Source organism: Cupressus sempervirens, chromosome 10 (assembly GCF_028749045.1).
Source record: "Cupressus sempervirens isolate cs-2001-9-10 chromosome 10, ASM2874904v1, whole genome shotgun sequence".
In the NCBI taxonomy this organism is placed as follows: domain Eukaryota; kingdom Viridiplantae; phylum Streptophyta; class Pinopsida; order Cupressales; family Cupressaceae; genus Cupressus; species Cupressus sempervirens.
The window spans coordinates 614,870,324-614,942,412 of NC_143127.1; the positions used below are offsets into that span (position 1 = coordinate 614,870,324).

General features: G+C 35.1%; 1 protein-coding gene across 4 annotated transcripts; it reads right to left on the reverse strand.

Annotated features, from left to right (window-relative positions):
• Nucleotides 1–10,065: 10,065 nt before the first annotated feature.
• On the reverse strand, nucleotides 10,066–45,167 carry LOC149535346 (nucleobase-ascorbate transporter 12-like). 4 transcript variants are annotated; one of them, XM_089807728.1, is made up of 11 exons: nucleotides 43,695–45,167; nucleotides 43,263–43,613; nucleotides 41,585–41,682; nucleotides 41,255–41,425; nucleotides 40,909–41,009; nucleotides 26,929–27,064; nucleotides 26,746–26,796; nucleotides 26,181–26,468; nucleotides 12,391–12,625; nucleotides 11,952–12,232; nucleotides 10,066–10,627 (listed from the first exon to the last, which is right to left on the reverse strand). In XM_089807728.1, exons 1-11 carry the CDS (start codon nucleotides 43,972–43,974, stop codon nucleotides 10,406–10,408), a joined length of 2,214 nt encoding a protein of 737 aa, XP_089663854.1. In that variant the 5' UTR covers nucleotides 43,975–45,167; the 3' UTR covers nucleotides 10,066–10,405. The 4 variants fall into 4 exon arrangements, with proteins under 4 accessions (XP_089663854.1, XP_089663853.1, XP_089663852.1 ...); XM_089807727.1 differs by having other exon boundaries at nucleotides 40,909–41,012; nucleotides 43,695–44,113; XM_089807726.1 differs by having other exon boundaries at nucleotides 43,263–45,148.
• Nucleotides 45,168–72,089: the final 26,922 nt, after the last annotated feature.

A 72,089-nucleotide genomic window follows, 5' to 3' on the forward strand; every position in this document is an offset into this window, starting at 1 on the left:
ATCAAGGGTTCATATTTAGCCATGTTATCGATATTAGGAAATTGTAATTTGTAAGAAAAAGAAAAAAAACTCACCTTCAAATGAAATGAACACAAATCCAACACTAGATCCCATGAAAGCACAACTTCCATCAAATTCCATGATCCAAGTAGTAGTAGAACTACTTGAACTTGCTTCACAGTCATTAAGAATGATTTTTCCTTCAAGGGAATCAGTGGAATCAGTTTCAGAAAAGATTTCTTCTACTTTAAGACAATCCTTAGGATAATCTTCAAGAATAACTCCTTCCTTTGCCTTTATTGACAGTTGATTAGGAATGACATCTTCTTCTATGAATTCAACAACATCAGCAAACCTTTTAGTGTCTAATAGTAATGAAGAACTCTTTGAATCAGTCCAATCTTTGGTGAATTTTGACACTTCATCAACATGTAGGTAGTAATTACCCATTCTAGCTGACTCATACAAGATTTGAGAATGTGGGTCATTGGATTTGACCACCACATACTTCAGTTCTCTTTCAAGATACAACTTATGCATAATACCCTTGACAGGTATCCTAGCTTCAGTCATGTTCATATTGAGTTCACCTCCCACATTTTTGTAGAAATTATAGTCAAGTAACATACCATAAGAAGCAGTTAGATTTGAAACCAAAATGATCATCTTGATTTGTCATATCAGAGGCACTTGTTTGTTCTCCATAGAATCTATGACACAATAGATGCAAAGGCAAATTGAGCATCTTTGATTTGTCCTTTCAGAGGCACTTGTTTGTTCTCCAAAGAATCTATGACACAAAAGACTTAGTTAAAGTCAACCCTAAAACATATGCAACCTTGGTTGACATAACATTATTAGAAGCACCAAAATCTATGACACAATTACTTAACTTGAAACCATTAATCAATAGCGGAAGGTAGAAAGATTTAATCTTTCTTGGAACTAAGGATGGAATGTTAACTATGTTATTTGTCATATTTTTAGATTCAAGGACAAGCAAATGAGTCTAAATAGGTTGGGATTCTTTGACAATTTTGGTAAGTCTATCCAGCTGATCCGGATAGGCTTGTAGATATTCTACCTCAGACATCTGAATTTAAGTCTTCTTAGCATGACCTATAATATCAAAATCTTGGAAAGAATTGGTTAAAGAAGAATTAAAATTTTCATCTTGGGTTTTAATACTAGTATTAGGCATACTAGATTTAGAAATACTAGATGCAGGAGTAGTTTGATCAGCACTTACTTGGTTTCTAGTTGGACCATTAGGTAGGCTAGGTAAATTTGTTCCCCTCTTTGCAATGGTAATAGGCATTTGAAGAGTATCCAACTTCTTTTCAGCCTCTTCTTGTTGTTGATCCAACTTGGTTTTTGAACGGGTCATAATTGCATAAGCTTGTGCAAAATCAATTTCATGATCTTCATTATCATATTGTATGTACCCAATAGTAGAATCGTTAGTTGCTTGATGATCTTCATGATATGGACCAGCACTATCCTTAGAAGGACATTCTTCTTGATTATCATTAGTTGGATCAGCTTCAAAGTAATCAGTAGTTGAATTATTTGGTGGTGCTTCAAGTGCGAGACTCTACGGAGGAAGAGGAAGCTTATTCTGATTTTTACCTGCATTACTATTTGTAGCATTAGGATATGGTCACCTTGGAATATCCTTGTATGGAGATGCAAACAACCCTGGAGATTTTATTTTTTTAGTGCAAGAAGTCCATATTCAAACTTTTGAAATAATGAATCATGTGCACCCGATGAAGAAGATTCTAGAAGGAAATTGTTCTTAAATCGATTGGAATCTTTACGAATTTTTTTCGCAAGTATCAGATCATCTTCAAATCTCAGTTGCCAGAGACTATGCAAGAGCCAACATTGCAGGGTCAGCTCTTCTCAATAAAAAGTTGACTTCAGGAAGCTAAGTGTTGATGAAGAAACACTTCAAATTTGTAGCAATAGGTTGAGAAGTAGTAGGAATTTGATTAGCTAATTTATTGAATTTAGCAATAAACTCTCGCATTTTGTCATTTTCTTCCTTTTTCATTTGTGTGAGTTGTGCTAGGAGAGCATGCTCATCTTCTGCAGGCTTGAACATTTCAAAAAAATTGGAGTGCAAAGATGCCCAATCTGTGATGGAATTGGGTTCCAAGTTATAGAATCAATCATTGCTATACCTTGTAAGGTCTTAATAAAAAGCCTTATAGATATGTCTTCATGTTCAATACCAAATGCTCCTACAACAATGTAGAACGCTTTAATGTGTTCATCTAGATGTTTCTTTTTGTCCCCAAAGAATTTGAGAAATATCTTACAAGAACCTTGCAATAATGCATGCAAGGGTGCTGCAAGATTTAATGGACCAAAAGCTGCTCCAATTGCTTCCAATCAAAGATTTGAATCCAATTACTTCTTTTATTCACTTTTCTCCCAAATTCATAGTACACAATCAAAGTTATGCTTGCATAAGTCTGGCAGAGCTTTCTTGCATACAACAAGATATGATTTTTACAATGAGGGGACACTCCTTTATATAGGCAAAGGAGTTGAGAAAAAGATGGAGGAAAAAGTGGGTGCAACTCAACCAACTTTGACCTAGTCTGACTAATGAGAGAAATTAATGGATTATATGGCATTACACATGTAAATTGTATTACATGTAACTACACATTTTCATGTAATACATCCTCTTCAATTACAAACATGAAAGAAGAAGAAGAAGAAAGATAGAAAAGAATTGAAACAATCCTAGGGATTGTTCTAAAGGGCCTTATACTTGATGATGATCACAAGATTGGGGATTCTTGTATTCTATGCCATTGCATTCACATGATGAATTTCCATTTGTGATTTGAAAACTCGACATGATCAAGCTTTCCCTCATTCCAAGTTGTGAATTATCTTGTCAGACTTGCACATTATGGATTTTTTGGCACTTTGAATACCTTCTCAATGATGCCCAGAGGTAGACTTGGAAAAACTTTCCAACAAGCATTTGCAACTTCTTTTTTGAAACAAAGTGCTTGGCTCATTCCCACAAGAACTTAGGTTCTTGAAAAACCATTGGGAACATGAAGATCAAATGAATTACTTATTGAGAATCAAAACATGCCTTCTTAACAAGATATCTCTATCTTTATTGAAGAAGTTTTGACATATCTTGAAGAGTGTGCCACAACATGAAGATGATAACATCTTCCAATAAGATTGAATCCTTGAGAACTTTGGGATTTAAGTTACAATGACGAATCCATGAGGGGTGTGTATTCAGAGTATGGATTAGACACTTACAGATTACATATGATGGATGGAAATGAAATGGAAAGCATATGTATTTGGATGGAAAGGGCCAAAATCATATTTGGAAACATGAATTGCATGTAGGCAATGATGGGCTTTTGGGGGTATGGCCAAGAATGCAAGTTGGGATGCATATGAATGCGTACAAATGATAAGTTTTGACTTTTAAAGTATGACCTTCTGGGTCCAATTACATGTTCTAAAATCTTCAAAAAAAACTCCTTAGCAAAATCTCACCTTTTGGGTGCAAATGCATGTTTTAAAAACACATGAACTAGAGTCAATAAGCAAAATCGCACCTTTTCGGTGCAAGTGCATGTTTTTAAGTTTGCTCTTAAATGACCTTTAGTGTAAAATTGCACCTTTTAGAGGTCATTGCATGTTTTGAAAACACTCAAATATGCATGTCTCACCTTTTGGGAGTCATTGCATCTTTTATAACACATGTAATGACATGTTTTATGTGTTTTCAAATTGCATTTTCATTCAAAATCGCACTCTTTGGGTGCAAATTGCATATTTTGATGAAAATTTGCTTGTAGACATGTCATGCACAACTTAAGTGATGAATTAAGCACATGTCAATTTAATTTTTGAAGAAATATTACTCAAATGGGTCATAAATAATATTTACACTATATTGTTAATATATAATGTCCAGATATCATTTTAAAAGTAATATTGATTATGTTTTGAATTAAAACTCGAAAATTAATTAAACTATATAGTTAATATATTCACTTATGTGAAAAATTAAAAAGCAACTCAACTTAAAAATATAACACAAAGTGCTCTATAGTTACTTTAAGTGAAAAATCAAAATGATAAAGTAACTTAGAAACATAACATAAAGTGAAATTATTTTATATTTTTCAAAAAGTGAATGTCAACTTCAAAATATAACATGATATTTTAATTCATGTAATTGCACCTAAATGGTCCACTTTTTTAGCACTAAAATTGTCATATCTTTTGATTGCCAACTCCAATTAAGACCTAAGTTAGATCGAATCAAAGGGAAACTGAAAGCAATGACTTGAGCAAAACCAATGGACCAAAAGCCAACAATCACATACCAAAAAATGAGAAAAAGGATGTTGAAGGCTTCAAAAATCAAGCATAGGCTCGACAACAAAAAAAAAAAAAAAACTAAAAAGACTTGACAAAAACCTTAAGTAAAAGGATTCATTATATCAATTGGGGTGAATTGATTGATCAATACTAACCAATTAAATAAAAAAATTAAACTTAGAGAAATGCAAAACTATGTTGAAAAAGTTTCGTACTTTTACCTATATTTTGTGGTGACAAAATATAGGACAACAAATGTATCGAAAGGGGTCATGAGGGGTTCTAGTGTATCGAAAGATATATTAGGACCCCTTAAGATCCCATAAGATCTCTTTTTAAAAAATTATGAGTACATGTGCAGTGAAGACCTTATGTCACTACTTGAGCTACTAGTAGATTGTGAGTATGCGTCATCATCATCATCATGTGACATCATAAGCCATCTTCAACACAATATGATCACTATACAAGTTTGTATGCTACTTCTACGGTGGGATGTTTTCTTTCTTGTTTAATGAAGTTGAGCAATCGTTGGAATCCATATTGCATATATTACCATAGGTATCAGATATTTGTCACTACTTGAGCTACTAGTAGATGGTGAGTATTCATCATCATCATCATCTAACATAGGCTCACATGCATTTCATGTGTTAAATACAACCAAGGTGAATGTTAACTAGGTCTTCCCAATCTTAACAATCTCAAGAATCATCATAAAATCCCTTTAAAAGTTGGTATAAGTATATGTGCACTAAAGACGTTGTTGTCACTACTTGAGCTACTAGTAGATGGTGAGTATTCATCATCATCATCTAACATAGGCTTACATACATTTCATATGTTAAGTGCAACCAAGGTAAATGTTAACTAGGTCTTCTCGGTCTCAACAATCTTAGAAATCATTAGAGTTCGTTAATATATGCCACCACCATCAGATTTGGAGGGCATGGTAATGCAACCTGTATGGGTTAAATACTATTGTTTTCATGAAATAAATATTTCTTTTGGATTTTTCATGAAGCTTTTATATAACCATTGAATCCTAATTCACAAAATTCTTTAGAGTGGCAAGAGCAAGAACAAGATCAGAATGGTTGTGGCTAATGTGTTGAAAGGGGTCATGAGAGGTCATAGTGTGTTAAAAGGGACATTAGGACACCTTAAGATCCCATAAGATCCCTTAAAATTTTGTTTCTAAGTACATATGCACTGAAGACCTTATGTGACTACTTGAGCTACTAGTAGATGGTGAATATTCATCGTCATCATCTGATATCTAGGCTCACATGCATATCATGTGTTAATAGCAACCAAGGTGAATGTTAACTAAGTCTTCCCAGTCTCAACAATATAAGGGATCATCAAAGCCTGTCAATGTATGAGACTCTTGGAGCTCAAAAACTATCACAAGTAGTACAGAAAAAGGTGTATGTTTCAATTGTCATCTATTGTAGGAGAAGGTATGTTCAAAAAGGGTATGTATATGATTATCCTTGAATATCTTGCCTATCCATCATTCAAATTATCGGCAGATAGAAGGCATCAAATTGTTAGTAGTCTTTTGGAATCTATAGCTTCTAAAGCCAATAAAACCTTTGCAAATATGTACACTCTGACAATAATAATTGAAGATGATAAGACGGAACACATTACAATGGTTGTACATTCCCATGTGCATTGGGAAAAAGACATCAAGAGGATTTTGATATGGATGTACTTGGCAACTGAATTTGTTGGTAAGAATGGTATTCCCTTCAGAATCATTGGATAAAGAACAACTAGAAAGTAGTTTAGGCCTTCATCTTATGAGGATGATGGGGGATGCCTCCCTTAAAATACTTATTATTTCAAGAGTTCTTGGTGCCAATGAAAACTATCAAATGGTGTCATTCAAACTTGAAAATTTATTGGGTGATGAAGTTTTAAAATTGGGGATCCAAAACTATTCTTCTACCAGATCCAAATTTCAACTCTTTTGTGGATCTAAAGGCTCAATCATATGCCTAAAGGATTTCAAGTTGAGGACAAAATATTGTAGCGATCAAGAAGAAAACTAACTATGGAGAATCTGATTATGAATTTTGTTAAGAATGAAATTATTAACCAATTACTCGGGATTAAGAGACAAAGCCCACCTGGTTAATGGAAAAGAGTGGGAAGAGCTTCTTGGACCCATGACAGAAGTTACAAATAATGACTTGAAGAGATAGAAAGGAGAAAGCAACAAAGGAAAGAAGTAAGATATGCATGTTAGCATATGTCAGATGATGATGATGGTGATGATGAATACTACCATCTACTAGTAGCTCAAGTACTGATAGAAGGTCTTTAGTGCACATACACTCAAAAACAAAACAAAAATAGATAGAGAAGTGACAAGTGTTGTGGAATTATCCATAAAGCAATATGAATTCTATCATTCCCCTCATCTCTCTCTCTCTCTCTCTCTCTATCTCTCTCTCTCTCACACACACACACACACACACTCGTCCCTTGCATCTCCTTCACCCCCCTCTCTATATATCTCACTATCATTGCTTCTGGTTCTTCATAACTCAATGGGATTATGGGGAACTAGAAGCAATGCTTCTAGTTCTTAAAAACATGATCATGTTTTGTTAAGCATAACACGATTGTGTTATGTAAAAGTTCAATTTTTTTAGATTTTTTAATGCATAAGGCCCATTTTGAAATTTGATCAAAAGTACACGTAACGCAATCGTGTTATGTGTACTTCTAAATTTTTTCATGGTATCCACTTTTTTGTACACCATCTTGATGCATATGCCCAGATAGAGAGTTTATTCCTATTTCTAGAGGCAGTGTCATCAAGCTGAATGTAGGGACAAGGGAGAGAATAGATCATAATGTTTTTGTTTGCTCCACTCTTGGTTTGATCTATCAGTTATATGGTTTTTGGCCTAGCCTCCCTCAATTATATCCTTAAATCTCACAACATTAGGAGTCTCTCCTTTTTTATGCAACGCATATTCACCCTATAGCAAAGGGATTTTATATCACAAATTTTGAGAATGCTCAGGACAGCAATAAAATTTTGTATAATCATTTCTTTTACTAAGAGGACAAATTTCTATTAATGATAAAACCATGGCACTCTAATTTAAACCCCTCTTCTGAAATGTTTACTAAGATTTTGATCTGCGTCCAGCTTCCTTATCTCCCCCCTTCATCTATGGGTTAATTCTCTTTTAGAGGAAGTGGTAAATGCACTAGGGGGTTTTTTTTTTTTGTCGATGATGAATCCTCTAATTTTTTTTGTCCCACCTTTACTTGTATCCTGATCGAAATGGATGTTTCCAAAGGTTTGCATGGTGAATTCTTAATCAAATCTTTGAAGAGTAGTTGGGTTCAAACATTGGAGTATGAAGGGATGCCCTTCAAGTGTAAAAGATGTTTTCATATCGTAATGCAATTGCTTAATGTGTTTTGGAGAAAAAGAAAATGTTGGCTTCATAGTGAAACGATACTTCAACGCAGCATTATACAATTGAAAAGAAACTTAAGACTCAAGAGAGTTTCTCACAAGTGGTGGTGATGGATTCTCAGTGCCATGGCTCCTTTTCAAGCTAATTTGGTTTTCATTGGTGGGTTGTTAAGGCTAGAGTGCAAAAGCATGTTCCTCTTATTGACTCCCCAATTGTGTGTTGCATTGTGCCTCAAGATGTTGATTATGATCATGCTATCAGTATTGGCAGCATATGTGATAATGCTTTTTGCCTATTGGGAGGATTTTTTTGAGCCTGCAGTTATGAACGTTCTCTTTGGAGGTGATCTTTCTCAAGATGATCGTGGTCCAAAGATTAGCTTGTTGGTCTAGCATGACACAATTACGAAAGTGGAAGAGGGTTAGATAACTATGAAGGGTAAGAGGGCTAAAACATCTAAGCCCTCTTGTTACATAACTCTTATTTCCCACAAGGATAGTGCTTAAGATAAATCATGATGATTCTTGGTTGGGGGTGTGTAGGTTGGACTCTTGTTTGTTCTATTCTTTTGTTTGGATTGCTTCTTGGTTGCTTGCTTGCAACTTTTGTTTTTGGTTGTGTGAGACTAATGGTTATTCCCATGTTTTAGGTTTTGAGGGCTCTTTTGCACATGGTTGTCTAGTGATTTCATTTTCTTATATTTTGATGTCTTGGTTGTGGGCTACATAATTTAATTGTAAAGAGTTGTATGTTCTTTCCAAACCTCTTTTTTCCTTAATCAAAAACTTTAATTAATGGAAATGTTTACTCATAAAAAAAGAGCAAATATAGGAAATTTTATATTAAGAATGAAGATAATTTATTAATTGCTATATGTATTGATGACATCATGCAAAAACAGTAATAAAATGTTACTGTAAGAATTTCTAGGCTCAATTGTGTTCAGATTTTTGCATCAACGTTTCAAATCACACTCTGTGATCCATCATCGTGATGAAGCAACAGAGAGCAAGGAGAAATGTGTCAAGATTTTGCCTCCTACATGCAAAGGAATTTGAGGTGGTAATGTTAGGCGAGCTATCTTTTTCCTTGGTTCGAAATTTTCTCTATGTTAAGGAAATGTTGAAGAATCTCAAGATGGAAGAATATATAGTCTTGTAAGTAATCCTATGAGTACCAATTAAAAAATGAGCAAAGACAGATGAATCTCCTACAATAATTTTGTAATGTCACCTTTCAGCATCTACTTGATTTTTGCCCAAAATTAACAATCACCTATACAGCTTATTTACAAAGAGTATTCTACAAAAAATATTACATAATAGAGAGTGAACTTTAAAAATTTATAATTAATTAACATCAAACATAATGATCATAAATAATCCCTACCGAAAACAAACTATTCCAAATGCATTGTATCCACTTTATAGCATATTTCCAATAGCCAACCGTACTTGGAGTTTGATGGAAAAGCACAATACAACACTCTCAGAGTTCCCAACCCCAAACTAAGCCCAAGGGCACAAACAACCATCCAAGTCAATTTGACCCCTGGATCCAAAAGCAAACCAACTCGGGATGGGCTACTTAATTGAGGAAACAGCAGTGATGCATCTCCTTAACACATTTCTTCACTAAACCCGTATATTGAACGCAATCACTTTATAAAATTTAATAGATTGCTGTTCTTTTCTGAATTGAACTCAAATTCTGCATTCTAATTTAAGGGAGGTCATCTTCTTATCCCATCTCTTCCTTGTTATACCTTCAATGACTGGGGATTATAACCCTTGAGCCAGAAGGGATGCATCCTTCCAGAGAGACACCCTATGGATGCATCCTTCCGGGAGACACCCTATCTTAAATAGCCGCACCCTTCAATTAATTGATACGGTTGATTATTATGCTAGCTGAACAGTATTTTCCATTAGATATTACCCACTAATAATTAACTCTAAATAAATAATTAAGTGTAGTATTTCTAGAAATCTACTTAGAAACTTTTACTTCTTGGTTATTAGCACTTGCCACCTTCAATTAGGAAGCCAGATGAGTTTTAGTGCAAATTTCAACAGGCATTTCTTAATTGATCTCTCATAACCTATGATTCAGAGTTGATCTTATGTAATATACCGTATACTGCAATCAACTTAATTCAGAAAATAATTACTTCTCTCAATCGAGGGAAACAAGTATACGATGTTGCCACCACCCAAAGGGGATGCACACAGACACAAATGTAAAATGGTATTAATTTAATTACTTGAATATGTGTTACCTTGGCAAGATGCAAATTCTCTTGATTATGGACAATAGATGCTTTTCTGCAGCTCTGCTGCAGAATAACATAAAGAATGTCTAGGATGAAAATTCTTTGAAGGATTCAGCATAGACTGCCTACCTTGCTAAGAATCCAGTCCCTGAAACAAATTTTTACCTTCTCCAAAAATGATATTGTAACTAGGAAATAGAATCAAATATATGTCTGTATCTATCATAAGTATCCAAATCTGGCTCTAACCCATTTTACAAATTTGATAGCACTTCCTCCCTTCCAGATTTTTTACAGTCACAATTTACAGCCCCACCCATCGTGCCCATAAGAAGAATCTTGAAAGCCCGAATGGCAAACCATAGTCCTTGACTACAGCAGGCTCAGTTCTTGCTCCTCTTGAACGAGACCAGCTGTAGGCCCCCTTCTCCTGTCGACTTCCAGGAACGGTATTATCCAAAATCAATGCTACAGCAAATGCAATTACCATGTGCAAGGAAAAAACTGTGTTGAGGAAAAAGTTAAGCTGCAGAAATGGAGAAAAATAGAAACATAGCATAGTTAGACAGATATAAATTACAATTAGACAAAAACGTTATGATTGTCTGCAGTACATTCTCTAAGAGCAAAACAAATATAAAACACCATCAGTAAAATCTAATCTCTTCCTCATTTCTGCCAGCACCAGAACTGGGTGAAGCATGAAACATTTGTTTGTTCATGGGATACCTAAAATTATAAATTGGACTATACTAGAGGATGCTAATTGTGTAGGTAGTTTTAAAATAGATCCATCACCTATTCACATAAAGACTGGTAAAAATAAGCACGAGGAAGATATTAAAAAGGTGCAGAAATAGTCCAGTAAATAACATTTGAAGGTAAAACAATAAAGATCAAAACCCCTGCTTACTGATTCCGTAAGAAAAAGTCAAAAAGGATAAACATAGACTAAAAAAAACAGAGGGAACTTGTAGGAGCATTTAAATTATTGCATGCCCCCATCAACCATTACACTAAAACATGATCAATGACAGGGATAGGAGATTTTACAGAATGCACCAGCAATTATTAATAAAACAAGGAAGAATACTTAGACTCAGTGTAAAGGGTTTTGTGAGGCTATTTCAATTGGATGCAGCTAAGCTCCAGACAATGTACTGTTGATCAAAATTCAAAAAATCAAAAACACAACGGATTATTCTGAAATTCTCCGCATTTGTTCTTCATGATCTGCATATTCTGTGATCAAAAACAGCAAAAGTTTGAGAAAAAATCACTATATTTTTGTGAATCCAGAAATTAAAAAGTTTGACTATTTTTTGTCTTTGGTGCATTTTGTCTGGAGCTTAGCCAGCACCATGCCTCATGAACAATGACATGGATAGGAGCTGGGATGTAATTTGACAGAGTGCAGCAGCAATTATTAATAAAATGAGGAAGAATATTCAAAGAAAAGGGTTTTGTGGGGCTGTTTTAATTATCATGCCTCATTGGCTAAACCAAAGAAGAGCATCTACTTCATGTTTCATCGGCATCATCCCAAATTGCAAGTTCATCCATGCCACATTAAAAAAGAGCGAAAAGACCCAATAGAAAGCCCCAAGTTCACAAGCAGGGTCCCATAGGGCGCAAAAAAACATCATCACCATACATGAAACATGTTGTAAGTAGCACAATGGCACAAATTAGACTGGGTTTTGCATGGGACTGTGTTAGTTCTATAAGCTGCCTTCAAACATTTAAATGAACATTTGTGCCTCATCTATAGCTACAAAAATCAAATAGTGCTTGAATGTTTCTAAGATGATACATGAAAAAAATAGAAATGGATAGCACAAAGAAATTACCCCATGTGTACCAGTCTGGATGGGGCCTTTTGCACCAACTATATATGGCTGGAACTGTTTTTCCAAGTTAGTGCTATGTCCTCTACCATATTGCTGAAAATAAGATGGAACTGATAATGAGAGAAATAAAGATAGGCCCACTATTAACATATTTCGTGAGCTTCCAGTTGCACTGTATCTTAGGGTGGACAGACCCAGAGCAACAAGCATAGTCCACATATAACATAATACCCCAGCAACAATTACTTTGGGCATGGAAGCCACAAATCCTCCAACCTTACCTGCATAAAGAATTATTTGACATAAATGTCGATAGATTAATAAATTAATATCAATGCTAAAAAACACAAGCACATAGGAATAGAACAGAGAATACGAAGAAGATAATCATTTTGAATGAAATTCCTCATACAGAATGTTATCCACAAACTGGGCTCACCAACGAATGACAAAACAATCAAAACACATGCCCCAAATTCCACAGTACGCCGGCTTCCAATCTTTGTTACAGCCACAGTATGTACATTCTCTGTGAGTGTCGTCATCCCTGTACCAGTGCCCCAAATGCCAGCCAACAAGCTAGTCAAGCCTTCCAAGCCAATTCCTCGACTGACAACACCTGGTGTTGGTGCCTTTGATGCTACCAAAAGAGATGTCCCATGGTACGTCCCAACCTGAAATTCATCCATAGTTAATAGAAAGAACTAAGACACTTAATAAACAGTATTATAAAGAGAAATAAAACAGAATGTATGGTGTCACTGTTTTACAAAAGCATATATAAAAGACAAACATGATTTCCTTTTAAATCCTAAAGCTTCAAAGAAATTATCCTAAAAGAAACTGTAAAATCACAATTTCAACAAAACAAACATAGCATGAAATAGCTTCTGGACTAAATCATGATAAAAAAAATTGCATCAACATTTCGGATCACTCCCTGATCCATCATTAGGATAATAGCATTAGAGAGAAAAGGAAGAAAAATGAAAACAAACATGTTTCATAGAAGCAAGCATCTCAGCATGCAAAATGCCAGTTGAATGTCTGACATAAACCTAAACATGCAAAACAGCTCCTTAATTCTTTTACAGAGTTTGATTTTAACAAATTAAGTTTCCTCCATCTCGATTCATAAAGTAGTGAGTAGAAGTCTAGGTAATTGGCTGATTAGCTAGGGGCACTTTGGTCTAATCCCAAACAGAAGTTTCCCACATCTCAAATCCATGGTTATTTATATGAATACAGCAGATAAATGGCTAAGTAGACTGTGAATATAACCTGTGAACTTGAAATCCATATTGCGAGCTAAGTTGTAGACAACTAATTTCTACAGACCGTGATATTACTATGCATTGTTTCTGGTTTTGACCATGGGTTCTTTTACTTTATTGTCAAAACCAGAAAAAATGCCTACAAACTACCTTACCGGATTTGTGCACCCCCCAACTCCAAATGCGGGTGCGTCCACGTGCAGATGCATAGGCAGGATGCATCTGAATGGCAATTGGGGCACTGTGGGCTAATCCCTAACAAAAGTTTCCTCCATGTCAAATTCATGATTATTCATATAGATACAGCAGAAAAACGGCTAGCTGCTAAATACACCATGGATTTTCTGTGAACAAGAAATCTATATCGTCAGCCAGGTTGTAGGCATCAAATTTCCACAGACCATGATATTATTATGCATTGTTTCTGGTTTAAACTGAGTGTTTTTCCCTCACATGGTCAAAACAAGAAAAAATGGATACAAACTACCTTACCGTATTTGTGCATCATCCCCCCTAACTCCAATGTAGACATCAAATTTCCACAGACCATAATATTATTATGCATTGTTTCTGGTTTTGACACTGAGTTTTTTTTCCCTCACATAGTCAAAATAAGAAAAATGGATACGAACTACCTTACCATATTTGTGCATCATCCCCCTAACTCCAATTGTGGGTGTGTCCATGCGCAGATGTGGAGATCGGATGCATCTGGATGCTCACAGGGAGGCATGTCCACCCCTGTGGGTGCATACGGATGTGCCCACAGGGTGCAGATGCACTCCCTGTTTGCATCCAGAGAGCATTTGGATTGCCAGCCTCTTTTTTAATTATTTTCGAAAAGGATCATTCGCAAGGTACCAAATAGCTTCCACAAAGGAGATATAAGCATCTAAGGTAAGCATTTGACGCCATTTTTTAGTCTTTTAATGAAATTTTCAAGATTGGGATTCAATTTTCAAGGTATTTTCCAGATTCTTTTTAAGAAATTTAAAAACAAGTTTAGCTCTTTGTTCTTATGTTTTTGCATCTTTATTTTCCATTTGTACACTAGTATTTCTTAGCTTTTTCTTAACTTCAATTTATTTAATTTCTTATAATAGCAAGAAATCATATTGCAAAAATGGCCAGTAATAGAAGTTCAGTGTGTGGGGAAGAACCCGATAAATTGAAAATTGATATAACATCTCCTTTATGGGGGACATCTCCTTTATGGTGGTGGAGACATACCACAAGAATTTCACAAGTTTGAAGAGGTGGGGCATATATTTGGAAGTGTAATTATTGTAATACTAGGCCAAAAAATAGCTCATATTCTTGAGTGGAACTTTACTTTATGTGCCTTGCTGGTGAAGGAATGGAAATGTGTTAAGGCCCGGATAAAAAGGGGTGGTTGTCTCCTACACAAATAGCAGGATTTGTAAAAGAACAAGAAGAGGCTGATAAATCAGTTCTAATATCAAAACAAAGTGCTTATACATGTGAAGCCAGAAACAAATACATTCACCCACTAATTCAATTGCAGCCTCCAAAAATCCATTCTTGCCTATACCGGAAGTGGAAGATGAAGATGAAGTACAAATTACCACTCACGAAAGATGTCCATTGGACAAAGCATTAAAAATAGAGGTAAGAAACATTGTTGAACAAAAAAATTGCACATTGCTTCTGTGCCAATGGTCTTACTTTCAAATTGGTGAGATCACTATATTGGCGAAAATGGTATCGGGCCTCAGCAATCAATATTGCACTGGCTGGTTTCACAAGTCCTGGGTTGAAGAGATGTGTACTACCTTTCTACAAAGAGAAAGGAATGCTAGAGACCTCCCTTCAACCAATTAGAGATTCTTGGATTGAATCAGGTGTTTCTATTTTTTCTAATGGGAGGAAAACTACCAAAAGCTGTTTATTGATTAATGGTATTGTAGTGTCCCCTAAAGAGGCAATGTTTTTTAGGGCAACTGATTGTTAAGGGGAAGTGAAAGATGCCCAGTTCATTTCCAGAAATCTCATTAAATCCATAGAGATGGTGAGTAATGGGAATGTGGTCCAAGTAATCATAGACAATGCAAAAAATTGTAGGGGTAAAAGTTCTTTAATTGAGGACTGATATGAGTTCATTTCTTGGAAACCATGCACCATACACTACCTCTACTCAGTGATGCAACAAATTGGCTCTGAAATAGAGTGGGTGAAACCAAAATACGAATAGGGTGAGGATATCCAAATGTTACTGGCAAGCCACCAAATGTGACAATCAATATTCAAATATTTCTTGAGATTGGAGTTGTTGAAGGTAAATACTAGATTTGATTATTTATTTTATTTACAAGGTTGCATAGGGACAGGGATGCTTAGGTACTCAGGGTACCAGTACGAATATGGGTACGACTGTTTTTCAAAATAGGGAGCTGGGGTACTCAAGTACATCAAACCATTTTTTTAATATAATTTAATATTTATAAAAAATCTGAAATTATGAGTCATGATAATGGTTTTTGTCATGTCCCCTTTCTAGCGACATAACTTCTATCGGAGATTTGCCTATTATTGACTCTCGTAGGCAAATGATTTTGGAGAGAGAGTCATTCTATTTCCAGATGATTACATTCTTGCTCTCGGAGAGTAATAATTCAGTAAGTGGGGCCTACTTGTTCTAATGTCGAATTGAGATTGTACTTTTAACTTTATAAAGTTATTCATTTAATTTTATAAAGTTAATTAATAATAAAAGTGCATTATAATAAGATATTATAAAAGACAATTCTGTAAGTTTCCAGTGACTTCTCAAAAAGTGTATAAATAGAGGACATGAGGCACCCATTGGCACAAGTAGTTTTGTGGATTCGACTTCTATTCCATTTGGAGCAATTTGTAGTCATTTGGTCTGCAAATTCTCAGATTATCCTTGGGAACGAAAACTTCCATGGGTAAGCAATTTTGAGGATGTGAAATATCATCCGAATTATTGCAATATTAGAAGTGATATTACAGTCACTTCATCTGGGCTGAAATTTGTGGCTTAAGGCCAAGAGAGAGATTTGAGCATTATTGATTTACTGAGAAGAATAAATCGCCATCCTTCAAGCTATTGCTTGATTGCAGAAATTCGCAATGAAAGCAAGGAGGGAAATAACGATCGAAATCAGATAAGAGTCTGATTTACGCCTCAGGACAGAGGGGTTAAATCCAGAAAGAGAAATATAAGCAGCGTTCTTCTGCAAGCAAATAAGTGCAGGCCAACTGATTTTCGGCGTCCCTCTTTATGATTAATTCGGTAACAAAGAGAATATCGCTAGGTTGGAAATCGGGTGGATAAATTTCGCAATTTTCGTGAAGATATTTGGAAGCGGCTTTCGGGCCTGAACTAGAACGATTCAGTAACTCAATCACTCCAGAGGTTGGGCGATTTACTAAACAAATCGGCAACCATTCTCAGGATTCTTTTTCAACTAAGTCTGTGATTAATTCCGACGGACACAATTAAAGAAATTGGCGTCGACTTTGTTCACGGGTTGCTTATCTCCAGGGACTCGATACCTACTCCAGTTTTTGGTCCATCTACTGTGAAGATCAATTGTTCATGATATTCGGTAGCAGTGATACAAGGTTCTGAAGACCCGTTATCACCCCAAGCAAACCCTTGGCAATTCATATCTATTCAGGTTCCAAACACTTTCTTATATATATTGCTAATGTAACGTCAGTGTCTCATATTTTGATAAATGAAGAAAATATTACAGACTGCTTATTCTATGTGTTTGCCATGATTATTTTCTATTTGTATTGAGATCAGATTCAAATCTAAAATAGCACAGATTCGTTTATTTAGTTAAAGTGCTTAACAAAATTCTCTAGTGTAATATCAGTATCAATATTGATTTAATTAGCAAGGGTTATCTCAGAAGGTCATCTCAGTTTTTCAAACAAGAACAGTGATAAAATTTGCAAATGTATTGTAATATTTTTGGTTTTAGATTTGCAATATGTTTGTAATAATAATATATGATAAATGTTTAGATGCATAACAGAGAAGGTAGACTTTAAACATGAACAAGAAGATCATAAATCATATAACAATGCCATATTGCAAATGATAAACTGCTGACTTGAACAGTGTAAAGTTTATTGTTCTTTAGCATTGTATCAAAGTTTCATTTTGATTATGTAAAGAACTATGCTTGATAAACAAAAAGCTGATATGCAAACATAAAACCACAACAAAACTCAGAAATCTTAATCAAGGTCCTTACCTGTGATGCTCTTCATTGAGTACGCAGTACTTAGGTACGTGGATGCACGTACCAGGGGTGTCAGTACGCATACCCATGGAACCTAGTTTATTTATGTTATGTTCACTTATCAATCTGTATATAAATTTGATTAATATTTATTGTTTTTTAAATGTGTTATTTGCATATTGATATTGTTATTACCTCAAGTTGTTGAGACCCAATTTGCATCTCATACTATTGTTATGAGATGACTTTTCAAGGTGTGAGAGGCAAAAGGACAAATGGTTATTTGCAACCAATGGGGTATATGGGAGGCTTCACATTCAAAGAAGATCCAAATGGTCAAGTCAGTAATCTTGGATGACAATTGGTGGGTTTGTGTGGAATATATATTGGAATTGATTAAGCCTATCATGACTATGCTCCAATTTGTTGATATAGATGCACCTTGTTTGGCAAGATGTTTATGATGGCATGGACGCTATCATAGAAATAAAATTGGCAATACAAAAACATAAGGATGAGCCCATAGAATGTGAAACCTTATGCAATATTGTGGAATCAATCATTCATCATCCTTGGGGAAAAATGACCACCCCTTGGCACCTATCTTTGAGGTACTAAAGTAAGAAGTACTTTATATGCCAGGGATATCATTATCATATAGAGATGAAGAAGTTGCTAATGAATACAAGTGGGCATTTACTAGACTTTAACAAGATGAAGAAGTGGAGAAAGAAGTTAGAAAAGAATTTGGCATGTTTGCCTCAAGGAGTCATACTCCAACAGCTATTAATGACCAATACCCAATAGAAGTTGTCACATGGTAGTATGTCCATGGTCAAAAATTTGGGTACATCCAATCTCTTATAATCAAGATCCTCTCACAAGTTTATTTTTGTTGTTTTACTACATATACTCCACAATTTAGTAATTAACAGGTTAACATTCTTTAATTTACTCTGCATTTTTTATTTTTTATTTTTGTGAGAACTATCCAGGTTGCAAGTTTTTATGCCGCTGCACAGAATTGGAGTACATACTCCTTTATCCACTCAGTAAAGTATAACCATTTGGGTTCAAAAATGGCTGAAGACTTGGTTTATATTCATTCTAACTTGTGTCTTTGATCACGTATGGAGGAACATTACAAGGATGGGGCAGCAAAGCTTTGGGATGTAGCCCCTAAATGTGCCAACTTGGATGCAACCATTAAGGATCTTACTAGACTCACTACAGCTTATGGTGCGTTTAGTGCGAGTGGAACCAATTTGGGTTCATATGAAAATCCAACAAATGATTTTATTGATGATCCTTTTGATGATTGATGAATCATGAACTACATTTTGTAATTGCAATCATTTTCTATTCTTCATTGGAATTGTGAACATACACAAATATGATATGGCTTATTTGAATATCTGTGAACTATCAATTGGCATTTGGCATTGATCAATGATGAAGTATCATACTATCAAATGATTAATTTATGTATATATTTTTTATTTTTTTTAGTATATATAAATATGTACACATAACCAAATGCATCCGAAACCCCACAAAAAAAGTTCACGAATCCACATAACAGGTTCTCATACCTACATCTTCATTTGAATTGTGAACATAGACATATATGATATGGCTTAGTTGAATATATGTGAACTATCAATTGGCATTTATGATTTATTATTCATCTTTGGCATTTGGCACTGATCAATGATGAACTATCATACTATTAAATGATTAATTTATGTATATTTTTTTTTTTTGCATATATACAAATATAGACACATACCCAAACACATCCAAAACTCCCCAAAAAAGTTCATGAATCCACGTAATGGGTTCTCATACCAACATCTTCATTGGAATTGTGATCATGGACATATATGATATGGTTTATTTAAATATCTATGAACTATCAATTGGCATTTATGATTTAATATTCATCTTTGGCATTTGGCATTGATCAGTGATGAAGTATCATTATATCAAATGATTAATTTATGTATGTTTTCTTTTGTATAGATATAAATATATACACATGTACCAAAACGCATCCAAAACCCCCCAAAAAAAGTTCATGAATCCATGTAACGGGTTCTCATACCCACATCCACATCTAGATTTGAACAAGCAACTTAGCATACAAATATTAGGTTAGTTTCACTTCTTTAGAGAACATATGGTTTAAGTAGCAACCACTTTCAGTTAACTCTCTCTTATTATGTTTGCATAGTGTTGCCATGACTTTCAAACTGCCAATTTTTTAACATCTGTCTTAAATGAAATGTCAAGTTTGAATATTCAAATTTTTCCATGTATATCCATGTCGTCTATTAGTCAAGAGGTAAAACTGATTAAAATATTGAAGTAACCACTTTGAAAGCGTGACCCTTGTATTATCCAAGTCATGTAGCTAATTTTTGTGACAACCAACTTTATAGCCTTTCATATTTTAATGCTTATATTTTCAAATGTTTATGTTCAAAAAACACTAAAAAAAAATTCCTAACAACTCTATCACAAACGAATTCACCTGCATTATAGTTACCTCACTCTTGTTAATATTAATCCAGCCAAAATTTCGAGTTTGTATTCCTCCTGAATCAAAAGTTGTAGCAAAATAATTGAAAGGCAAGCAATGAAGTAGTGATTGAATTAAAATTAAATTAAATTAAATTCGATTTAAAATTTTAATTAAATTCACTTCTTGAATTTTAAATTGGAGATGTGCAATGTGGATTCACAACTCACAACCCAAAACTCTGTTATGAGTTCTCAAAAGTAACAACTGGACGCAAAGGTAACTTGCAAATGTTAAAATGATATGGTAAATGATGAATTCCAGTATTAAGTGTCATTTTGAAATCAAAACTCGTAACTCATAACTGAGTTATTAGTTTTGAAAAACAAATGCAGAAATGTAAAGGTAAGTTATGGATGTTGAAAAGTGAATGCAGCTGTTGAATTTATGGGTGGAGAAAAAAAATTAAGTATTTCAGTTATTTCAACTAAAATAAAGAATCTGCATGCAGCACCCATCATAATGAGGTTTCGATCACATAATTACAGTTGCCAGAGCTGAGACATTTCTTTAAACTTCTACCAAATGCAGATAGCAGCAAAATGCCTCAAAGAAGTGGTGACTCATGGATAGAAAAGATTGAAAGTCTTGAAGAAAACTAATTTATCAAGAATGTTTAGAACCTTCAAACCAAATACTATTGAAAGGGGCAAAGTCAATACCAGAACTCCTGCCAAAGTAAAAAATCAACTCATAAGCAGAGTATAAAGGAAATGTCACTCACAGACATAGCATGCAAAATTTGCAAATATAGACAGGGACTTGAAACGTTTGGCAGACTCCCTCAAAGCAATGGAATAGTATGGAACGGAACGATTACAAGAGTTCATGTTGAATGTTGAATGGTTCTAGTTCATGTTGCAATTTTGCTATGTTCAGGTATTTTAATTTGGTATGTTATACTGAAACACCATTTCATAACTAGCATTTCAAGTTCTATATGTATAGCATACAGTACCCCTCCCTGCTCTGGCGTCCCCCCACTGAACAAAGACAAAAGGGCATTTCCAAACTCAAGACCTAGACTTTGATACCATGGAAAGAAGTAAAAAGAAGTGTTTGTCTGCCACCATAGCAAAAAGTTAAGAATTAGGTTGGGTTTGTTAAACATCTCCCTAATAACAAATATCTATCAAGCAGACCATATCAAGGTACAAAAGGAATCGTAGCCTCAATGAAACATTCCACTTCATAAATTCATATGACAATGAAAGAGAAAACACAAGGAGTAAAACTTATGACATACAAACGTAAAAATCATGCTATTTGTCATGTCCCCCTTTCTAATTATTAAAAATAATAATATTTGCTAAGGCAGGTAGGCTCAAAAAGGTGAAGTTTCGGCAAAAGGGGCTAATCTTTGGAAACCAATGGATTAAGAAATGAAAATTATTATTAAAATATGTTTTATTAACCCCTCTTGGACATGAGTTAGGGTTATGCCCTCTTTTAAGGGATTTGGAGGCATTTTGGGCTTATTCCAGAACTTGATTTTCACTAATTGCTTTGTTGTTCTTCAGAAGCTGCCAAACCTGTGGAGAAGGAGACCCAAAGACGGGAGTTTGTAGGTTTTCAGGAAGGCTAAGGACGGGAGTTTAAAGCCATTCCATGTGCAAGCTCATGCAGAGTTTGCCCTTGTGCTGAACAGTGCAAATTTGTGGGTTTTCGGGTGTGTTTTTTGTAAGAGTTTGGTGTTTCCGGTTGAATATTTCATATCAGTTTGGGTTGCTGCTATATTTGAGACTTTTAGATGTTAAAATAGAGCTGAATATATGTATTGGGTCATGGTTAAACTTCTGTGATAGATTATTAGTGTTTTGTAGTGTTTCCGGGCTATTTTGTGTTATTTTTGAGAGCTCGATGAGCATTGTTTTTGCCCTCCATTTGGGAGCTGTTGTGTAAATGTTATACAGATCTGAAAATGTCATTTTGTAGGCTGTTATGCTGCTGAAATTTCTGTAAAAATGTCCACTTTCAGATCTATTAATAATATGTGAAGCTATGAAATTTTTGGCACTATTTCGAGCATACCCGATTTGGGATTTATTGAGAAATTGGTGGATCTTTGAAATATTGGTTGTTTGATTTTAAAAATCTGATTAGAGGCTTGAAATATCATATAAAATCAGAGGAAGGGACATTTCACTATTGGTCATAATGAAAAGCTCATATCAAAAGCAAATGTTGACTTCTATAATTTATGAGGAGGTCCACATTGTTGATTCAAAAATGACAAAGCGTTATATGTACATTTTATCAAGTATGAAGAGTTGATGGAGATGGGCTGGCCATATGACCAAGATCACAAGTTTTCTTATGCATTAGGTGTGAAATGGGCCCAATGCAAAAATAAGTAGCATGTATAAAACTCTATGATAGCAAAAACTTTCCAAAAACAGTTGACATATATACAAGGTCATGGTAGAAAATGTCCTACTTGCAGAATTGATACATTATAGTATGGGTAGAGAACGCAAAGATGGAGAAATATCTCAGATTTCATCATGGGACTTGCCTTTATGTCACTTATTGATACTTCAAGTTAGAAAATGGACTTTGTTTCTAGAAATATGATGCAAAACATAAATTTGTAACATCATTTAATTTCAAAACGGTAGTTGTTAGGAGTAACCACTCAAGTTGTTACTAAAAGTGATCACTTGGGTAGTTACCCTAGGTGGTTGCCCTAAGGAGTTATTCTAAGTGGTTATGGCTTAGTTATTAGGGAGAGCCTATAAATAAAAAGCTAATTCAAATGAGACGGAGGACTTTTATAAATGGGAAACTCTGGAGAAATTCTCACAGAAACTTTATATGACATCTAGACTTGTACTCAACAAAATGATTGATGAACTTGTATATTTTTATAAAGATAATAAAGGAAGCATTTGAATCGTTTGTTTTGTATGCTCTATTTTATTATTACCAATCTCTTGTATGTTAGATTGGCAATCCTTCCATCTCATTGTGCAAATCATGATTTATCTATTTGTTTATAGTTTGTGCAACTGATGTAATGATACACAAGCAGGCTTTGGTATCTCAGTCTAAATGTGTTGGAGAATTTTATCTCTTCGTATGTTGAGATTTACCATCTTTAGTTCATTGTCATTGCATTTTTAAAGATATCCTTATGCTAAATCCCTTTGGAACTGTTATCAGTTATGAAATCCTATTCAGTCTCCATATGTCTTCCAATAGGATTCCCGTCGTTCATTTTATTTAGTTTTCTGCTTCTTCCTTTGCATACTTTCAGTTAAAACTACACAAAACTTGCAAAAAAAAACTCATCATATGAGGGAGCTGCTCCCCTCAAATGCAGAGGAAGAATGCAATCTGATCGTGATCTAGTTACAATCTCTCCCAACAGTAGGCATGGTTGTTACTGCTCATAGGAATAACAGGGTCAAATCTGTTTACCAACAAATTGTTTCAAGGTTGTCATGTTTAAATTTACTTTTTGGGTTTTAAATTCTTACTCATAGTGCTGGACTTTCTTTTGAGTCTAGTTCATCTAATTGGTGTAGTTGATTTCACACTTTCTTTCTCTTCTCCCAACCAACTGAAAACGATTCTTGACAGTCAGAATCCTCTTCCTGTTTCCAAAAAACTTACAAGTTCTTTTCGCATCCACGAACTAACTATAAAGAATTCCACAATAATGTATCCCTTCGATATGGGTCATTCCCAGTGTTTTGCGGGCACAAAGATATAGAGTAGATAGGGACCTCCCCTCCCAAGTACCCTTTTTCTCACAACCCTGAGACATTTCAAAAAAATTGGTGCCCAAAGAACATTTCCTATTAAGAAAGATTTTTAGGGCATCCTAGAAACACTCCCTAGCACAAGAGTAGTTTTAGGAAGCCATCAAAGATGTTCCTAATTATAATACAACCATTAAGGAACTTTGTATTAAGAAGCTAGACCCCAGAAAAAATGATTGTACAAGTGTGCATGTTATGGGCAAGTTAGCAAATATTATGCTAGGTTAGCAAATATTATGCTAGGTAGGCTTGTTATCCACAAATATAATGACAAAGGTAGTCCAGTAGTTAATGTTACCATCAATGGTATACTAATTCCCAATACTTTGATTGACCTTGAAGTCACTATTAACCCTAATCTTCTGCAACTGCATCAAGGACATTTTGGCGACTCCCGCATTAGTCAAAAGCAAAACCAAAAATACTCGTAAAATTTCAAAAAACAATAAAACAAAAAAAGGGAGTAATTTCAAAAGTTACCTTTCTGATCATTATATATATAAACAACCAGCTAATCATGTTTACAACTTATAATCATATTCCAGTATTTCACTTGATCTTAAAGTTCAAGCTTCAATGGTCAATGTTCAATGTCGTACATTTTAATGTCATTTAAGGTTCAGCTCTTTGGAATGTTTGATGATGTTTTAAAATTTAATTGAATCGTAATGGAGAAATCATAAAAGGTTTTTTTCTTTCCTTCTATTAAATATGCTTTTATGATTTCCTTCTAGTAATAAAGACACATATATCAAATACTATATCTACCATCCCCAGAACCCAGGAAGTAAAACTCAAAAATGTAAAATGAATGCTACATACCTTGGAAGACTTTCAACAACTGAATATGACACAAAAGATGGCAATTGAAGTAATTCAAGTGCCTCATGCAACTCATCAGTCATTTAAACTGTCATTTAAGGATCCATAATTATCCTCTGCAAATACATTATCAGTATTGATTGTGACAGATCTGCTAATAATAGGAAGAACATTGACAAGCATCTCATGATTCTCACCAAAGGAATCCGAAATAAGCTAATGACATTATATGGTTCGTGCCAGAATGTCTATAAATATAAAGGCTGTTTGAAAGCATTTAAAGCCATTAGCACTGATGTGGAGTTAAATTGTATTTATGTTTCAACCCACTATCACGTATATTTTCTTTCACCAGTCCATTTGCAAGGCTAAGAGCATAAGTACAAAGGATGGTTCTTACAGTCCTTCCCTAATTTCTGCAGTTCTTTTATTAAGAATTAAAAACTACCTGCAAGTTCTAACTAGTAACTAGCAAATATCACCACGCACCTAGAAGGATACCACCAAAAGCAGTCAAGTAGATAGCCTGGAACTAGAAGCAAAACCTCAAAAGAGAAAAACAGCACGACAACAAAACCCAAACAATGAAAATGTGCAAGATAGGATTTGTTGGTTCTGCTCTCTTGGAAAACAAATGTCTTCACCTAAACAGCAGACAAATGCCAAAGATGCAATGCAACTTAACTGAAACACAAAAGAAAAGTCATTCGCTTCATAAAAGTAAGATAAAACAAAAATATGGAAAACAGATTAATCTAACTCCTTAAGAGATGTAGCAAAAGACCAAAAGAAAGAAGACAAACCCCAAAGACACCAAGCAACAGTACTGAAACACAAACGAAAAGCCATTTGCTTCATAAAAATAGGATAAGGTAAAAATTTAAAATATAGCCAACAGATATATCTAACTCCTCAAGAGATGTAGCAAAAGACCAAAATGAACCAGAAAATCATCATTAAAATTTTACAATAATCACAAAAGAATGAAGCTGTTCAGTTCAGCATTGGACAATAAAGCACATATTCAGGAATTCCAGTAAAATCTTTCGCTTTGAATCACTAAAGATTTGTATCATGCAACTTGTTATTTGACTAGGTGTTATATCAAAGACAATCCTGACACAGAATCTCGTACATATGTTCAATTTACAACAAGAATCAATGACCTGATGATAATGGCTCAGATATAGATCCTTTTTTAATTACGATAGGAGGCAAGAAGAAATTTTTTTTTTTAATGGATTTTTTAGCCAACGGTGTATCCATTTATCAGAAAATGGAATTTGCAGTAACAGTTTCCCTAAAGAAATAATAATATAAAGGTATCTTAGCAATGTGAAATTCAAGATAAAAATAGGGACTGCTTGCTGGTGAAAAAAGAATATTTTATCCATTCCCAGGTGTAAAATGATACATATATGAAATGAAATTGCTTATTAAGAATAATAAAACTTCTTCAACATATCAAATCATAGAAAAATTTAGACAAAGGAGGAAGCCAGTTCAAAGGAATTGCTAATCTACCCACAAAAGCATGCATTACTTACCGAATCAACAGATGCAATAATAGTTGCCACTATCATAACTGCTGCAGTCTTAAAATGGAATGTGGGTACACCCCACTGAAAGGGGTAAGGAACTCTAACCCAAGAGACTGTCTTAAGAACATCCGAAACATCACTTCGGCAATGTTGCATGGTATAAACGTGTTTCCGACATCTTTCATTTTTTATGTTAGAAATTGCCTCTGTCATATTACAACCTTTAAAGTTGTAAACCCCAGCTTCCGTGAGTAGAAAGGCATATGCCCATGCAATTGCAAGCCCCAATGGAACCTAAAAAGTCAATAGAGCTAAAACCATTTTAGCTCACATATCCAACTTGAGGCTCGAGATTATCTAGTCTGAAAGAACATCCAAATATTCTTGAAATTCTTAGAAAAGAAGATTATCAATAGGAAGTATGAGTAAGAATAGAAAATAAAAATACAGTAGTTTTGAACTTTAATGATAAATATAAGAAAATGATGTTGGAAAGATCATAAAAAGCTACTGCAATTAATCCAGATTCTGTATTTCAAATATTTGTTTCTTTTTGTAGGTATTTACATACCGCATATACTTGGAAGACTCGGTTACCAAAAATTGAGACTCTTCGGAGATACTGCAGAAGAAGGCATCACAAGTTATCAACATGCTTTAAACAAACTTGCCATCAAAAAAGAAAACTTCAAAATACACAAGGCATATAAGATGAACTGTCAAATCTAACATCATGCAAACAGTATTTATTTACCAGGGAAAATATCACAATAATAAGAATTTGAGGCAGACCAATCTCCACACAAGTACCGACCACAGCAAATCCATAGGTAAAGAATGCCAGGCCAACAGCAGCCACAGTAGAAGCAACCACAACAGGATTGATTACCCTGAAACATAGCTTATAGAAATGACTCAGTTCTGAAGTGCAAAGAGTGAGGGAAGACCTGCCTTAAAAAGATATTTCTTAGACAATTATCCAACAATCAATTGATTCTAAAACATACACTGGTAACTGCAAAAGATGGAAACTTGAGATTCATTTATCTGCAACAAATTTGTCATGCAAGAAAACCAAGTAAATGCCATATACACAGCACATTGCCTTCAGAAAGTTCCTCCTTTTGGACATACAGAGTTGTTGAGACAGAAATTATCGACCTACCTCATGTGACTGAAATATTGAAATGTAGTTATAGATCTCTCAATCCATATAATATAAAAAATTAATACGTTTTTAGAGTTTGACTAATGCACATTTATAAGAAATGGGATGCAGCATGTAGCTAAAAATACTCCAATACAGGATTATATTTTAGTTAAATAAGATTTGGGAATCACATTATATGGCTGTGATATAATTCTGTACAAGCAACCCTCTACTATATGCTAGAGTTTGAAGAAAGAGACAATAATCAATAATTGTGAAAATTAACCCAGCGTAAGAACTTTGTGTTTGCGTGCTAAAACCCAAAACCACATTAACAAGTGTGTATTAATATGTATATGTATTTGCCAGACTCAATCTCAAGTCTTGCCATTGGGCCTGCAATGCACTCTGTGACCCATATGAGCTAGGAAAGACTAAAATGCCACCAATTACTTGGCAATCTCAGAGTGAGGACTCACATATAGTAGCAGGTGCTTTTCTGGAGATGGCCAGTTTTCATTTCTGCCTGACAGTATTGATCAAGTTTGATCCTAGAGATACAAAAGGATATTGTATCATCTAATGAAGACAGAATACTCGACAATACTTGATTAATTCATAAATTCGTATATTGTACCATCTAATGAAGCACAGGATATGAGCCTGTGCTTGATAACTTCACATAAGATAAGGACATAATGAACAATTTTGTCTCTTATTTGATTTTTCCAATTATTTCATATCTCATGGATATCATTAGTCATGAACCTTCAACTGATAGTTGAAGGATAGCTTTATGTCTTTGAAACTATGTGTTTGACCATTTCCTTGGTTTGAGATGAACTTGATATCAAGCATATTTTCTTATCAAATGAAAAATCGATAGTCGGTTTTGTCAGAATTCTATTTTACTAGGCATTTTTATTTGCCAAAGTTATTTTCATTCAAGAATTATATATTTGACTATTTACTTCTTAATTTGAAATAAAGCTTGATTGCAGATCTTCAAGGTTTTGTTTGTCACTGGAGCCTTTTTGTTATAGGTTTTGCCACTGTGGCACCTAGCAGGGATGAGCTGCAGGAGGGCGGGCAGTGAACCCATGCCCACTTTTGATCCAGATATGGTGGCTTGTTCAGAATCTACCGTTTTGGAAAAGAAACACGCGCAACAATGGCAGCAAGTAGGAAAAGGAAGACGGTACAATTTGGCAAAAGCAACAGATCAATGCATGGATGCTTCCCTTGGAGGATTTGAACTTTCCCGTCACTAATCTGGATGTCTTGGAAATTCAAAAGATTTTCTCCAACGTCTAAGGTAGAATTTGATCAATAGATTTCTTGGGAACAAGAACTCTCTGGATGATGTATCCCAAGGAAGTTTGAGACCAAATCCAGGCATGCAAGCCCTGGAGGATCACCTGTAACTAAGCTGGATGTCTTAGAAATCCAAAAGAATGTTAATAGTAATACTATCTCAGGCAGAAGTTTGATCTGTAGATTTTCTGGGACCCAACTCTCTCAAGAAGAGTATACTCCTAGACACACAGGAAATAGAAAACTGAAGGTAAATACATACTATATTCTACACCCCAGGTAAAATTTATAGACATCTTTGTCAATGAACCGGCAATAATCTAGGGCCCTACTTCTTTCAAAACACTGTTCATTTTATCAAATATTAGCATGTCAATTTCAATTCCTCAAAGGAAATTTTCACTACGACATGTATGCGAGCTAGCATACATTCTCTTCCCAGGAATCTTGTTCACCTCATGCCTTCGAGCTAATTGCAAACTCTTTAGGGGTGGCACCTGACATATCAAGCCATGGAAAAAACCTTTTTGTGTTGCCAACATCTCTATCAAGCCAGATCTTACCTCCCTTTGCAATGTTCACCTCATGCCTTTGAGCTAATTGCAAACTCTTTAGGGGTGGCAACTGACATATCACGCCATGGTAAAAGCCTTTTTGTGCTGCCAAGATCTCTCTTGAGCCAAGATCTTACCTCCCTTTGCAATGTTCACCTCATGCCTTCGAGCTGATTGCAAACTCTTTAGGGGTGGCAACTGACAAATTGTGTTGCCAAGATCTTTATTGAGCCAGATCTGACCTCCCTTTGCCAAAGACTATCACACTGAAAGCGGGGGAATTTGAATCGATCCAAGCTTTACATAAGAGTGTGCTCTTCAAACAAAGAACTTACCATAAATATGGTCATTTTATTCATGAGTACTCTACTATTTGAGAAAAGGTTCAACAAGTTGAGAAGAAACCTGGAAAAAATAAATATAATGAAACTCAATTCCAAAGTTAGAAGAATTCAAGGAATGTTCAAAGACTACAATTTCCAGAAAGGTCTAGAAAAACTCCTAGAGGATCAAGTGGATGACCAAAAATCTTCAAGCCCAAAAAAACAAAACATAGTTGAGGGAACCTATCAACTAGCTTTTAGTATAGTGATGGAACAAGATAATAGAAGGAAGAATCAAGATACCCTAGAAGGACAAGATCGAAATAAGATAAAAAGGGAAAATATCTTGTCCACAAACATTCAGTGAAGAGAAAAGCAGATTTTGGACACCTCCTCCATGAGACAGCTTCTTCAAAGATTAAGAATAACCCAAAGACTGTTTTACCACAAGAAAATATGTTGGACAACATGCAAGATGCCTGTGACTTTTCTTCCTATCTTTGTTGGGAAGGGAAGGAGTCGTTTTTCACTAAGGAGGTCAAGAGCTCTTCAAGAGGCTGAATCATAATTTAGAACCATCAAGAGGTCTCTATCCAGAAACCTTCAGTTCAGACTCTTGCTTAGCTTACATGATAAAAGGAATCTCTTCTAAACTCTTGTTTTTCTGATTGAATTTATGGTGATTCCCAATGGATTGTACAAGGAGGCACCAATGTGAGGATTGATTTTCTCCGGAAAAAAAGGGGGGTCCAAGGAACTAAATGATAATTAGAGCTCCGTCCCTTTTCTCAACCTTGTGGGATATTAAATCTCAGTGCGCCTAGTTAACCCAGTCCAACAAGAAGAGAGGGATGGATTTCACAGCTGCAAAAATTAATAGAGTAATGATATCTAATCAATAGCTTAGTATGGCTCTGATCTTACATTCAAAGGTTCTCTATTTTTGGCCATCAACCTATTTTTGTAGCTATTGAACAGATAGGTTCCCTAAAAAAGTAATTTTCCATTTTTTTTAAATGCAGTTAGAGAGCATTAGGACCTAGAGAGAGTTGTTTCGGACTCATAGACGTGTTGTCACTCTTTCTATGGGCCTAAGATTTTTATCATCTTTGAAGCTACAGTTCAAGGAATGGAATAGAAATAATTTCAAATACATTTTCCAAATTAAGAATGATCTAGAGAATAAAATGCAAATATTCAAAGCACTAGACAAATGATGTCTCAAACTATCTAAAAAAGGGAGAGAAAGATACAACTAAACAATTGGCAGACATTTACAGACACGATGAAATCTTTTGCCAATAGCAATTAAGAATCAAGATGAAAGGCAAAGGAACTTTATCTAAAAAATTGAACCTAATTATAGCCATATTTTAGATATTCTAGCTAACATTAGAACTCCTCATCTCTTTCTAGGGTGATATGTTAAAAAGGAAGACAAATAAAGTGAGGAAAAGCAGTCCTTACTTCTCAGCCCTATACAGACTAGAGTTGATGCTTCAAAAAATGAGGCTCTCGTGCAAAATATCTCTAAGGAAAAAATTAGGACTGCTCTCTTTGATATGACAAAAGATCATAGGCTTGATCTTAATGGCTTCCTTGCCTTTTCTTCCTTCCTCTAGTTCTTTCTTGCATTGCAATATTGTTGGTAATAAATTTAGGGTTGTATATGAGCAATCATCTCCATCTCATAATCCAAGAGAACTCCCCTCTCACACTAAAGGAAACAAAAGGATTTATTTTACAAACCCTATTGAAGAAACGACCCATATGCTTCCAATAAACTAATTTTGGCTTCTAGAAATGCCTGTACCAACACACTACACCTAGCTTTTACCACTAATCCTCAACAAATACCTCTAGAGTCGATGCTTCAAAAAATGAGGCTCTTGTGCAATATATCTCTAAGGAAAAAATTAGGACTGCTCTCTTTGATATGACAAAAGATCATAGGCTTGATCTTAATGGCTTCCTTGCCTTTTCTTCCTTCCTCTAATTCTTTCTTGCATTGCAATATTGTTGGTAATAAATTTAGGGTTGTAGATGAGCAATCATCTCCATCTCATAATCCAAGAGAACTCCCCTCTCACACTAAAGGAAACAAAAGGATATATTTTACAAACCCTATTGAAGAAACGACACACATGCTTCCAATAAACTAATTTCGGCTTCTAGGCAAGAGCCTACAACGCATTGGTAAATTGCGAGCCTCTCATCGGGGAGGTCTTGGGTTTGAATCTACTCATGATTAACACATAATAATAATTAATCTTAATAATAATAAATAACCTAGGCTTCGACTGTTTACCTATCAAAAAATAAAAAATAAAAAATTTGGCTTCTAGAAATGCTTGTACCAACACACTGCACCTAGCTTTTACCACTAATCCTCAACAATTTCACATTATATTTTCTTTGCTTCATAAGCTTCACAATATGGATAGGATCTTTTTCAAAGATACCAAAATTAACAATATGAGTATTCTAGGGCCCAACTCCTTAATTCAAGACCTCTTCAATAGACATAGTAATTGCCTCACACAAATCCAAACAAAACCCTATTACAAACGATGTATCATATGTTACCATTTTAACATCCATAATGTTGTTAGTACAAATGTGGGAGCTATTGGGAATTAATTTGAGACACATCGTATTCTAGTTGAAAAGGTGTGATATTTTAATGTTCAAATCCATGACCAACTCACAAAACCTCTCGAGGCAAAGTATGACAATAATTTTAAGGAGACTTCATGTGCAATGTATTTTTATCTCTTCTTAGCTTGTCTTTAGTTTCTTTTGCTCTCTTGTATTTTGGCATTTTAGACCCTTTAAATCAATAAATGAATTTTTTTTAATCAAAAAAATGCCTAAGTAAATTTCCCGCCAAATGAAAAACCCCAAGTACACTTTTACCATAATACTACTATTTTATGCATTTTTTGATATCACTCTTCTCAGACCAAGTCATTTTTGTCAAATATTCTTAATATTCTATACATATGCTATTTTCTAGGTTTTACACCACGTTGTTTGACTTTGGTTCTTCAATTCAACACGAACTTAATGTCAAAGTTAATTTCTTACCAACTGAAAAATTCTTACTTCCTTCATCAAAATACTACTATTTATCACATTTAATTCTCCGGGTATTATGCCCCAAATCCCTCACAAAGACTTTCTCAGCTCTGAGCCTAACTGCCATTTGGCTTGCACCCTAGAGTGACTCTAAGTCTTACAAATGTAGCAACTATAATAAGAATACTATTGACATTGATCTCCACCACTATAGCATAACTATTGCATACAATAACAATAGAATAACAATTGCCAATTGCCTAAGGAAACATCAAATATAATTGCTTTAAATAAACTCAAATACTCCCCTTTTCTGTTGATTTTCCTATGTGATGACAATTCCAGCTATAGCAGGAAGTGGAAATCTGCTAGAAGAAAGTTTACCAGAGACAATGTTGGTATAGAACGGAGGCAACTTTCAAGTTAGGGCATGAGTGAATGAGAAGGGATACAGCTATATCCTGTATGCATGTAGTTACCAGAAATTGTGTACAGGGACGGAAATGCAGTCTGTGAACCTGTGGACAGGAAGGCAGTCTGTGACCCTGTGGACAGGAAGGCAGTCCGTGACCCTGTGGACAGGAAGTTTTAACTATGTCCTGGAGGAAGCACATTCTCTTAGAAGCAATGGACAAACATGATTAGGAATAACATGACGATCTCACAAATTTCACATACAAACGTGATAGCATATAAGAAAATTGGTAATTTCTACATTTTCATATGATTTCAAATTCCCTAACGCTTTACTCTGCATAAAATCTGGAAACACTGATCACAATAGTGGATAAACATCTCTTAAGGCAAAGAATGACTCCATTCTCTCTTCAAGATTAACCCTTTCCTTTTAAACAATAAATAGTGAAGCACGTCATCACCAGAAACATACCACTAAAAAGTATAAAAGAATTGGAATCTAAAACTTCTTACTACTGATTACCTTTCATGTTTTCACTGCAAAAACATTCAGTCACTAATAATACAGTTCGGTAATCACAAGAAATTACAATTCAAGCACCATCTCAGATGGAATAAGAAACAGCTCTTCCCTGCTTGACACATTATTTCTGGGCAAACATGATGAGACAGTTTCATTGCATCATTACGGTAATTGTGTACATGATGAGACACCATGCATTCTTGTTAGGCGTGCCACTCATGGCTTTATGTCCATTAGGTCAACAGCTCTTCCCCACTTGATACATAATTTCTGGGCAAACATGATGAGACAGTTTCATTGCATCATTACGTTTATTGTGTACATGATGAGACACCATGCATTCTTGTTAGGCATGCCACTCATGGCTTTAGGTCCATTAGGTCAACAGTTATTATTTACATAAAATAAACATATAACATGCCATAGCGGTGCCTTTCAGGATTAACCTTTTCTTTTTAAACAATTAAAGGTTCTGCACACATCATCATTCGGAACAAAACACTAAAATATTAAGATTATTAGCAATATGAATCTGAACCTCATCACAGATGATTTTCTTTCATTTTAAGTTTTTAATAATGAAAACAGTATCATTTAAAATTATCTCAATCTAATGGAAATGTAACGAAGTTAGCAGATTGATTCATAATTTCATTCCATCATTACAACAATTGCGTGCAGAATGGGGTACCATGCATCTCGATGCCTTCAGTCCATTAGTACAATAGTTTCTATTTACACAAATTAAATATCTATTATGACATCAGTGCTGCCATTCCGGATCAAGCCTTTCTTTTTTAAATAATTAAAGGTGTTAAGCACATTATCATCCAGAACACAACACTAACAAATTAAAAGTATTAGAAATATGAATCTTGGCTCATTACAGAAATTTCTTTCCTTTTAAGTTTTAGTTAATGAAAATAGTATCATTTAGAATTGTCTCAATCTAATGGAAATGTAACAAAGTTAGTGGATTGATTCATAATTTCATTCCATCATTCCAATAATTGTGTGCATAATGAATGGGGTACCATGCATTCTTGTCAGGTGTACCATAATTAAAGGTGTTAGGCACATTATCATCCAGAACACAACACTACAACAAATTAAAAGTATTAGCAATATGAATCTCTCAAACAGTATCATTTCAAATTGGCAGGCTACATAGCGTATATGATGCTATGTTCTTGTTTCCATATCAATTGACACTTCCTTCCAAGGTCTTATCTGCTGTCCTATTTTTTAGGTGTTGTTTTTTACGTTAATCTCCTTTCCCCCCTTTTTCCCATACTCCTCTTATATATATGCCATTAATGTGACTAGTCCATGCGGTCATGTGTCCTTTCAAACCACATGCCTCCCACCTCCCCCCCTCAAACGAAAATGGTGACACTTAGTTTGCCCTTTGTTATTTATTTATTATTAAACATAATAATGGGGTCAGTCAAAAATATGACATGAGTTTTATGATTGAGTTCGAATTATAAAATATTAAAAGTTGAATTGTACATAGAATATTATTATTGTCTAAAATATACATTATTGATAATTGGACGAAATATTTGATGCTATTAATATGTTGAATAGATTATGAATATATATTTATGTATTTGATGATGATATTATTGTGCTCACTCAACGTCTCTAATTATAAAGAATGAAAGGTTTTGTGGCAACATTATAGTCAAGGTGGTGCAATCATGAGGATTGTTCACCTATGCTATTTATACCAATTAGGTGTATATATTTATTCTTAATGGTATTATCTTATATATGTGAGATAATAATTATTGATTGTGTAATCATATTAATGTATTGTTATTGTATATTCACTTTAATAATTAATGTTTATAATCATTGGGTTCTACTCCAAGAGGGCTCATGACAGTTCGTCCTTCCCAAAATTGCTTGTCTTCAAGCAATGATAGTTTATATGAATCATTCCATGTGGAGTTAGTATATGTAATGAAAATATGATGCAAGAAAACACAAAGCATACACAAGGTATACATATTAATGCATGAAGATACATATTAATGCATGAAGACATGAAGTATACGCAAGGTAGACACATAGATGCATGAAAACAAAGAGCATACACAATGTATACACATAATGCATGAAGACACAAAGCAACCACAAGGTATACGCATGATAAGTGTTTACAATAACAACTTGAAATATTTTGGCTTGATTTGTATGTAACCCACTTGCCTTAGCGATCCACCTATACCTTCTTTTCTTGTGGGTCCTTTGGCTTGATTTGTCTAAGCCCAAGAATGGAACATATCCCTCTTGCCTTAGCAATCAGCCATACACCCTCTTTTGCAATGGGATCTTTTGGCTTGATTTGTCTAGGCCCAAGAGTGGAATGTCTCCCTCTTTCCCTAGCAATCAACCTCACCCTTTCTTTGTAATGGGATATTTTGGCTTTGATTTGTCTAGGCCCAAGAGTGGAATATCCATCTTGCCCTCACGATCAATGCTCCCCTTTCTTTGTAGCGGGGTCTTTGGTCTTGATTTGTCTAGGCCCAAGGGAATAACGTATCCCTCTTGCCCTAGCGATCAACCTTACCCTTGCTTTATAATGGGATCTTTGGCTTGATTAGTGTAGGCCCAAGTGTGGACTATATCCCTCTAGCCCTATTGACAAAACCTACCCTTGATTTCTAGTGGGATCTTTGGCTTGATTAGTGTAGGCCCAAGTGTGGACTATATCCCTCTAGCCCTATTGACAAAACCTACCCTTGATTTCTAGTGGGATCTTTGGCTTGATTTGTCTAGGCCCAAAAGAGGAATGTATCCCTCTTGCCCTAGCAATCAAACCTGCCCTCTTTGGTAGCGGAGTTCTTAGCTTGATTTGTCTAGGCCCAAAAGCGAAATGTATTCCTCTTGCCCTAGCAATCAAACCTATACCCTCTTTCCTACCTAGACTTCACTCTAATTATTCTTGATTCTTGACTTCTCTTGGTGATCACTCCTTTTATAGGCAAATCCCTAATTAATCTTTATTGATTCTTCTTTTCTTGTTAGCTTCATTGTTGTCATTTTCCTCTCCTTTTATATTATGCACGTAGCCTCCCATTTTACATTTGAAAGAAAGGCTCTTTCTCTTAAGCTCATTATGATGCCCTTGTTATTTCCATTTATTTGCACTTATGCCCTTTCTCCCAAGGTCTCTTGTGATAGTGACACGTTCTATTGTGAGATGTTTTAAGTTTATCTTCCCTTGTTATAGAGTTTTTGGAGTGATCTTTGGATGGTTGATGATCAAAATTCTTTTCTTTAGATATCGCTTCTTCCAAGATGGTAGGTTCCATGGAATTGACCATGTTGTGGATTGAGTCTTTTAATCCTTCTACAAATAAATAAGTGAGCCTTCTTTGTGAGATTTCAGGTACCAATACTGCTAGACTTAAAAAATTCATTAGCAGATTCTCCAAGTGTTCCATGTTGTCTTAACCATGTCAATTCTCTAAAGTTACATTCTAGATGTTTCTGATCAAATCTCTTGATGAGCTTCTAGGTAAACTCCTCATAAGAAGTTATAAGATGAATTCACGTTCATGTTGCCACCATTCATTGCCTATCCCTGTTAAGTGTAACACTGCAAATTTTATCAAATTTTCTTCTATCATTGGACTTAATGATAGGTATGTATCTATCTTTTCTACCCATGATCATACACAAAAAAATTCTAGTTCCATCACAGTCAAAGTCATGTAGAGTAATCTTATTAATTTTCTTCTCGAGATCTCTATCAAATGGGTTCTTCCTCTTGTGGTTAGTTTTAGCTTTCATTTTAGTGTCATAGTAATCCTTAAGGGATACACTATTTCTTGATTCAAGGGTTAATCTCAAATACGCTTCTAATATCTCGTCCACAACATCTCTTGGTGGTTCATTTGTCTCCATTTCTTCTTCCCTTTTATTGTCTTGGGGTAAGAAAGGTGGTGGTGTTGTCCTCAATGGGGATGACCTCAATGAGGAATTTTGATTATTCTCAAAATGATTAGAATTTACATCTCTGTGATTGGTTGGATTAATTCTAGAGTTATTATTGCTCATAAATTGAATAACTTGGAGGAAGAGTTGACTTGCTTACTTATTTTTCTCTAAGAGGGCTTGGGTGGTCTGCGCAGTTTGTTCCATGAAAGCCCTTAATTCATTGCTTAACTATTCATTCATGGTGGCAGTGAGTTTCCTTTTTTCTCTCTGCAATGCTCTTTGGGTTTTTTGGTTATCTTGCATTAATTATCTTCCACAGGATGGTAGGAATTTTGCTCTGGTACCATGTAATGTCCCTTTTGGGACTTAGCTTCTTATAATAAAATTTTAAATTTAGATTTAGAGAAAAGTAATGCCAAGCGATAGATTTAACTTAAATTACTTGATAGGAACTATTCTTCTCAATAAGCTCTAGTCGGTGTTTAATTCATTTTACTCCCATTAATACTTTATACTAGTATCAATTGGTATGTTCCTCTTTGTAAATTATGTTTTTATTTCTACCTCTAGATGACTGCTTATTTTAGCTTATCTATCTCAAGTGACACTGTTTCAAGTATGCAACTCTCTTTTATCACTATATTTTAATTATCCCTTATATAATATTTTATAATATGTAAGGTGGCAACTCGTAATACTTTCCTTACACATATTGGGTTATGTTTTCCTCTCGATGCCCCTTATGTCTTACACATTTAATGCTGCTCTTTGTATTCTATACCCCAATACTCCTACACTCAAGTGTTTGCTATTTATTGGAGAACATTTGGTTCAATTTCACTTTCAATCAATAGCTTTGTTTATGCTCTATTCAATCTTTTATATCCCTTTACATCTGTATTGCTGCAAAAGTCCTTTTCTTTATCAAAATCACCTCCTCCCTTTTGTGTTTTATGATGGCATGTATGATACATCCCTTTACATCTGTATTGCTGCTCAAGTCTTTTTTTTTATCAAAATCACCTTCCTCCCTTTCATGTTTTATGATGGCATATATGATATTTACTACTATTCATAATCCCTTTTTATGGTTTTTGTTTCCGTATCAATTGGAGCTTCCTTCCAAGGTCTTATCCATTGTCCTATTTATTAAGTGTTGGTCTGTTTTTATGTTTATGTCCTTTCCCCCTTTTTTCCCATGCTCCTCCCAATATATATATGCCCTTAAGGTGAGACTAGTCCAAGAGGTCATATGTCCTTTCAAACCACGTCCCCCCCACCTCAAACAAAAGTGGCAGCACTTAGTTTGCCCTTAGTTATTTATTTAATTTTAAACATAATAATGGCGGTCAAAAAATATGATATGAGATAATAATGGCGGTCAAAAATATGATATTAGATAATAATTCTTGACTGTGTAATCATATTAATGTAGTAATAATATATCAAATTGTATTATTATTTGTGTATTCACTTTAATATTTAATGTTTCAAATCATTGGGTTCTATTCCAAGAGGGGTCATGACACAGGAAAAAATGGAAGCATACAACTAGCTTATTCAGTTTTCATTCATAAGTTGGCCATGGGCATTCCCATTTAAAACTTAGAAATAGGAAAACTTGATTATAACAATTCCTTTCATAGACATTAACTCTTTGGCCATCAATTTTTTTATTTATTTTTAATCCTTCAACATAAATAGGAAAGATGTTACAAGTCCGATGACAATATTATTCAAGCCATCTGAAGATGCATGTTCATATTCTTTTCCAGGTGGCACAGGCAGAAGTGAAACCATACAGCTGAATGATCACTGAATTCTAGTTTGTAGTCCAACCCCTTTGTGCATGCATTGTTGGTACAAGAGATAGGAGGGATCAATCATAACAATTCCTATCAGATATATGCTCATTCAGCTTTCAAATACCAAATGAATCTACTTTAACACGAGACTAAAGATGCTACAAACTTATAACAATAGAATACAGAAGCTGAGGATGCAAGTGGCAGAGGCAGAAGTGGATCTGACATTATAACAGTGCAGTGTATTATAAAATTTGCATATCATAACAAAGGATTTCTGACATTTTTCCAGCATAGCCAATTGTTAAATGACATGCAAAAACCCTTTATTTCTGGCTTCAAACCAACTATAACTCCATCACATTTTGAAGCTAGTTGCTTGAACTCAAAATTCAAATTCACTCATTTTGCTAAGCATGGAGGCCAACATTATTAAATGCAACAACTTACTTGAAAGATATATAAATCCATAGCAGTTTATATAAATATTTGAATTGTACTTATAATGAAGTTATGCCAGTAGCTTAATATAGCTAAAAGCCATTCGATAGCCTAATTTAAAAATACTATCTACAGCTATGTGGCAAAACAGATAAGAAAAATCATGGACCACCTATCAGTTACTTCTCAACTCAGTAGGCCAATATTTGCAGGATATTTTCCATGACATTGAAGTAACAGAGATCAAAGCTACTAAATGCCCGCAATCCAATTAATAATCAAATGTCTGCTACATTGTATAATGCTAGAACTTCCCAGGAGTATGTAAAAAGCTCAGATATGGTGAAGTCAAAACAAATTCTAGCAGTGACCTCAGGAACTGCATTCTTATGTTTCACATTATGGCTTATATATTGTCTTAAAAGTTTATCAACTGCATTATGAATTAATAACAACCTTATTAATAGTAAAGCCTGCCATCAAAACAGCAGCATATGTAGAGAGTTACATGCAGTTGAGTTAGTCCTCGTAAATTTGCTACATACAAAGATTTCTAAGCTATCTACATATAGGATTTTTAAGGTACATGTAACCAGCTCTGATATGGTGACATCGAACTACAGTTTCAATTCTAACAGCACCACTGCAAAATGTATTCTTACACTTTCACATTGTAGCTTATATATAGTGTTAAAGGGTTTGTTTATTGCAATACTAAATGGTTGGAACCTTGACTGTGCACAATTAGATGCCACTCAGTAACTGTTGATGACATATTGACACTTTGGTTTACTGTTGCAATTGAATGAACGAAACTCTACAAGCAAACTCATTCAACGATTCCCATCCTCTGGCACATGGTCAGGAAGTTCTTTGTTTTTTGGTATACAGATAACTGTATACCAAGAGAAGAAACTAATGTATTGAAATATCAAAGGATAACAGAGTAAATGTCATGAATTAGAACATGTCAAATGATACTTAACCATAACCGTCCCCTAAATTCAGACATGCAATCATCAAATAATCAAATTTCCAACGTTTATTTTCCCTATGAATATTGGAAGTTGCAAGGAGCATTTGAAGATTAGCAAATAATTTGCATTTCTATGACATACCAAAGGAATAACACTTTTCAAAATGTCAAATTACTATTGAAAAGGGGACTATTAATTTACCTAAGAAAAAGTGACATTAGGCCACTGTAGCCTAAAATGAACTGGAAGACAGATCCAACAATCATTGCTCCCTGCAGCTCTCTCATGGTATGTTGAAATCTCTGCTAATCCAATAAATATATTAATGCATTTCAAACATCAAAACTAATAATAAGTGCATCCAAAACCATGGTTACAAGATCAAAAAATTATCATAAAAAAAAGCTCAAAACTTGGCATAGGGATAAAATTCACTTGAATTTAAACAGATAAATTTTGTGTACACAGTTGTAATTATCGAACCCAAACTTAGCATTTCTGTTCTTTGGTCTACTCTTTGATAATGGCTTTTAAGGAGAGAGCATACATTTTTACTCATAGCAGAAAACTCATTGGAAAATATGATACTCAAAGCTGGTGCAAGATAAACAAAAGAGGCTCCCTGTACAAGTGGTAACCTCGAACCAAAAAAGGAATGTAGAAGGGTTGAGATGCCAGAGATAAGCAGCACAGTTGACACAACCTTCGCTGTATCCTCCTGTTTAGAACGAAAAAAATATCATGATAAACTTTCACATAAATTGCAAGATCAAAATGCAACAGAGAATTATGCAATGAAAAACTAGGAAATACAAATCCATCCTGTTTAAAAGTCAATTTTAAAACTTTCATGTGCATATGGAAGAAAAATACTTACATTACTTCCATGCATCGCAGGTACAATCACCAGGGGAATTAGGATAAGAGATCCAATAATAGAAATGTAGTGCTGAATTGCGTATGGTATAAGTGACACTGTCCAGAAGCACCAATAGAAATGACTGATAAGTAAAAAATCTCAGAATCTATGTAGGTGCTTATTAACTTGATAGAGGCTAACACAGCTATGAAATTGGTCCACACTTCATACACGGATCCTATTAGCTATTCTATATTTCTATTTATGGAAGCATTTGGAAACACTCACCTCTTTATGCGAAAAGTTTGTTCCATTACAGTCCACAAATAATACAAGAACATACATGACAGATGCACCAAAAGATCAAACTGCAGGACCGTAACTGATACGACAATCTCAAACAACCATTAACACGGCCCAAAAGACCACAATCGTACTCCAGCGACAATGCTAGGAAAGGGCAATATGAAGAAGATATCAGAATCTAAATATTTGCTGGTTTGAACATCATCGGAACTGGCCTGGGTATCAAAAAGGTTCATAATTCATGTGAAATTCCTATTGTCTACTCCATAATCCTATATAAAGCAGTACTTAAAATTGCTCCCATCTTTGCCGAAAGTTAGTTCCATGACAGTAACAAAATAATACGAGAACATTCATAACAGAAAAACAAAATGATCAAGCCACAAAAGGACTATAATCAATTATACAGTCTCAAACAACCATAAACAAAACCCAAAAGACCACAACTCTACATAACCAGTGGCAGTGCTAGCAAATAGTTAACTGCTTTCCATCACTGACACTTGAACTGCTTGCAAGAACCAACCAGAGCTATGTTAGCAGTGATGGGAAAACACAAAATGAAATGAAAACACGTTAGAACTGACCATTGGTGGTTCTAAGCTTTCAGATTTTTATTTATTTATTTAATTTAACTATCATCATCGGGTTAAAAATCTGAAAATCATTCTCATCTCAGCAGATAAATTACAGGCATGTCATATTAAGAGTTTTGTGGAGAGTTAGTAAACAAAAAAGTTAAAAACTTGTTCGCACAAAACATCTTAAATAATGGCTTACTTTCAGTTTCAATGGATGACATCCTTGAGTAGGGATATAAAATATAACATGTAATACAGCAGAAAATCTGATAATACTCGCATAGAAAATTGATTGAGGAGAGGCCCATCTCGATATAGAGCTGGGATGATGGTCAGAAGACGATTATATTGTGCAAATCTTAAAATACAGACTTAATGTTTGAATGTCGAACGATTTTTTGCTGAATTGACCAGCAGTTTTGTCACAGCCAGAAATGATATAAGAAACAGTAACGTGTTAAGAAAATGTGTAGGCTTGATATTTGATTGTTTCAATGTTTTTTGCCGATTGGACAGCAGTATGTCACAGCCAGAGATGACATAAGAAACATCAATTTCTCGAATATAGGTTTCCAATGTGGGGGCAAGTAAACATTTTTCTTCAGCCATCCGTTAACATAGAACCCAAGAGAACCGTGAATTCCCAGAATATGGATAAGAAACCATAGTCAGGCAGCCCTGAAATAAGGAATGCACCTTCTCGCACTTAACACAAAAAATGCAATGTAGTTATCAAGAGAGTATAAGAGACATCGTGATTTGAAGATTCAAAGATGCTATTCATGGTAGATGAGAAGAGTGAAGCTTACCAATTCCAGGTGTCTCTCTAATATCATACTTCAAGAGAGACTGCTTAGCCATCATTTCTTCAGCATCCTCCGACACAAGGTCCTGTTCGGGGTCTCTGTCTCTGTTTTCTCTAACAGGTTCTAGCTTAGGACGACTGCTGCTGGGCAAAATGCCATTGCTCTTATCAGCATTCAAGGCCTTCTTTTCTGCTGGAACAGCAATACGAGAAGGTGTCGATGCTGCTGGCAGTGCGTCTGGAAGAGCTAATTCTGGCTTTTGAACTGGTGGCGGCTTCTTAATTTTCTGAGCGGTGTCATCCACGCCATTTGGGAGCGTTGTCGCCTTAGAAGCCGCAGTTGGAGTAGGGCCAGCTTCAAGATCAAAAGCATTACCACCTCGATTTGCATATCCAGGAGGCTTGGGAAGCACGGGAAGAGAGTGAAAAGGATTACCTGGATTGCCGATCTCTTTACTGGTGTTTGGTGAAGAGACGAAGCTTTCAGTTGAGACAGTAGTCTTGAAGCCTGTTCTTCTAGCCCAATTGCCCATGAGCTTTGGATTGTCATCATTCCCGCCAGATTCTATTCCTAATGGCCTTGGGGGCCAAGGCCCTGGCCTCTTCCCAAGTGGAGGTGACTCTGGATCATGTTCTTGGGCATTTGAGACCCTTGAGGGTGGAGATCCTGGCGTCCTGCCTCCTCCTCTGCCTGTTGTTTTCCCTCCTGCAAACATTTTACGATCCAAATGATTCGATAGCCCCACAATGTAGCCAACCTAGATCAGAAGCAGCTCATGACTGAAAAGCCAACGACACTACAGTGAAAAACTTCAGTTTTCAGTCGGCATTAGACAAGCATAATCATTCCTCCTGACATTATATCATGTGGGCACTCGCCTATTCTCCGCGAAACATATCAATATTAAATGGGTATGCAACTGTCGGCCTTTGGAGAAATGGGTATGCAAGAGCCTGGCCTGAGATGGCGTTTCAAACTAAAATTGCCACTGCAGTGCTAATGGTTTGCGATCTCAACCGACCACCCTAGTACATTACACCCATCAAGAGTTTTTCGTGCACAATGGCAGTGGATAATTTGACCTCGTCCTAGGCAAACGTGCATTGATTATTTGACCTATCATAGACGAACTAGATCGTAGCTATAGTTAGGCAGAATGCCTGAAGTTGTGATTTCAGGTGACCAACACAGGTTTGGGAGTTACCAATAGAACATATTTTGAACTAGGACAGTCAGATAAGAGCAGAATAAGTTAACCCTCAATCCAAGAATGGAGACATTGAGCTTTAATGGCCTGAATCATCTGTGATCATAGAGTGGATGATAAGAGTGATTTGCAGCATTTCTCCCCGAACTTTTTCGAGTGAACTAACTATAAGAGCAGCTGCTTCTCAAACACAGATTTAAGAGAGCATGTTTGTGGAGAATGAGAATGTGAATGTGAATGAGCCAATGCTCTGAGGATAAGAAGTCTGTTTTTTCTGTCTTCCCTTGGATTCTGAAACCGTTGCAGATGCCGACAAGAGCTTATACTGGCTAGTTGGACTTTTTTTTCTTTTGTTTATTTTTCTGATGCTTATTCGTGTGAAATTTGAATGCCTCAAATCCCTGCTGTTTGATGAGATGAAATTTGATGGAGATAGGAACTCAAATTAGTACCGAAAACTTCTAGTTTTGCACGGTGAGGTAAACTAATAATAATTGAGGTGAATTTGACTGGGTATATATTAAATGTAGTGATCCTTAAAAGTATGCTAACGGATCTGTGGGCGTTTCATCCGGTGCTTGATCCATTTAATTCGTTAATAATATCTCGTCCAGGCAAAGTTCATTAATCAGCCGCATTAGATCTGGAAAAGAAGGTATCATGTATTGAAAGACCAAAAGACACGCTCCACTTACTTTGATACCGATATCAAGACGGTAGTAGGTTTTAATAAAGGAAATTGTTATTGGGATTGAAGAGTTGCATTTTAAGTAGTTAGGGTTCAATTCATCAAATATTTTTGTGTTTATGTTAACAATTATATTATATTTTTGTGATCAATGTTAAAAATTATGGTAGATTTTTGTGTTCATGTTAATAATTATAGGTCTAGTATATTTTTGTTTTTATGTTTAAAATTGTGATTTTTTGTATGTTTATGTTAAGGATTTTTAAAAAGTGATTAAGTTAGACTTCTATTAATTAAGATGGTTTGGTAAAAAAAAAAATTTGATGGAGGGTTCAGACCTGCGAGGCAGCCTAGCGAGGCACGAAGCGTGCGAGCTACCAACCAACGAAGGCCACCTAGACGTTTTAGGAACCCGAAACGGGCCCAATTAGTGGTTCACATGCCTGAAACCTCTTCAGCTTAGAGCCAAGGATTGAGGAGCATCCACACTGCCAAATTCACCCAGGGCACAATCCCGGCCTCATCCCTTATGATGTCCTTGGGCCTTGCACTCAGCAAGACTTGATCCCTGGTGGGCTCTTTGTGAGCCATTCAACTTCACCAGTACACCAAAGGCCCATTGACTGTTTGGTAATTTTGATGGAGCAATCTTTATATTTGTGAAATTGAGGTAGAATACAATACTTAATTTAAGTGTGTGTGTCATTGTTATATTTAAATTTGGTGTATAGAAACAAAGATATTGATATCATGTCATCTATTTTTTCTTATCTAAATCAAAAAAATTATTCATATGTATGAATAACCTGGTTGGACACTAAGGCACATCCTGGGGGACATATGGCATTATCTTACGAAATTGGATCATTATGATTTACAACGCACTTACAAGGAAGGCAATGTGGTGGCAGACACCTTGGCAGGGTGTGGTTTTGATTTTGTGAACATTAAAAGTTGGACGAATACGAAATCGCTACCCAAGAATGTGCATTCCCTCATTTACAAGGAAAAGACCTTGCTAAATCAGGTTAAATGACTCTCCAACTTTGGAAAATGGACATTTTTAGCGGCATTGCTATTATTATGATAGCCACAGTTGCCATAATGTTGTCAAGACATCTCGCAAAGGGAAATAATATTGATTGCATCATGAAAAAGGCACGGAAAAGGTGAATTAATAAATAATATAGGCTTTAAAATTAATGTCATTATTGTGTGGTGTTATGGCATGATTAAGAGAAAAGTTCACATTAATACCAAGGCCAAATTATTATGGTATTACGTGTGGAATCCTCACACTCCCTGTAATGATACTATTAATTGGCCTATACATTGTATTCACAGGCTCATGAAGAACAAAAAATGAAAGCTTTTATCCACCGGTTGTTCTATTTTTAGGCCTCACTTGGCAATTTTCTAGGTGCAAATGAGAATTAATGAGATTGTGGAAGGAGATTTGGTTGAGGAGAAAGTTGTCATGGGTGGGGAACTAAATAGATTGAAGCCCACAAAGTTGGAGGACTTCTCCAAGAGGCAAGCCACTTGGATTATGCTTGAGGAGGGATGGTATGTCCCATACATGCAGGCCATGGTGGGGTATGATAAAAATTGTTTACAATAGTTTGTCGCTACTTGGAAGGATAGACGGGTGACCATTAATGGCATTTCTTTTTAGGTGAATGAAGAATATAGTACTATGGTGAGAGGTTTAGAGATGAAGGGTAGGAAATGGTAGAAAATCACGAAGGTGGCAGATGAAGTGAGCCTGTCCAGTTTCTTCAAAGAGAATGAGGCTCTTGACCAATACCAGGGAGGATTTAGGAGAGACAAACTTCTGGAGCCTTGGGATGACATTTGTTTGATGATAATGAAGTATTTAACACTAGAGAGTAGGCACAGTGTGTATTACTTTTATCATTTCCCTCTGTTTAACCATTTTCGCAATAGGGAATTTGTTAGTATTCCTTTCTTCCTATTGCATGCCCTTGAGGACACTATCGTTGATGTTAGAGAAAAGAAGAAAAAAGGGGCCAATTTTACCATTCTCCACCAAGGGCTCATGTTTTGCCTCTTCCAATTTCACCTAGCCCTCTGCCCTCCTCATGTGAATGCCATCAATAATATCCTCCCCTCTAGCCCCCCTACTTTTTGAATTTACTAGTGGTAGCCAAGTCCCCACTCCTCAGCCCTCTCCTAGCCAAACCCCTACTAAGGGAAGGAAAGACAAAATTCTGACCCTTGAGTCAAAGCCCAATACAAGAATTAAAATGGACAAGAGGGTGGAGGTTGAAATTGGTGACTCGGATGAGGAAATTTGTGGGAGTAGAAGAAGTTCGAGAAGAATTGCTAAGATCCGAGGTCGATACAAACAAATGGCTAGTCGCTCTAAAGAAGAAGAGGAGGATGATACCAACTCTGAGGAGAGTGACAAGAATTCGAGGGATGGTATGGATAAGGGGAAAGAGGAGATGGATAAAGATGTGGAGAAATGGGATGATACCTGGGACTTTGAGACAAACAACACTACTAAGGACCCCCCTGACCCCACAAATGTCTCTGCCACCATCACCCTGCCTTCCGCTATCAACTAGGAGTACCCCAATACCACCAATGCCTCCCCCCAACACTATTTCCTCCCCAATTGGTAAAGAGGGCCAGGAGAACCTAAAAGGCCATACTAACATTTCTAATGTGTAGGTTAAGCATAACCCCCAAAGAATTGTAGTAGGACCCTAAAGTTGAAAACCAAGGATAATGAACCTATTACTCATAAGGAAGACAAGGAGTTGATGGACAGGTGCATGGTGGTGGAAGAGGGTTTCAACCTTTTCCCCAAGTTCACTCTTAAAGTGATGCACATGGTGGCTACCACTCTTCAGCTATTGGCTAATAACTCAGAGGAGAACTTTGGAAAGGAGGATGCAAAGTTTCTTTATAGCTTACTCGTTGATGACTGGGCCAAGGTTCTCATGGCTGAGAAAGGAAAGAAAAAGGAGGCTAGTTAATGGCTTTCTAGTTTTTGTTATTTTTTGGTCCTCTTCTAGTCTCTCCCCATCTGTTGTTTATGGTTTTGTTTTTTATGTTGAACTCATTTATGGGTTGTAGGTGGTACGATGCAATGACCACCTATATGTAGTTTGTTAACTTGTTAAACTTTGTTGGTTTTAAAAGTAGGAATGCTAGTAACTCTATGTACAGGCATATTGTTTATGATGTTTTTGACATGAACCATTAGGGGGACTATTTGATTGTGAGTTGGTTGCCAATTGATTTTGTGCTGGTTGCTAGTAGGTTTTTGATGGTTATTCCACCATTGTTGTAATGGGTCAACCCCCTATTTTTTGGTTGTTTTTTTATCAAAAACTAAAAGATGGGTAAAAAATTATTAAGACAAAAAGATAAACAAAAGAGAGAGATCAACAAGGAGCTCTATCGTGAGCAAAAAGATCATCCAACTCACAAGATAGATCCAAGGGTAGCTTCCCCCTACCCACAATATTCCAATCCTAAACATGATCAGAAGCCCATTTGGCCAAACAATCAACAACTCTATTCCATTCTCAAGGAAAGTAATTAAAATTAACAAACTCTAGACAAGTATAAAAGAGAAGAGTTTGATTAACAACTAAAGTCAATTTCCAACTAACATCCTCAAGCAACTGTGAAGTAAGAAAATTTACCACCACTTGAGAGTCAAATTCACATATAAGCTTGTATCATCCCCTCAAACAACATTTCTCCACAACACATAAAATAGCTAGAGCCTCCATGAGATTATTAGTATGTCAACCCTTATGAATTGAGAAAAGAAATTGATCTTCTCTAGAGCTACATCGAGCCATGCCCCTAATGCCAACAGGACCCAGATTCCCCTTTAGAAGAACCATTAGTGTTGACTTTAAGAACTCCAGGTGGAGGAGGTGATCAATGACCCACACAGTTGACCCATTCCTTCCCTTGGTATCTAGGATGGTTTGGAACATTATGATACTATTGACCTGTAGCCCTTGAGAACTCATCCTGAAAATGAAAGTTAAGGCAACTGCAAATAGAAATATTGCCAAGATCCATACCTCCCTCTAACTAACACTTAGCCTAAATAGTTTCCTGAAGAGAGTGGGAAATCCTCCACCAAAGATGCATGACTCTAATTTGGACATTCTAAAAGATTCGTTAGTTTCTCTCCAACTAGATATGCCAAAGAATAAAAGAGGGGCCAACAATCCATGTAGCCTAAAGAGGTGAAGCCTTGGAGGGGGCACTCCCCAAGCTATCCAAAAACTTAGGCAAGGAGGAAGCATATTGATAAGAGAAACCTCAATCACTCCATGAAAGATGCCATAAATGGGTAAAAAAAGAACAATGGAAGAAGAGATGAGAGATAGACTCCTCCCATTACCACATAGCACACAAAAAGATGGGCCCTGGAATCCATATTTACAAAGTTTATCCCATGTAAGACACTAGTTGTGAGCCACCAGTCGCATGAAAAAATTACATTTGGTCCAAGAAGACTTATTTTAAACTTGTTTCCACCAAGGGACCCCAATATCCCCTAACAGTTGTCTAGTAATCCCCTAGTACCTCGTGGAAACAAAATGTTTGCTAGATAGGGTACCACCCTAAGCCAAAACATCTAGCCCCAACAGAGAGCAACACTCCTTAAAAGCCAAAATCCTAGAGAGCTCCTGGTGGTCTGTCTCTGAGCTCCTAGGAGGCCAATCTGAAGAGTACTTCCATCTATATCTGACAACAAGACCCAGCTGATAAGGAGTCTTATAATGAGCCACTTTATCTCATCTAGTAGCAAGAAAAGAATTACATGGTCTCTAAAGATGAGTGTAAATGGATAAGATGGGAGGGTTGTCATCCCAAGTATCAGATAAGAAAAAAGCCTCTGAGCGTCCCTTACATATCTAGAAAAAGGCCCTCTTAACCAATTGGGCACCCTTCTTGAGTGTAATCCACACCATAGAGCCACGACCTTCAAGAGGAACCTTGGAAATAGACCAAGGATCGGTACCTCTAAAATAGTTATGAGTAATTATACGAGCCCATGGTTAATTTTGTCTAGAGCACCATCACTAGTTAAGCTTGGCTACTTGAGATAGCAGATCAAAAGTCAACACCACCCACATTCTTAGGCTTGGAAACAATCTCCCAACTAATCAAACTCCATTAGAGTTACACAAATTACCACTCCAAAGGATTTGTCGAGAAAGAGCATCAAATTCCTTGAAAAAGTAAACAGGAGTAACACGAGAAACAGTAGAGAGTCATCTATGGTCTAGTTATTTACCTTCCCCTAAAGCTTATTAATCAAAATCTTCCAGAAGAGTTGTGGCTACTTAGAAATAGTGATAGGAATGCCAAGATATGTCAAAGGGAGCAAACCAATCTGCATCTTAAGGATATTAGCAATCCTTCATTGAATAGGTTTAGGAGTGTTACAAAAATATATAGAAGATTTGTGTTCGTTGAATTTCTAGCTTGTCATCACCAAATTAAATTCCAAAGTATGTCAGAAGGCTTCGGCTTCCTCGACTCAAGCAATTATCATAAGAGCAGAGTCATGAATAAATTGAAGATGAGAAAGAGAAGGTAAACAATTGCCCCAGCGCCACCCCTAGATAGAGTTCTGGGAGACCTAATACTTAATGAATCTACCCAAACCATCAACGATAATAATGAAAATATAGGGGGAAGGAGGATCAGCCTAGCGAAGACCCCTAGAAGCACCAAATAACTAGGAAGGTTAGTCATTAAGAAGAACAAAGAAAGAGGAAGAAGTAACATAACTCATAGTCCAACTCACCTAGTCTAAGCTAAAGCAAAGGTAAGAAGAATATTCCTAAAAAACCTCCATTTGACTCTATCATAGGCCTTAGCCATATCCAGCTTAATAAACATAGATGACTCCCTTGAGCTAACCATAGAGTGGATAGATTCAATAGCTATAACCACCCATCTAAGATTTGTCTTCCTACAACAAAACATCCTTGTTCTTTTGAGATAATAGTAGGTAGCCACTTTTTAAGTCTCTTAGCAATAAACTTAGTAATAACTTTGTAAGCCATGTTATATAGAGCAATAGGTCTAAAAAACTCCAATTGATTAACCCCATCTTTTTAAGAAAAAGAACCAAGAAAGTAGAATTGAGTGCTCGAAGCATCTACTTGCTAGAAGAAGATTCCTTTGTCCTAGAATTCTTGAAAGAATTCAATAGGAGGGGCCAAGAGCTTTTCCCTTAGGCATAACAAAGACCACCTCCTCCAACTTAGCCAAAGAGATCAAGCACATAAGATGATCATTCATTTCCTAAGAAATAAGGGAGGGAATACATGACAAAATAATATGCTCTTTATTATCAAAAGGAGGGGAATCCTAAAAGAAGAGATTAGAAAAGTATCGAACAACCTCTTGAAACAAAGCTAGCAAGGAAGATAATTGGATAACTTTAGAATTAACCAAAGAGGATTATATCTCTGATTTCAACGATATTACATAGTTTTGTGTTAAAGGAAGTGTTCCTATCACCTTCTTGGAGCCAATTAACTATGGCTTTTTGCTTCTAGAATATTTCCTCTTGAAGTTCTCATTCTTCCACATCTCTAGAAGCAAGCGGTTTAGCATTGCACAGATCCTCTGAGAAACCAAGATCCCTAATCTATCTGGTTATGACATCCAGATGATCCCAAGAAAGCATCTTCATGGAACGAAGGTTCCCAAAATAATCTATGTTCCATCTCTTGACTTGCCTTTTGACATATTGAAGTTTTTTAGAAAAAGAAAACATGGCAGTACCAAAAGCAAGGGCACCATTCCTCCACCAGCAAAACATAAGATCATGAAGAGAAGTGTTCCAAAGCCACATGAGCTGAAACTTAAAAGGAGGACTGTTAGGAATAATCACCCTAGTAGAATAAAATTTAATTGGCCAATGATCAAAATCCCTCTAGTCTAAAAGTTTGGAAGAGAGAGTGAGGGCACCATTAACCCAAAACTAAGAAACTGAAAATCTATCCAGATGTTTTGAGATAGCATCATCTCTAGTCCTATTATTCTAAGTAAAGAGGCCATTAGCAGACTTAATATCATAAAGATGCAAAAGATCTATATTTTGGTGAAGAAGATCAAAGGAAGGCCCTAACAGGGGCAACCCACCATACTTCTTTTCTAGACATAAAATTGAATTGAAATTTCTTGCTAACACCCAAGGATGGTAAGGATGAAAGTTTCTAACATGTTGAATATGTGTCCAAAGTTCCACCTTTCCCATAAAATTGACAAGTTCATACACATTAGTAATCAAGATCACCTCACCAGAATCCAAAGTAGAAGCCACCATAGAAAAAGTTGAACAAGAAGACACCCAACCAAGGGGAGAATTTTTTTGAGGGTTCCAAAAGATAGCCAAATCACCATCAGTTCCCATATTCCCAACACACTGGAATTACCCACGAGGCCAAATACTAGAGGAAAATTGGACCATACACTCTATTGAAAGCTTAGTCTCCTGGATACAAAAAATGTCTAGAGAATGATTAATCACCAAATTGTGAATAACCTTTTGTCTAGGGATGTTATTCAACCCTCTAACATTCCATGAGAGGATAATCATCACTAAGTAGAATGGGGGAAATGAGCATCCAAGGTTTTCACAATCCTAAACTCTATTAGCATATCTCCTGCAAATCTGAGCTTCTTTGGTCTTTTTTATGTCCACTCTTTAGAGGAGGAGTACATGAAACCCTCTTAAAAGGTCTTTGCAGCAATGCGAGCTCAAATCATTTAACACTGATTTGATAGTGCATAGATTTTAATGTTCATTTGTTGTATTGGTTCCTCGAATGTTATTAATGCATGCATCTTATCATTATGGGAATTTAGATGGATTGTGTCGTACCCCTAAAGAGAGGATAATTTTAATGGCATCAAGTTTCCAACCTCATAATTGAATATTATAGGATTTTTCTCTATGGCCAAAATGAAGATTGAGTACATATGGCTTTGGTGGATTAAGATGGCTAGGTTGGTGGGGGTTTGATTGTATCTAATTTAGAATTTGGTTCCTTTTTTGTGATGATTTTTACTTGTGTCACGCTTGTTCATTATTTTTGCCCCTACAATGGTGGATAGTTGTATTTTTGTAGTTTATTTGGTATTAGCCTTTATATAGTGGTTGTTTTTAATTGGTGATTATTATAATCATTTATTTTATAGCTATATTTTTTATTTTATTAGGACAATGCCCTTATAGATCCCTCACTGAATTACATGTGGTTGTTACATATTTGTCACTAGATTACCTATATATGTTAGATATATTATGTATCATCCTTGAATTGTAAGTACCAAATTTGAGTACAATTTAAGAACTATTTTGTGTCTAATTAAGTGTTTTCTGTATGATAGGAACTCATATGGAACTTAATGGGTGCCTAAATTCAAATGTGGGTTAGTTGTTCCATTTGACACGTGTTCCTCTCTTTTTCCTCCAATCAATAATTCATTTCATCACTTGGGACCTATATCAATATTTGTGGTCTCAATGACATGTTCAGGCCAACGATTGAGTTGTATTAAAAAATTCCACACCAACCATATATTTGTAGAACCCAAGTCAAATCTAGGCCCATTCTCTAAGGTAAATAATGTCATTTGCATTATGTTCTTAAGGATTGTGGCCAATTTTGGCCCTGAAGTTTGTGCTAGAATTTTTGTGGGAAATTCAATCCTATGGTGGACATGCTTGATTTTTAACCCTCAAAATAGTGTGAGATGTATATAAACACCACAACTCTCCTTGTTTTGGTGTCCATTATCCATTTTTAGAAATCTTTGTCAAGCGTGACCATTTTTTTACATCAATAAATCAAGCTATCAAGTGCAAGGAAGCAAATCAATTTTAAGAGCAATCAAGTTATTAAGTCCAAGAATTCAAAATCTAGCATTTTTCTAAGTATTTAAGGATTTATTTTCCATATTTATAGCATTTTTCCCCATTGGAGGCAAAGAAAAGGGTTTTCTATCAAGGAAGGATATCTACATCCACCTCCTTTCATTTAAGTCTTCTCTCTCTTCTCCTCAATCAAACATTATGGCGCATAATAACATCCATTACATATGGTTTTGTCTTTCATGATTTATTTTTGGGTTTTAATTTTTATATAAGTATATTGCATTGACATATTTGATCTCTTATTCAAAGAAGCATTTGCATTGCTAGGGTATGATATTCTCCATTTTCTAGATCTAGTCTCTGCTACATGACAATATGTTTCCTTTATTTTATTTTATTCCAATATTGATTCCTAAATAAGGATTTAATTAAGGAAACTCATTTAGCCAACGTTATTCCCCATTTTTATATGTATAGTAACATGTTACGGAGCAACCAAATAGGAAATAGGAAGACTTGATATAGTCAAAATCCTCAAACAAATTCAGTTAGACATGCCCAATATACAATGGTATTGACATTAAGTCCTTAGGTAAGGGGTGAGTTTCACCTTGTACCCTACATTTTTAGCCCAAATTTCACCTGAATTTTAGATATGTTCTCTAGTTTTCATTTCTATACTTTTGTGCTCATTGTTTGTAGGTATCAGTCTATTTTTTATAGTGTTTTAGTCATTTTTCTACTCAACCATTTACATTACATCATTTTTCATTTACATTTCATTAATCACATATTTAGTAAATGATATTTTTCCCATTTATCACTTAAGTCACCTCTTGAGCCTAGGGGGAGCATCATAGTTCTACATGTGCAATTTTAAAAATGGGAAATGATCCACTTATTAACAATACTTCTCAACCAAAGAGGAATACTGAAGGAAATGATCTAGATATCCCATTGGATCTTAGCCGTGTGGACTTTGGTATGGCTGAGGAAGAAAATGGGATGAGCCCCATTCACGAGGAGGGAGATGATGGTGGAGAGATTAAGCATGATTACACTCATGAAGTTTTTGAGGCAATTGAGGATTGTGCTTCTCTCCCCATAAGTAAGGTTGATCATGGTCTGACTGAACCTTTAGCATATTCTACAGTTGTAGAAAGGGGGGAAGCTAAGGAAATCTGTAATGTGCTTCAGGGAGTAGATGTGAACTCTAGTGCAGAATGGAATTATGCTGGGTATATTAGAACCTCTAAATCTAAGAAGAAAAATGAGGGTGTATCCTCCAAAAAGAATAAATAGAATGTTGTGGTTAAAACTAGGAGCAATAAGAAAGATGGTATCCCTAGCACACATTTGGGAAAAGGCGATAAAAAAGGGGAAATGAAGAACAACAAGGCTAGGGAATGTTGTCAACATGCTACACCTTCGGGTAAAGGTTTTAAGGTTGTAGATGTTGGTGTATCTCCCTCTTTAGTTGGTAGACCATCTAACATGCAAAGAAGAATGGTTGAGACTAGTAGAAGTATTGCAAATAGTAGTCAGAGGACTATCTTAGAAACAAAAAATTTCCATAAGAAATGAAGTTCATCTCATGGAATATAAGAGGATTAAATAATCCTCATAAACAAGATATTATTAAAAACATGATTAGGGATAATAAGTCGAATATTGTTCTGATTCAAGAAACTAAAATGTTAAAGGATAAAGTTGAAGGTCTCTTGATTTTTAAAGGAGGCAAAATTATTGGAAATGATTTTGATGGGGCCTCAAGTGGTATGGTGGTTTTTTGGAATGATAAATACATTGCTAGGAAACTTATTTCTCAAAATAGAAATATGATGAACATTAGATTTACCAATTCTAAGGATGGCTTTACTTGGGTGCACGCTCCCAATTCTAAATGGGATAGGAAGGTTCTTAGGGAAAATATTACTAATCAAAGGAAAAATTTTGTGGAAGAGAATTGGATCATTATGGGGGATTTTAATACCCCGTTGAAAGAATTTGAAAAGATGGGAGGAAGTCAAGCTAATCTCAATAATAGATTGGATTTAATGGACTTCATTGATCATCATCTTCTACATGATATGGATCTGCATGGGATTGATTATACTTGGACCAACAGAAGAACTGGCAAGGATCTCATTCAGGTCAGATTGGATAGAGCTCTCATTAGTAGTGACTAGTTGTTAAAATATAAATGTTCTCTTACTGCTCAAGTTTATATTGGTTTGGATCACTATCCCATTTTTCTTGGGGCGGATCTATTAGCCTCTCACAAGAATTATCCATTTAGATTTGAAAAAATGCAGACTCTCCAACCGGGTCTGTAAAATCTTATTAAGAAATGGTGGAACATTCATGTGGAGGGCACTGCTATGTTCAAAGTTGCTGCTAAGCTAAAAAACATCAAAATTCGGAATAAGGTTACTTTTGGGAACATTTTTTAGAATAAAAAGAAGATCCTAGAGGAACTTAAAGATATTCAAGACAGTATTCAGGTTGATGGTTATGAGAATGTTTCTAGGGAGGAAGAAAATGAGAAATTGACTGAGATTCATGACATTATTACTAAGGAGGAGATATTCTAGGGGCAAAGATCTAGAAAAGTCTTTTTGAAGGAAGGAGACTAAAATAATAAGTATTTTCACATGACCACTTCGAAGCATAGGATGGCTAATAGAATTTTTAGACTTAATACTGTTGGCAGGCCTACGAAGGATGAGGAGATTATCAAAAGGGAAGCCATGAATATTTTCAGCATAAGTAGAATATGTTTTTGGAATGTATTCCAAATTGTATCTCAAAGGAGCAAAAAAAATTCCTAACTTCTATTATGTCTTATGAAGAAATATCAAAGATTGTTTTCTCCTTTGATGGAGATAAGGCTTCAGGGCCAGATGGGTTTCCTTTCCTATTTTTTGATAAGTACTAGAGTATCATCAGTGATGATGTTTATAATGGGGTTAAGGAGTTCTTTGGCTCTAGGAAAATGCTCAAAGAGTTGAATGGTACTTTCCTTGCACTAATTCCAAAGAAGCCGGGTGCTAATAGTTTGGATTAGTTTCAACCAATTAGTCTTTGCAATTCTTTTTATAAATTTTTTTCTAAAGTGCTTACTCTCAGAATTTTGTCCCTTCTCCCTAATCTAATCTCTAGGAAACATAATGGTTTTGTTCTAGGAAGGTAGATTTTGGATTCAATTATTTCGGTGCATGAAAATATTCACTCTCTCAATGCTTCCAAGAAAGAGGGGTTTCTTCTTATGTTAGCTCTATCCAAAGCATATCATAGAGTGGATTGGGTTTTTCTTCTAAGAGGTCTCGAAGCTTGGTTCACCTACCCCTTTTTTTCGAGCTTTGCATGGTTTAAGGCAAGGGATCCGCTCTCACCTATCCTCTTTATTTTGATGGCTAAATGCTTGGGTAGATTTGTGGAAAAAATGGTGAGTGTGGGGGATTTTGTTGGTCTTAAACCCTCTTCCAAAGAGTTTATTTGTTTGCATCAACAATTTGTGGATGATTCTATAGTTATGGGAGAAACCTCAATTAGAAATGCTAGAAATTTAAAGAGGGCATTGGAGGATTATGGGCAAGCTTCGGGTCAAATTATTAATTGGAGAAAAAGTGTGATTTATTTTGTCAATGTGAATGAGAAGAGACAAAATAAAATTAAAAGGATTATTGGATGCGAGATAAGAAAATAGGTTCCTTACTAGGTTCTTATCTAGGGTTACCTCTTTGTTTCACTAATACATTAGGGGTGGATTTGCGATGCCAATTTGCAACAGCGGGCAGATGTAATGTGTATTTGGCATTTTTTTTTCAATTATAACCCAACAACGTCACAATTGCGACGTTAATTTATTATAATGTCACAATTGTGACGTTGTCGAGTTATAAGAGAAAAAAAAGGCGCGTTGGTCACAATGTTTAAGCTTATATGCATAATGTTTAAGAGTAGCTGAAGAAAAATTATGAACCAGATCTCCCAGGGCTGGGGTATTATCTGTATGGAAGGGTTTCTGTCAAAGTGGCGTGAACTTCATCGCAGCTGACTGCAACAGGTATCTGCATCAACGCCGACATTTCAAAAATTCACCCTTAATGTGCTTGAAATTTTTGCTTATCTATGTTTAAAAAATGCCCTTGCGCAGAAATGTTTTGGCATTGTTGCTTCTCTTTTTGCGACACATGTGTTTTGATAAATATTATTGTGGACTAGGAAATTAATTGGTGTCAGATACTTCTACGCGGGACATGAGGCTAGAGATGGGCATTTCAAAAATGGAGATCTTGCTACACCACGAGACGTAGAAGGGCCGGATCTCACACTCTGTCCACGTCATCTAAGAATTTGGTGAAACATGCAAGTTTGTATGGATATGTTGAAGGGGTTGGAAAGGGAGGAGCTCCTCATGCGAGAGTTGTAGCCTACAAAGTTTGTTGGAGCGAGGGTTGCGTTGCTGCAGATATTCTTGCAGCATTTGAGGTATGAGAGAAATTATTAAAGTGTATGTTATCTTCTCATCTCATATTGTAATTCTAGATTCATACTACTTTTAGAAAAATAGAGGTTGGGTGATTGAAAATGTGTTAATTATTGGTGCCCATGCCATACTTAATTGATTGAAATGGGTCTTGCAATTATGTGGCCTTCTCAATCCTTCTAAAGGATTCAAATCCCATGTCTTGGAATCTTATTTCACACAGACCAAGTCTTCATCATAATACCAGAGCTCCTCTTCTTGCAAAATTTAAGCCTGGATAGGGATTTTATTGAAATTCAAGTGGTTCAACAACAAAAAAGGACACCAATGAAGTCTAATACTCTGGTGGATGTTGATGATCACCTCTTGATTCATTGCCAAAACCTATCTTGAGATAGTAAGTAGAGAAAGGTGGTAATAGAAGCTATTGCAAGTGGTTATGTTGTGATGGTCAATTTTTAGTAGGGTGTGGAGCATGGTTTGATTCATTCTGGTAGGGCTTTTGATAGTGTGAGTGGGGGTCCACTAACTGACCCATTTTCTAGTGTGGACATGTACATCTCTCTTATTCCATCTTGGGAAATTCCTCATTAATGACCATGTCATCATCAACTTCACCAAGGAGGAGATAAAGCATTAGTTCATGTAATGATGTTTGGGGCTCTTGTCTCTTTCTTTATCTTTTCTATGCCATGGTTGTCCTATTTTGATCACTCGGTGATCTTTTTTCCTTACGACATGTAAAGGGTAGAATCTTCAAGGATAGTTGGTTGTCACTATGGGGATCTTACTTATCAGATGATAGGACTATCTTGGTATCCCAATTTTGTACTTCTTTTTTAATGTTTAATATAAATATATACCATTACCAGCCAAAAAATAAAATAAAAAGAGAGCATGAGTTTGAATAATAAATTTACATTTCTCAAACCTTTACATTATTTTAATCAAGCTATCTATAACAATGATATTGATTTTACTAATAGAGGATAGAAAATATTTAAGAATAATTATTTTCTAAATAAATAATAATCATGGACTGAATCTACTCTTCACAAATAAAAGCCTAATCTACACTAAAGTAATTATTGATCCTTACAAAAATAAGGATTTCCACACTTTGAAAGTTAGTCTATAGATGCAAATCAATACATGATGGATATGTAGTCATTAGAACCAAGTCTCCATGGTAATTAGTTGATTATGTTTGAATCTCAAATGTAGGATAACTCAAGTGGATGAGTTGGAACATTAAGGAATATTTTTTATTAGGGAAAAACTAGTCTTTGAAGGGGATCCAAAACCCTTTACAATAAAATGTTTAAGGGGATGTGGTACCCCACTAAAATAAATAGGTACAATAGAAAAAGTATTACAAGACAACAACCCAAAACAAGAAAACAATTAACAACTAAAATAAAGTTAAACAAAGATCCACTTGCCCAAAAGTTAGCACAAGGTTAAAGCCACGCATAACATAATGATTCTATCTATCAAGGAGACCCATGGGGTTTAGAAAGGCTCCCTGAACCTCATCATTGGGTTTTGACTTGGCTCCCATAGCCACAACTATGGGTTTTAACATGGCTCTCAAAAACATCATCACCCACAACCTTAGAAGATCAATCATCAAAAATCCAACTAAAACTTTGGGGTTTTGGAATGCTCCCAAATTTTGAATTGGATTCCACAATTATTTTGATAGGATTCCCAAGTCTTTTAAAAATCACATACCTCAAAGAAATTATCATTAGAAAGTGATCTGAAACTCTAGGGTTTAAGAAGACTCCCCAAACCTCCATGGGATTTACTTTGGATCCCACAAACATAATTATTTCATCTACTAGGTTGCATTACAGTTCTTCATTCCAGGTTCTTTGATATTGTTGTTTGTAGGCTTGTCTCAGACGAAGAGTATTGATATTGGTCCAAACTTGCTAGGCAACTTTCTTGTTTCATCAACATTTGTTCAAGAATCAACCATTATCATGGCTTGGTGGATGCAATCTGTATGGGCTGTACTAACCTTTTTGAACCTTGGTCTATATCGTCTTGGATTTTTGATGGTTTCATAGTCTCACAAAAGGTTAGTGGTCATGAATTAATGGATTAAATTATTTTAATTTCCCCCTGTATCCTAGCATTGATAATGTTCTACAGTTTTATTTATCAATGTTCTATAGTTATCAATGTTCTACAGTTTTCTTCAATTTTTACATGTACTTCAAATGATGGCAAAAATAATGGTGAAGAAAGCATCTAATTTGGAGTGTGAGGTGATCAAAGATACATATTTTCCTAGATCAATATGTGACTAAAAGCTAATAGAATTGAAGAAAGCATTTCTGCTAAAGACAAATGTCGGAAAGCAACAAGATTTCCAATTTGAGTTTCTTCCAAGTGCTATAATTATCTTGAATTTAGTTTTTTAGGAGATAATGATATACTAACACAGTATGAATGTTTCGATGTTATTTTATTCTAACGTCTGCTTCTGCAATTGGAATCAATAAACTCATATCAATATGCATTAAGAGTAGAGTGAAATTAATTGAAATGCTTCACATTTGGTCTGGTAATGAACTAATAAGCTATATTAGAAGTTAGCTTATGTTTTAAAGCCCTTGTTAATGCATTGAGGTACAAGTTGGCGACAAATTTTAATCACTTTTGCAAATTAAATTTTTTTGTATGACCTCACAAATTACTAAGTTGGGCATGGCAAGAAAATGAAAACTTCTTGGGCATCATTTTGGTGACAATTTTTGAGGATTTTACTGAAAAAACCCTTTTACTTTTTTAATTTAGGTTTTTTTTAATGGAAACTTTAGTATTTTTTAGGGAAGTAATTTAGTATCTTTCAAATGAAAAGTAATTATAAGTTTGTTAATGGATGATTGATAAGACTGATTTTAAGTAGTAAAAGGTTATTTGGGGAAGCTAGAAAGCTAGCATAATATTTCATTTTGAGTTTTGAAATTGAAACTTTACCAAAATACTTCCAGTTTTGGTGATTTTCTAGGCCATTCTTGGCATTTTGTTGTGAAGTCTGTCTATATTGTCTTTAATGATACTGCATAATATCCAACAAGGGAGGTACTACTTTAGATGGAGCAGCATCGGATACTTGAATCACCTTTTTTCTTCTTTTTGCAAGGGTCTTGTTTTTGGGAAGCAATTGGTCATATGGTCAACACATTTTCTTAACTGTAGGATGCGGTGTAGTCAACATATTATTATAAATGACTTGAAAATAGTTTCATGTGTTGTAATTGCAGGGACTTAGAACACGGAGAATGATTTGTGCTTATATTTACTTTTCTTATTTAAATTTGAGTTCTAAATCTTTGGTTTTCTATTTACAGGAGGGATATCATCTAAAAAAAACTTGGAGGATATTCATTCTCTTGTAAGAAGCTTAGTGAAATTGTGGTTCATATCTTTGTTGGAGAAGGTGCAGAAGAGTCACTGCCATCTATTATTTTATCACTTACTGGTGAGGACAGTTACCGAAACAATTCTGTATCTGCTCTGGGTGGAGAATTTGACTTTGAAAATCTGTTTCCTGGGAGTTTTTTCCTTTGTCCACTTTTGAAGGTATGCATAAGGTTGCTAATATTGTGGTTATTGTTCATCTTTAATTTTATTGATAGTCCAAAACAAGTTTCAGGCAGCAATTGATTCCATGAAATAGTGCATTAATAATAAATTAGTTTCTTCCATTGTTATACACAATTCATTGTCATATTGTATAAAGGAGGGAATTTGAAGATGTTAAATAAATCATAGCTATGGATTTCCAATGCAGTTTTTTACTTCCAATGCTGAGTTTCCTTCCTAGTATTTCGTGAATTTGTTGAACAATCTTAGGAATAAGCAGGTCCCCAAGCATAGTTTATTTAGATATTTACTCTAATCACTCCTATTACTAATTAAAATGGGACTATGTAATCTTGTCCAATCTTTTCATAGATTCGACTATATTGCCTATGAAGGCTATTAATTGTCATCACATATGTCTATTGCAAACGAAAACATAAGAAATTAAAGGAAAAACTCTTGCCAAGTAATACAATTTGGCTTCATATTTCTTTAATCACTATCTCTATACTGCTAAATGTTTTCCTATCCCACACCCTTTTATCAAGATAGCACATGTACACATATCCAGACTCTTGGTATGTGTACCAAGTACTAGTAGGCCTATCCCATATTGGGTACTTGCCTAGGTATGTACCTTGCAGCCAAAAATGCCACATTAGCTCACAAATTCCACCCCTCTTGCAAAATGTTAAAAACTACCGTGTAGATTAAAATATTTGATATTGTTTTCAATTTTACATTTGCATATCAACTTGTTGTTTATCAAGCTTAATTCAATATGTAATCAGTTAGAATCTTTGATACAATATTGAGTATCAGTAAATTGTTAAACATTTTCTGATTTTCACTGTTCAAGTTAGAACTGGAAGCTTATCATTTGCAGTATGTCGTTATATGATTTATGATCCCCTTGTTCATATATAAAGTTTGCCTTCTTTGTTATGCATCAAAAGTTTTAACATTCAGCATATATATTTTGACTCGTGAATCATATTTTTAGATTTTCTATAAAATATAAAATCTATATTTAAATTTTTTTTAGGCAACCACATACCCCTTTCCCTGTTTTGGGGAAGATAACTATACTTGTACCCGTACCTATACCCAAGTACCCCTGTACCCATGCAACCTTTCCTTTTATTATACATTATCATCATTAAATCTCTTGCAAAGCCAAACATAAGAAATTAAAGAAAAAGATCTTGCCAAATGCAATTTGGCTTCATATTTCTTCAATCAACATATCTATACTGCTAAATTTCTTCCTATCCCACACCTTTTAGGTATACCCTAACAACTCTTTTACTTGTCATCATTTCAAAGACAAACGTGTGCAGTGAGGGATTCCTGTACAATTTTCTTCTAGTGTATGGGGTAGCAACCTTGTAAACACTTCCATAAATTAGCTCTCACCTTTTCATGAACCTCTCTCATTGCTTCTACTATATCTTCAGCATGAGAACTCCTCTTATCCATACTCTTCATATCCCTCAATTTAAAATATCCTCTATCTTTTTTAATATACTATCTTAAAAGGACTAATACCATTTCTCCTATTTGTCCATTCATTATAGGCATATTGTTCCTATGGTATTAATGCATCCCATTCTTTCCCATGATCCTTTGTTGGACACCTTGACATGTTTTTGTTAAATAACTCGGGGAGGGGGGCTCAATTTTCCTCGGCTATCGAATAGGGCCTTTAAAAACTCTCAGCATCTTACAAACTTAAACTTTTCCTATATCAACTTGGTAACTATATTAAAACTTCATAATAATATCTAATTCATCCTTCACTAGTAAATTTTTAGCTTTCACCAAGTATCAGAGTAATAAACTTTTAACTATATACTTCATGTACTGAGTTACATCAACAAGAAGTATACAAAAAATAAGAATAAAATAACATGTAACACAATAATCCACACATTTAAACACAATAATTTTTAACATGAAAACCCTATTAAGAGAAAAATCACCTATGAATGATCACATCAAATTTGTAGTATCAGATCTTCACTTCCTTTCCTTTACTGATTATTTTCTCCTTGTTATATATTCATTCATTTCTATCCCTTGTCAACAATGCATATGTATATTTTAGCTCTTCCTTAGCTCGTGTTCAAATGTTCTCTTATACCACGATCTTCCTTCCTTCCATACCTACATATTTCATGTTTAGATCTTCTCTCCCTTTGAAAAAAATGCCAAAAAAGCTCTAAAAACTTTAATATAATGGTAGTTGTACCTTGTACCTTACATGTGCTAATACATTTTTGTTTTAATAAATCTTTGCTTTCTTTCTTTCATCTTCTTCACATATTTAGGACTACATAAAGAGTGAACTTCTTCTTCAACTCCAAATAGATATTCCCAGGGTATATTGGTTGTAGTGTTTCTTTATTAATTTTTGGCTCTAGTTTTAATAGTCCCAACTATCTTTTTGTGTACTATTTTCTCTATTTGGTGTGTATGGTTAGCTTTGTGCCATGAATCTCCAACTGTGAAACCCTAGTCTACCATAGAAAGCCTGCACTACATCCCTAGTTCTGCCAATAAAAAACACTGCAACTTTGCAATAAACCTGATGAACAGCTTCACAGTTTATGAAGCTAGATGACAATGCAGATAATAACTAATTTATGTGCTTTTTCATGACTATGTTTGACTCATATAATTTTGATCTCTCTAGCACTACGATGTTGTTTAATATGTCTTGCTAAAGCTTGTAAATTTTGTTCCTTTTGCCATGTCATGTAATATGTCTTGCCTTGTAGCTTATATGTTTTGAAATTGCTGTTAGGCCTTGTAGCTTGTATAATTTGATTGCCGGAGAGCTTCTACAGCTAAGCAAGAAGGCCGTTGCACGAGTTATAGCCGTGCGCTCAGGTATGAAAATTGTATATTTTTAAATCTAATTTATATTTTAAGTAGACTTTTAGCTTATATGTTTTGAAATTGCTTTTAGTGGCTTAATGTTGTAAGGTCTCTTGAAATAAGACCTTTAGGCGGTTGGTAAAAGTTTTACAAATAATCTTATCAACAAATTTGCCTAGAGCAATTGACTGAATGTTATAAAAGGTGATTGGGTTAAATGTCTTAGGAATAAAGTCAAAGAAAGTATTTTTAAAAGATTAAAGTATTTAGCTAGGTCTAAGAAGATTTGTGTACTTTTGACAGTTTTTCTTAGTTTGTGAAAGTTGTAGACCGAAGTTTTCATAGCTCAATTTTTGCTTCCTGCAAAGAATGATCATGTCAGATAATATAAGTGAAGAACAAAATAGGGAGACAATTGCTAGATTGTGGTCTAACTTGAAAAGAAAAGGTGATGGAAAATGTTATTGTCCTTGCAAAATTTGTAAGGGCTTAAATTGTAGAAGACTGCTAATCAAAACAATTAAGAGACATTGTAGGGAGAATGGTCACATTGAAGGGGGGCATGACTATCATCCACTGGTAAGTTGGTTCATTATATCATTTTAACAATTTATATACATATGAAATCGCTTGATGATGAGTTGATTATCATGGTTTATTTATGTTAATCAATTTTATATAGGTTGATCTCCTCGGGGAAGTACATGATATGAACCACAACAATTCGAAGAATATGGTTTTTGAAGTGGAGGAACATGGAGGTGCGAATATCCAAGGTGAAGATAATGATCCCATGGAAGATGACGATCATGCACCAAAAAACACAATTGAAGATGATGGTATAAATACATTGATCCATGACACATTTAGTCTAAGCGTATCTGATCATGATGATGATGATAGCCTCGATGTACCTCTACTTGAGAAGGCATACGAGCCCCTATACAAAGACTCCCAAACAACTCTTCTCTCTACTATATTGTAGTTGTTGAACTTGAAGGTTATGAATGGTTTATCCAACATAACAATTTCACATATGTTAAGGTATGTCATATATGTCTTTATAGTTAACAAAGGGTGAATAATGTATCACTAATATTGTTTATATTAACAACTTATATTTTTTGCTGTAGATTGATAGGCAAGTTTCTGTTACCACCATCAAATATTCTACCTCGCTCATATTGAAAATTATCTACTATTATGAAAGATATTGGAATGGAGTATGAAGCAATACATGCTTGTCCCAATGATCATATTATATATTATAAAGAACATGAATTTGCAACACAATGCCCTGTATGTCATATGAGTAGATATCAAATAGATTGACTAACAAAAAAGGTGCCTCAAAAGGTTCTTCATTACATCCTCGTTATTCCATGGATGCGACAATTATTCAGGTGTAGTAGCTTGGCTCAATTTATGGATTATCATGCATGCAATAGAAGTTGAGATGACATTATTTGAATCCCTGCTGATAGTTTGACATTTATGCACATAGAGGAAAAGTGGCAACACTTCAAAGAAGAACCTCGTAATCTCAGGCTTTCATTGGCAGTAGATGATGTCAATCCATTTGGAGAGATGAGGTCTGTTTACTCGATGTGGCCTATTTTTGTTATCAACAATAACATTCCTCCGTGGATGTCAATAAAGAGGGAGCACATTATGTTGGCAATGATTATTCCAGGTATCTTATCATTTGATACTTATTAATTTACATGTACATACAAATCTTGCAATAAAACGGTCACAATAATTATGTAATGTTACTGTTCATTCAAGTAGGTAAATATCAAGTAAAAGATATGAATGTATATATTGAGCCTCTTATCAACGAGTTGGTGGAGTTATGGAATGGTGTCACTATGTATGACGTGTCTAGACCAATAGGACAAAGACAATTTCAATTCCATGCAATACTTGCATGGACAATACATGATGCCCCAGGGCTAACACATTTTTGTGGTATGTTATAGTGAATTCAAGTTGTGCACAATAATTCTAATTATAAAAATCAACATATTTAATAATCCAATTATATCATTATCTTGTAGATCTTCAAACAAAGGGAAAATTTGCATGTCCAGTTTGTGGTCCAAAGATGAAATCTCATCATTCAAAAAGTTTAGGAAAGCAGGTGTTTGATGAGTGTAGACATTTCCTCCACTGGAATCATAAGTATCGAAGTACAGAAAAACATCTTTTCAATGGGAAAGAAGAGATTACATCAAAGCCACAAAGAATGACACCTCGCCTATGGAAGTTGGAATATAATAGAATTAATTGTCGAGGTAATGTCGTTCCACCTAATGGTTTATGTTTGTAATTTATATATTTCTATTGTGATTTTTGTTTACTAATTATGTAATTGATGATCGTGAAGGTCGTCAAGGCAGTATTGACAACCTTCCGAAGGGACTAAAAAGCTATCCCAAATAATTTAGTAGGTTGCCCTACTACGAGCACTTACAAATTGTGCATTTGTTTGATACTATGCATATTGGAAAGAATATAACAGAGACATTGTGGAAAATATTGGATGGAAGGTGTGACAAAGAAAAAATTGTCAAAATTTGTAATGACATTCATGAATCCAATCATGCATTGAAGAATTTCATTCACTCAAATAGCAACAGAGATCATATTAATATAAGTGCCCTTCCTTGGTTTTTAATGGAGCAGCAAAGTGATGCCATAAAAGAAGTCATACGAAAAATTTGATTTCCCACAGGATTTGTTGCAAACATAAACAGTCTCATATCAAGAAAAAGTGAATTTGGGCTAGGGCTCAAAATGCATGATTGGCATACTTTCATCAAGGTAAGTTATGTTCTTCTGTATTTACAATATATTCATAAACTACGTGTACTGTTCGTTATGTTATGTTAGAAAACAATGAAATGATTGGTTTATAATTACTGTAATACGTGTTTCCTCTATCTCTCCCAGAGCCCTTCAACAATAACATCAAACAAGTGATATACGATCTTGGAAAATACATGAGGTAAGCAATAATATCTGTTCAATTTGTTGTATATATTTATTATATTCGTGATTTGTTTTTCTTGCTATGTAATCTATTGCATATTATTTTGTAAAGTCTCGTATCTATATATTTTTTGTGACTTGAATCTCTTAATGTAGGTGGTTGTCATCTAAAGAAATCCATAAAGAAGATATAAACTATTGGAAGAGAAGAATTTATCATTTATTGTGTCAAATGCAAAAGTGTCTACCTCCAACTTTTTCCAATGCACAGGAACACTACCTCATACACCTAGTTGAGGAGATTGAATTGTGTGGACCTGTACACACTAGGTCAATGTGGATGGTTGAGAGGCACTTGAAATCTTTGAAGGCTTTGGTTGGACAAAGAGTGCATCCTGAGGGTTCTATGGTAGAGGGATATATGGTATACCAGACTATGGTGTACATTACTGAATATCTTCCTAAGTTTGCATCAAATATCCATGTAGATCGCATTTGGGATCTCAAGCTGTTTAAAAAATTAGAAGGGGAGTACTTGATGGGGAAAGGTACATTGAGGAAAGTGAGAGGTAATAAATTATAAGATGTTATTGTAATAAATTATTTCTTAATCTTCAAAGTAAATCGGTTCTAAGTTGTCTATTTTTTTTTTGTACAGGTGCTCGAGAGTGGGATGCACTACATTTGTATATTGCAAACAATCTTGATTGGATGATGGTATGGATTGAATGATGTCAACATTTTGGTCGAACATTAACATGGGAAGGTGTATCTTCATTGGTTAAAGAAGCTCATCGTAATGGAGATTCCAATGTTACGCAAAGGAAAATAGATTTAGCACGTGGTTTAAGAGATTTCCAGGTACATACAAATTTATTAATCACCCGTATGTTTATCAACTCATGATACAATAAATTTGATATGTTTTACATATTATTGCAGGTTAAACACCACAAGGCTATGTTCTGTAATGGTCAAAAATTTCGCGTCAAAGTGTTAGATGACACAAAGAAAACTTGTGATTCAAGAATAACTGCAGTCTTTCAAGTGACTAATATTTCATCTAAAAATGGCTTACATCCTCAAGAGTCTAAAAATTGATACTATGGCATTTTGGATGATATACTTGAGTGTGACTTTAGTTCCTTCAAATTAGTACTCTTCATTATCAAATGGTATAGGCTATGACTTAATCCAAATGATCTTGATAGAACTATTATTGAACATGATAATGGATTTACAATGGTTAATACAAGGTCATTTGAGCCAATTGGGGATGAGCCCTATGTTCTTTCAAGCCAATGTGAGCAGGTATTTTACTCAGAGGTTCGACATAAACTGGGTTGGTCATTTGTTGTTAGACATGAACCGAGAGGAAGGCCAATAAAGTATAGTGCAATGGAAGAAGATACCGAAGAAGTAGAAGATGATGTAGATGGTGATCACGATCGATAGTTATTGGATGATGTCCCTGACACAAATTTTCATGAAGAAGAAGAAGAAGATGATGACGATGATGCTGCTATTGATGAAGATGATGTTGATGTTGATGATGACGACAACGACGACAATGACGACGACGATGATGGCAAGGATGATGATGATGATGAGGAGAAGGATGATGATGATGATGATGACGAGGATGATGATGATGAAATTTAGAGGTATTCCATCAATCCTTAATCTATTTAATATTCATTTCTTGATAGAAATATATTTGTCTTATATATATGGATACATAGTTTATTCATTATCTATTTAAAAGCTACAAGTTTCAACTACAAATAGAATACTGCTAATCTAAATTAACTATTAATCTAAATTAATTAAATAAAACTATTTAAAACACATATTGATGTGTGAATGTATTAAGCCTTATTTTCTTTCAGGTCAAAAGCATTTGTAAGTGTTTAGTTTAGAAAAGGGAATTCATTAAATATCTATAAAAGGGAGTTGTACCTAGAATAAAATTCATAGGGAAAACATAATATAAGTGCTTACCCAATTTGTTGGTTAATAATTCTGCCTCTATAGGTGATGCAGAGACCCTAGGTGGACTTGCAATCATTCATAACAAGAGGGACTTCCATAGTGTTCTCACAACACCAACCAAGCATCTTCATAAGATCCCTCTCCTTGATCCAAGCCAACTCCATAACCTATCAGAGTGCACAACAAATCCTTATGCCACCTTAGGTTCTACATCTTTGGAATAATCCCATGATCAACAAGGATGAGTAAATGTAAGAAGGTATCAGAAGAAGTTATTCATATCTAAACATCATCTTTTTTAATATTAGTGAGGGAATAGAGAGGGGCTTATAGACACCTCCAAGATTTACTGTTCATTTCATAAATGGAATTTTTTGAGTCACTTAAACCTTTCAAAATTATTTTTATGCTGGGAACTCTAGGTTATAGTCTTAGAAAAGTATTTTATTCATTAAAAATTGCTTCAACCTAGCTTGTAGGTGAAGTGCACACAATGTTCTTATTGCTCAAATAAATTTGATCCTTTCTTAGATTTGAGCCTAGAGATCATTCTAGCAGATTCCTTGTTGAAAGCATTATCCCATTACACGACAATGGAGCAATTAGATGGGGGTGTGAAAAGATATCAATGTGAACGATGCAAAGTAAAAGTAAAGGCTCTAAAACAACTCAAAATTGATAAAGCACCACATGTTCTTGCAATTCATCTCAAACACTTCAGTGTAGTTGGATCTAGAGGAAAAATTGACAAAAAAGTAGACTTTGGTTATACGTTGGATCTCAAACCATTTGTTAGCAGTTCACATGTAAGTAGCCCTTACAATATTATTTGCCAGTGGATCACATTTTCAGTGGAATCTAATAATATAGTTTTTGTAATATCTACTAGTTTTTTAATAAATTTTGCACATTTGAATGATATTCTAGTTTCTCTGTCTATTGATCAATCACAGGAGGGCAATTTTAATTAGACTCTTTATGGTGTTCTTGTTCATGATGGCTAGAGCACACATTCTGGTCATTATTTTTGCTTTATTCGTTCATCCACAGGCATCTGGCATGCTTTAGATGATAATTGGGTATACATTTGCTACAGTTGTGAAGACATGTTTAATTTTGTGGAGCAAGCTCATTATAATTTGTGTATAACAGAATACACAAAAGAACTACAATTTTATGTAGAACCTTTTCTTTATATGGTAACACTAATTATACTAAAGTTTCTTAGACTGATTGAAGTTATTCTTATGACATTTTGTACTCTAGGTCTATTCAGTCAGTGAGAAAAGTGTGCTTTCCCAGAAAGCTTACATGCTATTCTATATACGAGATAAGAAAACAAGCATTCAAATAGCAAGTGGGTTTGAATCTCAGTATAATGGCTCTAAACTAAAGAAGAGGGTGTCATTGAACATTGGACATCCAAAGGAAAACCACTTACAAGATTCATATACCCCTAGGTGACAGAAAATATGCATTCTTTCCAAATGACAACAATATCTTTTAGTGTTGCAGGTGTAAACAAGATACCCCAACAGGTAGAAAATTTGTCAAATGTCAATTTCATTTCAGAAAGTCTAGAAAAGAACACAAGTTCTGGCCAATCATGCAGTAAATCCATATCATCAGCAGATCATGATGCTACATTACAGATGGTGCCTCCAAGAACCAATGGTATTCAAACAAATAATGTCTTCTAGTCAAGTCATACCATAAGTAATGGATGCACATCGAATGGGTCTAGTAATAATGTTAAGAAGCAGGAATCTGAAATAAAGGGAACTAATTTTGTGGGTAATTTTAATGATATGGTTGTTAGACATTCTCGAAACTGAGATGTGAGCAATGATAATGTGAACTATATTGGTAGAAATTCTGAAGCTTATTCAAAAATTAATGGTAACAGATCATGAGAATGTCAAACATTCTACAAATGGTTTGACAGGTATTATTACTCGGCATCATGCTACTAAACTTCCAAAAAATGATTCAAATGGTAAACTTGTAGCTGGTGAGCATCTAGAGAATGGTAGTGTGGTCCACAATTCTATAGATAATGAGAGTGAGGCTGCTAA

Coding starts and splice junctions, on each gene's coding strand:
- LOC149535346 (XM_089807725.1), bottom strand. CDS start 43,974: ATGTTTGCAGGAGGGAAAACAACAGGCAGAGGAGGAGGCAGGACGCCA. Junction 12,626..26,180: donor TTATTGCATCTGTTGATTCG/GTAAGTAATGCA, acceptor GATGAATTTCAG/GTTGGGACGTACCATGGGAC. Junction 10,628..11,951: donor TCCAGACTGGTACACATGGG/GTAATTTCTTTG, acceptor CCATTTCTGCAG/CTTAACTTTTTCCTCAACAC.